The sequence below is a fragment of the Triticum urartu genome, chromosome 2A, assembly GCF_056163025.1.
Source record: "Triticum urartu cultivar PI428250 chromosome 2A, HENAU_Tu73, whole genome shotgun sequence".
In the NCBI taxonomy this organism is placed as follows: domain Eukaryota; kingdom Viridiplantae; phylum Streptophyta; class Magnoliopsida; order Poales; family Poaceae; genus Triticum; species Triticum urartu.
This window is the reverse complement of record NC_141874.1, coordinates 720,770,641-720,836,856: the sequence shown is the minus strand read 5'-3', so window position 1 is coordinate 720,836,856 and position 66,216 is coordinate 720,770,641. Positions and strand designations below refer to the sequence as shown.

Sequence of the window (66,216 nt, the reverse complement as noted above, 5' to 3'; positions counted from 1 at the left end):
TTTGAATCTCAATACAAAGTTCTCCCCCTCTCTTGTGGAGATCTATTCGATGTAATCTTCTTTTTGCGGTGTGTTTGTTGAGATCGATGAATTGTGGGTTTATGATCAAGTCTATCTATGAATAATATTTGAATCTTCTCTGAATTCTTTTATGTATGATTGGTCATCTTTGCAATTCTCTTCGAATTATCCGTTTGGTTTAGCCAACTAGATTGGTAGTTCTTGCCATGAGAGAAGTGCTTAGCTTTGGGTTCGATCTTGCGGTGTCATTTCCCAGTGACAGAAGGGGCAGCAAGGCACATATTGCATCGTTGCCATCGAGGATAACAAGATGGGGTTTATTTCATATTGCATGAATTTATCTCTCTACATCATGTCATCTTTCTTAAAGCATTACTCTGTTTTTAACTTAATACTCTAGATGCATGTTGGATAGCGGTCGATGAGTGGAGTAATAGTAGTAGATGCAGAATCGTTTCGATCTACTTGTCACAGACGTGATGCCTATATACATGATCATGCCTAGATATTCTCATAACTATGCTCAATTCTGTCAATTGCTCAACAGTAATTTGTTCACCCACCATAGAATACTTATGCTCTTGAGAGAAGCCACTAGTGAAACCTATGGCCCCCGGGTCTATTCTCATCATATCAATCTCCATCACTTTAATCTTGCTTTGCTTTTTTACTTTGCCTTTACTTTTTACTTTGCATCCTTATACCAAAAATACCAAAAATATTATAGCTATCAGTTCTCACTCTCGTAAGTGACCGTGAGGGGATTGACAACCCCTAATCGCGTTGGTTGCGAGTAGCTATCGTTTTGTGCAGGTACGAGGGACTTGAGTGTGGCCTCCTACTGGATTGATACCTTGGTTCTCAAAAACTGAGGGAAATACTTACACTACTCTGCTGCATCATCCCCTCCTCTTCGAGGAAAACCAACGCAACCTCAAGATGTAGCAGGGACGGACGCAGCCGGTCCTCGACGTTCCCGCCCGTGTGTGTGGTTTGTGAGGGACGTGTCACGTCAAGGACGTGCGTTGCTTATTCAAATAGCACACCACCCCTGCATGCAGATGCATGGGCCACACGCATGTAGGGGTGCCTTTCCCCTCCTCGGGCGGTCTCTATATCGAGCACCCATCCGGTGGCCCCGGCGGTCTAGGGCATTATTCGACACCGAGAGGGTGTAGTCCACGGTGAATAACTGCTTCTCCGTGTTAGTGCATGTCATCGCGAGATGACATACCAAGTCTAGGCCCGTTTTTCGAGATAGTCTATGGGTATCGAGAGGGAATGTGTCCTATTTGTGCAGGAAGTGCGGGTCCTGTTGCTCCGTTGGCCTCGAAACTTCTTGTGCTCTCAAAGAAGGCCAGCACATGTATATGCATGGGCTATGCATGGGCTATCCGGTGGCCCCGGCGGTCTAGGAAGTTGACCGGCACCGAGAGAGGGGGTAGGCCACGGTCAACAACTGCTTCTTCTCATATTTATTACTTTACACTCTTTAAAGTTCTCTCTCGGTGCCGGTCTAGAAAGTTGACCGGCACCGAGAGAGGGGGTAGGCCACGGTCAACAACTGCTTCTTCTCATGTTTATTACTTTACACTCTTTAAAGTTGAGTTTTGAAAAAAAATCATCAGAAGTCATGGAATTTATAAACTTTGGTCGTAAAGCATCCTTCTTGTGCATTCTCCATAATATGTATTATACTTTTTTTGTTGTTTTCTTCCATGCTTGGAAAACAACCTTAGCACATCATAATTACCGTCTTGTGATTTCTTTTTCAAATGATGGGCCTCGCCTAGTTCTACAGACCGGCACCCCTCCGGTGGCCCCGGCGGTCTAGGGCGTTGTTCGGCACCTAGAGGGGGTAGGGCACGGGGAATAACTGCTTCTTCATGTTAGTGCATGTCATCGCCAGATGACAGGCCGAGTCTTGGCCCGTTGTGGTTTGTGAGGCACGTGCCACGTCAAGGACGTGCGTTGCTTATTCAAATAGCACACCACCCCTGCATGCATATGCATGGGCCACGCGCGTGTAGGGGTGCCCTTCCCCCCCTCGGGCGGTCGCCATATCGAGCACCCATCCGGTGGCCCCGGCTGTCTAGGGCGTTGTTCGGCACCTAGAAGGGGTAGGCCACGAGCAATAACTGCTTCTTCGTGTTAGTGCATGTCATCGCGAGATGACAGACCAAGTCTAGGCCCGTTCTGTCACGGGATCGCCCACCGAAGACTCTGTCTCGGGGACGAACGCAGCCGGTCCTCGACGTTCCCGCCCGTGTGTGTGGTTTGTGAGGCACGTGCCATGTCAAGGACGTGCATTGCTTATTCAAATAGCACACCACCCCTGCATGCATATGCGTGGGCCACACGCATGTAGGGGTGCCCTCCCCCCCTCGGACGGTCTCTATATTGAGCACCCATTCGGTGGCCCCGGCGGTCTAGGGCATTATTCGACACCGAGATGGTGTAGTCCATGGTCAATAACTACTTCTCCATGTTAGTGCATGTCATCGCGAGATGACAGACCAAGTCTAGGCTCGTTCTTCGAGATAGTCTATGGGTATCGAGAGGGAATGTGTCCGATTTGTGCAAGAAGTGCAGGTCATGTTGCTCGGTTGGCCTCGAAACTTCTTGTGCTATCAAAGAAGGCCATCGCATGTATATGCATGGGCTATGCATGGGTTATCCGGTGGCCCCGGCGGTCTAGGAAGTTGACCGACACCGAGAGAGGGGGGTAGGCCACGGTCAACAACTGCTTCTTCTCATGTCTATTACTTTACACTCTTTAAAGTTCTCTCTCGGTGCCGGTCTAGAAAGTTGACCGGCACCGAGAGAGGGGGTAGGCCACGGTCAACAACTGCTTCTTCTCATGTTTATTACTTTACACTCTTTAAAGTTCTCTCTCGGTGCCGGTCTAGAAAGTTGACCGGCACCGAGAGAGGGGGTAGGCCACGGTCAACAACTGCTTCTTCTCATGTTTATTACTTTACACTCTTTAAAGTTGAGTTTTGAAAAAAATCATCAAAGGTCATGGAATTTATAAACTTTGGTCGTAAAGCATCCTTCTTGTGCATTCTCCATAATATGTATTATACTTTTTTGTTGTTTTCTTCCATGCTTGGCAAACAACCTTAGCACATCATAATTACCGTCTTGTGATTTCTTTTTTCAAATGATGGGCCTCGGCCGGTTCTACAGACCGGCACCCCTCCGGTGGCCCTGGCGGTCTAGGGCATTGTTCGGCACCTAGAGGGGGTAGGCCACGGGGAATAACTGCTTCTTCGTGTTAGTGCATGTCATCGCGAGATGACATGCCAAGTCTAGGCCCGTTGTGGTTTGTGAGGCACGTGTCACGTCAAGGACGTGCGTTGCTTATTCAAATAGCACACCACCCCTGCATGCATATGCATGGGCCACGTGCATGTAGGGGTGCCCTCCCCCCCTCGGGCGATCTCCATATCTATCACCCATCCGGTGGCCCCGGCGGTCTAGGGCGTTATTCGGCATCGAGAGGGTGTAGTCCACGGTGAATAACTGCTTCTCCGTGTTAGTGCATGTCATCGCGAGTTGACAAAGTCTAGGCTCGTTCTGTCACGGGATCACCCACCGAAGATTCTATCTCGGGGACGGACGCAGCCGGTCCTCGCCGTTCCCGCCCGGGTGTGTGGTTTGTGAGGCACGTGTCACGTCAAGGACGTGTGTTGCTTATTCAAATAGCACACCACCCCTGCATGCATATGCATGGGCCACATGCATGTAGGGGTGCCCTCCCCCCGCCTCGGACGGTCTCTATATTGAGCACCCATTCGGTGGCCCCGGCGGTCTAGGGCATTATTCGACACAGAGATGGTGTAGTCCACGGTGAATAACTGCTTCTCCGTGTTAGTGCATGTCATCATGAGATGACAGACCAAGTCTAGGCCCGTTCTTCGAGATAGTCTATGGGTATCGAGAGGGAATGTGTCCAGTTTGTGCAGGAAGTGCAGGTCATGTTGCTCGGTTGGCCTCGAAACTTCTTGTGCTCTCAAAGAAGGCCATCGCATGTATATGCATGGGCTATGCATGGGTTATCCGGTGGCCCCGGCGGTCTAGGAAGTTGACCGGCACCGTGAGAGGGGGTAGGCCACGGTCAACAACTGCTTCTTCTCATGTTTATTACTTTACACTCTTTAAAGTTCTCTCTCGGTGCCGGTCTAGAAAGTTGACCGGCACCGAGAAAGGGGGTAGGCCACGGTCAACAACTGCTTCTTCTCATGTTTATTACTTTACACTCTTTAAAGTTGAGTTTTGAAAAAAAATCATCAAAGGAATTGGAATTTATAAACTTTGGTCCTAAAGCATCCTTCTTGTGCATTCTCCATAATATGTATTATACTTTTTTGTTGTTTTCTTCCATGCTTGGCAAACAACCTTAGCACATCATAATTACCATCTTGTGATTTCTTTTTTCAAATGATGGGCCTCGCCCAGTTCTACAGACCGGCACCCCTTCAGTGGCCCCGGCGGTCTAGGGCGTTGTTCGGCACCTAGAGGGGGTAGTCCACGGGGAATAACAGCTTCTTCGTGTTAGTGCATGTCATCGCGAGATGACATGCCAAGTCTAGGCCCGTTGTGGTTTGTGAGGCACGTGTCACGTCAAGGACGTGCGTTGCTTATTCAAATAGCACACCACCCCTGCATGCATATGCATGGGCCACGTGCATGTAGGGGTGCCCTCCCCCCCTCGGGTGATCTCAATATCTAGCACCCATCCGGTGGCCCCGGCGGTCTAGGGCATTATTCGGCACCGAGAGGGTGTAGTCCACGGTGAATAACTGCTTCTCCGTGTTAGTGCATGTCATCGCGAGTTGACAAAGTCTAGGCTCATTCTGTCACGGGATCACCCACCGAAGATTCTATCTCGGGGACAGACGCAGCCGGTCCTCGACGTTCCCGCCCGTGCGTGTGGTTTGTGAGGCACGTGTCACGTCAAGGACGTGTGTTGCTTATTCAAATAGCACACCACCCCCTGCATGCATATGCATGGGCCACACGCATGTAGGGGTGCCCTCCCCCCCCTCGGACGATCTCTATATCGAGCACCCATCCGGTGGCCCCGACGGTCTAGGGCATTATTCGGCACCGAGAGGGTGTAGTCCTCGGTGAATAACTGCTTCTCCGTGTTAGTGCATGTCATCGCGAGATGACAGACCAAGTCTAGGCCCGTTCTTCGAGAAAGTCTATGGGTATCGAGAGGGAATGTGTCCGGTTTGTGCAGGAAGTGCGGGTCATGTTGCTCCGTTGGCCTTGAAACTTCTTGTGCTCTCAAAGAAGGCCATCGCATGTATATGCATGGGCTATCCGGTGGCCCCGGCGGTCTAGGAAGTTGACCGGCACCGAGAGAGGGGTAGGCCACAGTGAACAACTACTTCTTCTCATGTTTATTACATTACACTCTTTAAAGTTCTCTCTCGGTGCCGGTCTAGAAAGTTGACAGGCACCGAGAGAGGGGGTAGGCCACGGTCAACAACTCCTTCTTCTCATGTTTATTACTTTACACTCTTTAAAGTTGAGTTTTGAAATAATTCATCAAAAGTCATGGTATTTATAAACTTTGGTCCTAAAAGCATATGAAATATGAGATACAAAAAAGATAGTGCAAAACAAAGACAAAAATAAAAGGGAAAAAAATTAGAGCAGTGGTTACCAAGGGTCGATTCTCGGCTCTTGGTAATGGCTACCTTTTCCGAGAGTTGCTCTCGGTAAAGCATCTAACCTAGATATCTTTCCTTCTTGTCCATTCTCGATAATATGTATTATACTTTTTTTTCTTTTTTTCATGCTTGGCAAACAACCTTAGCACATCATAATTACCGTCTTGTGTTTTCTTCTTCGGATGGGCCTCGTCCGGTTCTAGAGACCGGCATCCCTCCGGTGGCCCCGGCGGTCTAGGGCGTTGTTCGGCACCTAGAGGGGGTAAGCCACGGGGAATAACTACTTCTTTGTGTTAGTGCATGTCATCGCGACATGACATACCAAGTCTAGGCCCGTTCTGTCACGGGATCGCCCACCGAAGACTCTGTCTCGGGGGCGAACGCAGCTGGTCCTCGACGTTCCCGCCCGTGTGTGTGGTTTGTGAGGCACGTGCCACGTTAAGGACGTGTGTTGCTTATTCAAATAGCACACCACCCCTGCATGCATATGCATGGGCCATGCGCATGTAGGGGTGCCCTCCCCCCCTCGGGCGGTCTCCGTATCGAGCACCCATCCGGTGGCCCCGGCGGTCTAGGGCATTGTTCGGCACCTAGAGGGGGTAGGCCATTGGGAATAACTGCTTCTTCGTGTTAGTGCATGTCATCGCGAGATGACAGACCAAGTCTAGGCCCGTTCTGTCACGGGATCGCCCACCGAAGACTCTGTCTCGGGGACGAACGCAGCCGGTCCTCGACGTTCCCGCCCGTGTGTGTGGTTTGTCAGGCACGTGCCACGTCAAGGACGTGCGTTTCTTATTCAAATAGCACACCACCCCTGCATGCATATGCATGGGCCACACGCATGTAGGGGTGCCCTCCCCCCCCTCGGGCGGTCTCCATATCGAGCACCCATCCGGTGGCCCCAGCGGTCTAGGGCGTTATTCGGCACCGAGAGGGTGTAGTCCACGGTGAATAACTGCTTCTCTGTGTTAGTGCATGTCATCGCGAGTTGACAGACCAAGTCTAGGCTCGTTCTATCACGGGATCACCCACCGAAGATTCTGTCTCGGGGACGGACGCAGTCGGTCCTCTTCGTTCCCGCCCGTGTGTGTGCTTTGTGAGGCACGTGTCACGTCAAGGACGTGCATTGCTTATTCAAATAGCACACCACCCATGCATGCATATGCATGGGCCACACGTAGGTATGGCAATTTTATCCACGGATCTGGATACCCATGGATACCCGACCCGGTTGGGCAAGGGTATGGAGCACATTTTCGCCCATGCGTCCATGGATATGGATAGCCACAAACAGCCGGGTTGGGCATGGTTATAGTTTGTGCTCCATGGATATCCAATGGATACCCGTATGACATGTGGGGCCATATGCCAGTGATAGTAGAAAGAGCGAATCTATGGGAAATGGTAGGAAATATGCAACTTGTTCCATGAGCTATATGCTGCAGAATCAACCTCTGGTATGTCACACTTAAGGACTTATCGTATTACTTGTTGCCTACTTATGCATGTAGCTTATGTTGTTATTTGTGAGTGAGTGATAATGAGTTAATTTGCTCTTTGGAAAGGCTTCATGCTGACTTTTCTATGCCCATGGAGCTCCATGGGTATGTGGGTATCCAGTGGGTTTGGACATGGGCACAAGTTTTGCCCATGGATAATTTGGTGGATGGGCAGAGGGTAGAAAGATGGGTCATGGGTTGGATTTGGACCAGCTCTACCCACCCCAAACCCGACCCATTGCCATCCCTAGCCACACGCATGTAGGGGTGCCCTCCCCCACCTTGGGCGGTCTCTATATCGAGCACCCATCTGGTGACCCCGGCGGTCTAGGCATTATTTGGCACCGAGAGGGTGTAGTCCATGGTGAATAACTGCTTCTCCGTGTTAGTGCATGTCATCGCGAGATGACAGACCAAGTCTAGGCCCGTTCTTCGAGATAGTCTATGGGTATCGAGAGGGAATGTGTCCGGTTTCTGTAGGAAGTGCGGGTCCTGTTGCTCCGTTGGCCTCGAAACTTCTTGTGCTCTCAAAGAAGGCCATCACATGTATATGCATGGGCTATCCGGTAGCCCCGGCGGTATAGGAAGTTGACCGGCACCGAGAGAGGAGGTAGGCCACGGTCACCAAATGCTTCTTCTCAAGTTTATTACTTTACACTCTTTAAAGTTCTCTCTCGGTGCCGGTCTAGAAAGTTGACCGGCACCGAGAGAGGGGGTAGGCCACGGTCAACAACTGCTTCTTCTCATGTTTATTACTTTACACTCTTTAAAGATGAGTTTTGAAATAATTCATCAAAAGTCATGGAATTTATAAACTTTGGTCGTAAAAGCATATGAAATATGAGATACAAAAAAGATAGTGCAAAACAAAGACAAAAAGATAAGGGAAAAAATTAGAGCAGTGGTTACCGAGGGTCGATTCTCGCCTCTTGGTAATGGTTACCTTTTCCAAGAGTTGCTCTCGGTAAAGCATCTAACCTAGATATCTTTCCTTCTTGTCCATTCTCGATAATATGTATTATACTTTTTTTGTTGTTTTATTTCATGCTTGGCAAACAACCTTAGCACATCATAATTACCGTCTTGTGTTTTCTTCTTCAGATGGGCCTCGTCCGGTTCTAGAGATCGGCACCCCTCCGGTGGCCCCAGCGGTCTAGGGCGTTGTTCGGCACCTAGAGGGGGTAGGCCACGGGGAATAACTGCTTCTTCGTGTTAGTGCATGTCATCGCGAGATGACAGACCAAGTCTAGGCCCATTCTGTCACGGGATCGCCCACTGAAGACTCTGTCTTGGGGACGAACGCAACCGGTCCTCGAAGTTCCCGCCCGTGTGTGTGGTTTGTGAGGCACGTGCCACGTCAAGGACGTGCTTTGCTTATTCAAATAGCACAGCACCCCTGCATGCATATGCATGGGCCACGCGCATGTAGGGGTGCCCTCCCCCCCCCTTGTCGGGCGGTCTCCATATCGAGCACCCATCCGGTGGCCTCGGCGGTCTAGGGCGTTATACGGCACCAAGAGGGTATACTCCACGGTGAATAACTGCTTCTTCGTGTTAGTGCATGTCATCGCGAGTTGACAGACCAAGCTAGGCTCGTTCTGTCATGGGATCACCCACCGAAGATTCTATCTCGGGGACGGACGCAGCCGGTCCTCGAGGTTCCCGCCCGTGTGTGTGGTTTGTGAGGCACGTGTCATGTCAAGGACGTGCGTTGCTTATTCAAATAACACACCACCCCTGCATGCATATGCATGGGCCACACGCATGTAGGGGTGCCCTCCCCCCCTCGGGCGGTCTCTATATCGAGCACCCATCCGGTGGCCCCGGCGGTCTAGGGCATTAATTGGCACCGAGAGGGTGTAGTCCACGGTGAATAACTGCTTCTCCGTGTTAGTGCATGTCATCGCGAGATGACAGACCAAGTCTAGGCCCGTTCTTCGAGATAGTCTATGGGTATCGAGAGGGAATGTGTCCGGTTTGTGCAGGAAGTGCGGGTCCTGTTGCTCCGTTGGCCTCGAAACTTCTTGTACTCTCAAAGAAGGCCATCGCATGTATATGCATGGGCTATCCGGTGGCCCCGGTGGTCTAGGAAGTTGACCGGAACCGAGAGAGTGGGTAGGCCACGGTCAACAAATGCTTCTTCTCATGTTTATTACTTTACACTCTTTAAAGTTCTCTCTCGGTGCCGGTCTAGAAAGTTGACCGGCACCGAGAGAGGGGGTAGGCCACGGTCAACAACTGCTTCTTCTCATGTTTATTACTTTACACTCTTTAAAGTTGAGTTTTGAAATAATTCATCAAAAGTCATGGAATTTATAAACTTTGGTCGTAAAAGCATATGAAATATGAGATACAAAAAAGATAGTGCAAAACAAAGACAAAAAGAGAAGGGAAAAAAATTAGAGCAGTGGTCACTGAGGGTCGATTCTCGGCTCTCGGTAATGGCTACTGAGGGAGTCCTGGATTAGGGGGTTTTCGGGTAGCCGGACTATACCTTCGGCCGTACTCCTGGACTATGAAGATACAAGATTGAAGACTTCGTCCCGTGTCCGGATGGGACTTTCCTTGGCGTGGAAGGCAAGCTTGGTGATGCGGATATTCAAGATCTCCTACCATTGTAACCGACTCTATGTAACCCTAACCCTATCCGGTGTCTATATAAACCGGAGGGTTGTAGTCCGTAGGCAATCAACTCCATACACAACAATCATACCATAGGCTAGCTTCTAGGGTTTAGCCTCCTTGATCTCGTGGTAGATCTACTCTTGTACTACCCATACCATCAATATTAATCAAGCAGGAGTAGGGTATTACCTACATCGAGAGGGCCCGAACCTGGGTAAAAAACATCGTGTCCCTTGTCTCCTGTTACCATCCGGCCTTGACGCACAGTTCGGGACCCCCTACCCGAGATCCGCCGGTTTTGACACCGACATTGGTGCTTTCATTGAGGGTTCCTCTGTGTCATCGCCTTTAGGCCCGATGGCTCCTTTGATCATCAACAATGATGCAGTCCAGGGTGAGACTTTGCTCCCCGGACAGATCTTCGTCTTCGGCGGCTTTGCTCTGCGGGCCAATTCGCTCGGCCACCTGGAGCAGATCGAAAGCTACGCCCCTGGCCATCAGGTCAGGTTTGGAAGCCTAAACTACACGGCTGACATCCACGAGGACTTGATCTTCGATGGATTCGAGCCACAGCCAAGCGCGCCGCACTGTCTCGATGGGCATGATATAGCTCTGCCACCGAACAGCGCCTTGGAGGCCGCATACGCATCGGTTTCGACCATTGATTCGGAGCCTACTGCGCCGATCAAGGATCAGCGGTTGGACGCTGCCTCAGGGGCTGTGATCTCAGAGGCGATCAAGCCGAACGCTAGCCCCACACTCTGCACTACCCGTGACTCCGAGGATCCGGACTCCTCCCCGGACTCTGAACCCCCCGCGCCCCTGCCAATCGAATCCGATTGGGCGCCGATAATAGAGTTCACCGCCGCAGACATCTTTCAGCATTCGCCTTTTGGTGACATCCTGAATTCTCTTAAGTCTCTCTCTTTATCAGGAGAGCCCTGGTCGGACTACGGTCAGCGAGGGTGGAATACGGACGATGAGGAAATTCAAAGCCCACCCACCACCCACTTTGTAGCCACTGTCGACGATCTAACCGACATGCTTGACTTCAGCTCCGAAGACATCGACGGCATGGACGACGATGTAGGAGACGAACAGGAACCAGCACCTGTAGGGCGCTGGAAGGCCACCTCGTCATATGACATATATATGGTGGACACTCCAAAAGATGGAGATGGCGATGGAACAGTGGGGGATGACGCCCCCAAGAAACAGCCAAAGCGCCGGCCTCAGCGGCGCCGCTCTAAATCCCGTCAAAGCAAAAACGGTGATTCCGGCACGGGAGATAATACTACCCCGGATAGCGCCGAAGAACACCCACCTCAGCAAGATTCGGCACAGGAAGATGGAGAAGCCAGCCCTCATGAGAGAGCGGCAGACCGAGAGGTCGAGGATGATAACTATACGCCTCCCTCTGAAGACGAGGCAAGCCTCGATAATGACGAATTCGTCATACCATCAGACCCCGCCGAACAAGAGCATTTTAAACGCAGGCTTTTAGCCACGGCAAGCAGCCTCAAGAAAAAGCAGCAATAGCTTAGAGCTTCCCAAGATTTGCTAGCTGACAGATGGACTGAAGTCCTTGCGGCAGAAGAGTATAAACTCGAACGCCCCTCCAAGAGTTACCCGAAGCGCAGGCCGCTACCCCGGTCAGAGGAGGAAACACTGTTGGGGAACGTAGCAGAAATTCAAAATTTTCTTACGTGTCACCAAGATCTATCTATGGAGAGACTAGCAACGAGGGGAAGGAGAGTGCATCTACATACCCTTGTAGATCGCTAAGCGGAAGCGTTCAAGTGAACGGGGTTGATGGAGTCGTACTCGTCGTGATTCCAATCACCGATGATCAAGTGCCGAACGCACGGCACCTCCGCGTTCAACACACGTACGGAACGGGGACGTCTCCCATGCCTTGATCCAGCAAGGAGGAGGGAGAGGTTGATGGAGATCCAGCAGCACGACGGCGTGGTGGAAGTAGCGGGATTCCAACAGGGCTTCGCTAAGCGCTGCGGGAGGAGGGAGATGTGTCACGGGAGGGAGAGGGAGGCACCAGGCCTTAGGTTTGTTTGCTCCTCCTTTTCCCCACTATATATAGGGCCAAGGGAGAGGGGGAGGCGCAGCCCTTGCCCCTTCCTCCAAGGAAGGGTGCGGCCAAGGGGGGGGAGGAGTCCATCCTCCCCAAGGCACCTCGGAGGTGCCTTCCCCCTTTAGGACTCTCCCCTTTTTCTCTTCTCTTGGCGCATGGGCCTCTTGGGGCTGGTGCCCTTGGCCCATATAGGCCAAGGCACACCCCCTACAGCCCATGTGGCCCCCGGGGCAGGTGGACCCACCCGGTGGACCCCCGGGACCCTTCCGGTGGTCCCGGTACAATACCGATGACCCCGAAACTTGTCCCGATGGCCGAAATAGCACTTCCTATATATAATTCTTTACCTCCGGACCATTCCAGAACTCCTCGTGACGTCCGGGATCTCATCCGGGACTCCGAACAACTTTCGGGTTACCGCATACTAATATCTCTATAACCCTAGCATCACCGAACCTTAAGTGTGTAGACCCTACGGGTTCGGGAGACATGCAGACATGACCGAGATGACTCTCCGGTCAATAACCAACAGCGGGATCTGGATACCCATGTTGGCTCCCACATGTTCCACGATGATCTCATCGGATGAACCACGATGTCAAGGACTTAATCAATCCCGTATACAATTCCCTTTGTCTATCGGTATGTTACTTGCCCGAGATTCGATCGTCGGTATCCAATACCTAGTTCAATCTCGTTACCGGCAAGTCTCTTTACTCGTTCCGTAACACATCATCCCGTGATCAACTCCTTGGTCACATTGCGCATATGATGATGTCCTACCGAGTGGGCCCAGAGATACCTCTCCGCTTACACGGAGTGACAAATCCCAGTCTCGATTCGTGCCAACCCAACAGACACTTTCGGAGATACCTGTAGTGCACCTTTATAGTCACCCAGTTACGTTGTGACGTTTGATACACCCAAAGCATTCCTACGGTATCCGGGAGTTGCACAATCTCATGGTCTAAGGAAATGATACTTGACATTAGAAAAGCTTTAGCATACGAACTACACGATCTTTGTGCTAGGCTTAGGATTGGGTCTTGTCCATCACATCATTCTCCTAATGATGTGATCCCGTTATCAACGACATTCAATGTCCATGGTTAGGAAACCGTAACCATCTATTGATCAACGAGCTAGTCAACTAGAGGCTTACTAGGGACATGGTGTTGTCTATGTATCCACACATGTATCTGAGTTTCCTATCAATACAATTATAGCATGGATAATAAACGATTATCATGAACAAGGAAATATAATAATAACCAATTTATTATTGCCTCTAGGGCATATTTCCAACAGTCTCCCACTTGCACTAGAGTCAATAATCTAGTTCACATCGCCATGTGATTAACACTCACAGGTCTCATCGCCATGTAACCAACATCCAAAGAGTTTACTAGAGTCAATAATCTAGTTCACATCACTATGTGATTAACACTCAATGAGTTCTGGGTTTGATCATGTTGCTTGTGAGAGAGGTTTTAGTCAACGGGTCTGAACCTTTCAGATCCGTGTGTGCTTTACAAATCTCTACGTCATCTCCTAGATGTAGCTACCACGCTCTATTTGGAGCTATTCCAAATAACTGTTCTACTTGGAGCTATTCTAAATTGTTGCTCCATTATATGCATCCGGTATCTCTACTCAGAGCTATCCGGATAGGTGTTTAAGCTTGCATCGACGTAACCCTTTACGACGAACTCTTTTTACCACCTCCATCATCGAGAAAATTCCTTAGTCCACTAGTTACTAAGGATAACTTTGACCGCTGTCCTGTGATCCATTCATGGATCACTCTTGTACCCCTTGACTGACTCATGGCAAGGCACACTTCAGGTGCGGTACACAGCATAGCATAGTGTAGAGCCTATGTCTTAAGCATAGGGGACGACCTTCGTCCTTTCTCTCTATTCTGCCGTGGTCGAGCTTTAAGTCTTAACTTCATACCTTACAACTCAGGCAAGAACTCCTTCTTTGACTGATCCATCTTGAACACCTTCAAGATCATGTCAAGGTATGTGCTCATTTGAAAGTTCCATTAAGCGTTTTGATCTATCCTTATAGATCTTGATGCTCAATGTTCAAGTAGCTTAATCCAGGCTTTCCATTGAAAAAAAAATTTCCAAATAACCCTACATGCTTTCTAGAAATTCTACATCATTTCTGATCAACAATATGTCAACATCATATACTCATCAGAAATTCTATAGTGCTCCCACTCACTTCTTTGGAAATACCAGTTTCTCATAAACTTTGTATAAACCCAAAATCTTTGATCATCTTATCAAAGCATACATTCCAACTCCGAGATGCTTACTCCAGTCCTCAGAAGGATTGCTGGAGCTTTGCATACTTATTAGCATCTCTCAGGATTGACAAAACCTTCCGGTTGTATCACATACAACCTTTCCTCAAAAATCATCGAGGAAACAATGTTTTTGACATCCTATCTGCAAGATTTCATAAATAATGCAGTGATCTCTAACATAATTCCAACAGACTCTTAGCATCGCTACGAGTGAGAAAGTCTCATCATAGTCAACTCCTTGAACTTGTCGGAAAACATCTTAACGACAAGTCGAGCTTTCTTAATGGTGACATTTACCATCATTGTCCGTCTTCCTTTTAAAATCCATCTGCACTCAACAGCCTTACGACCATCGAGCCATTCTGCCAAAGTCTACACTTTGTTTTCATACATGGATCCTCTCTCGGATTTTATGGCCTCGAGCCATTTATCGGAATCCGGGCCCACCATCGCTTCTCCATAGCTCGTAGGTTCATTGTTGTCTAGCAACATGACTTCCAAGATAGGGTTACGTACCACTCTGAAGTAGTACGCATCCTTGTCATCCTACGATGTTTGGTAATGACTTGATCTGAAGTCTCATGATCAATATCATAAGCTTCCACTTCAATTGGTGTAGGTGCCACAGGAACAACTCTTTGTGCCCTGCTATACACTAGTTGAAGTAACGGTTCAATAACCTCATCAAGTCTCCACCATCCTCCCACTCAATTCTTTTGAGAGAAACTTTTCCTCGAGAAAGGACCTGATTCTAGAAACAATCCCTTTATTGCTTTCGAATCCGAGACAGGAGGTATACCCAACTGTTTTGGGTGTCCTATGAAGATGCATTTATCCGCTTTGGGTTCGAGCTTATCAGCCTGAAACTTTTTTGCATAAGCGTCGCAGCCCCAAACTTTTAAGAAATGACAGCTTAGGTTTCTCTAAACCATAGTTCATACGGTGTCATCTCATAGGAATTACGTGGTGCCCTATTTAAAGTGAATGTGGTTGTCTTTAATGCCTAACCCATAAACTATTGTGGTAATTCGATAAGAGACATCATGGTATGCATCATATCCAATAGGGTGCAGTTATGATGTTCGGACACACCATCACACTATGGTGTTCCAGGCTGTATCAGTTGTGAAACAACTTCCACAATGTCTTAATTCTGTGCCAAACTCGTAATTCAGATATTCATCTCTATGATCATATCATAGATATTTTATCCTCTTGTCACGACGATCTTTCAACTTCACCCTGAAATTACTTGAACCTTTCAATAATTCAGACTCGTGATTCATCAAGTAAATATACTCAACATCTACTCAAATCATCTATGAAGTAAGAACATAATGATATCCACTACACGCCTCAGCATTCATTGGACTGCACACATCAAAAATGTATTACTTCCAACAAGTTGCTTTCTAGTTCCATTTTACTGAAAACGAGGCTTTCGGTCATCTTGCCCATGTGGTATGATTTGCATGTCTCAAGTGATTCAAAATCAAGTGAGTCCAAACGGTCCATTTGCATGGAGTTTCTTCATGCATATACACCAATAGACATGGTTCGCATGTCTCAAACTTTTCAAAAACGAGTGAGTCCAAAGATCCATCAACATGGAGCTTCTTCATGCGTTTTATACCGATATGACTTACGTGGCAGTGCCACAAGTAGGTGGTACTATCATTACTATCTTATATCTTTTGGCATGAACATGCGTATCACTACGATCGAGATTCAATGAACCATTCATTTTAGGTGCAAGACCATTGAAGGTATTATTCAAATAAACAGAGTAACCGTTATTCTCCTTAAATGAATAACCATATTGCGATAGACATAATCCAATCATGTCTATGCTCAACGCAAACACCAATCTCGATGGTAGAGGGAGCGTGCGATGCTTGATCATATCAACATTGGAAACACTTCCAACACATATCGTCATCTCACCTTTAGCTAGTCTCCGTTTATTCGGTAGCTTTTATTTCGAGTTACTAACACTTAGCAACCAAACCGGTATCTAATACCCTGGTGCTACTAGGAGTACTAGTAAAGTACACATTAACACAATGTATATCCAATATACTTCTATCGACTTTGCCAGCCTTCTCATCTACCAAGTATCTAGGGTAATTCTGCTCCAGTGGCTGTTCCCCTTATTACAGAAGCACTTAGTCTCGGGTTTGGGTTCAACCTTGGGTTTCTTCACTAGAGCAGCATCTGAATTGCCGTTTCATGAAGTATCCCGTTGTTCCCTTGCCCTTCTTGAAACTAGTGGTTTCACCAACCATCAACAATTGATGCTCCTTCTTGATTTCTACTTTCGCGGTGTCAACCATCGCGAATATCTCAAGGATCATCATATATGTCCCTAATATATCATAGTTCATCACAAAGCTCTAGCAGCTTGGTGGTAATGACTTCGGAGAACCATCACTATTTCATCTGGAAGATCAACTCCCACTCGATTCAAGCGATTGTCGTACTCAGACAATCTGAGCACAAGCACAACAATTGAGCTTTTCTCCTTAGTTTGCAGGCTAAGAAAATCGTCGGAGGTCTTATACCTCTTGACGTGGGCACGAGCTTGAAATCCCAATTTCAGCCCTCGAAACATCTCATATGTTTCGCGACGTTTCAAAACATCTTTGGTGCCTCAATTCTAAACCATTTAACTGAACTATCACGTAGTTATCAAAACGTGTATGTCAGATGTTCGCAACATCCACAGACGACGTTCGAGGTTCAACACACCGAGCGGTGCATTAAGGACATAAGCCTTCTATGAAGCAATGAGGACAATCCTGAGTTTACGGACCTAGTCCGCATAATTGCTACTATCAACTTTCAACTAATTTTTCTCTAGGAACATATCTAAACAGTAGAACCATAGCGCGAGCTACGACATAATTTGCGAAGACCTTTTGACTATGTTCAGGATAATTAAGTTCATCTTATGAACTCCCACTTAGATAGACATCCCTCTAGTCATCTAAGTGATTACATGATCCGAGTGAACTAGGCCGTGTCCGATCTGTGCGTGAGACGGACTAGTCAACATCGGTGAACATCTTCATGTTGATCGTATCTTCTATAAGACTCATGCTCGACCTTTCGGTCTCTGTGTTCCGAGGCCATGTCTGTACATGCTAGGCTCGTCAAGTTAACCCTAAGTGTTTTGCTGTGTAAAACTGTCTTACACCCGTTGTATGTGAACGAAAGGATCCATCACACCCGATTAACACGTGGTGCTTAGAAGCGACGAACTGTAGCAACGGTGCACAGTTAGGGGAGAACACTTCTTGAAATTTTAATGAGGGATCATCTTATTTACTACCGTCGTTCTAAGCAAATAAGATGTATAAACATGATAAACATCATATGCAATCAAATAATAGTGACATGATATGGCCAATATCATATAGCTCCTTTGATCTCCATCTTGGGGCTCCATGATCATCTTGTCACCGGTATGACACCATGATCTCCATCATCATGATCTCCATCATCGTGTCTTCTTGAAGTTGTCTCGTCATCGACATGCAAGTCGTGATTCCCTTGACAAGAACATGATCAATCTCATACATCACATATATCATTCATCACATCCTTTGGCCATATCACATCACATAGCATACCCTGCAAAAACAAGTTAGACGTCCTCTAATTGTTGTTTGCATGTTTTATGTGGCTGCTATGGGTTTCTAGCAAGAACGTTTCTTACCTACGCAAAACCACAACGTGATATGCCAATTGCTATTTACCCTTCATAAGGACCCTTTTCATCGAATCCGATCCGACTAAAGTGGGAGAGACAGACACCCGCCAGCCACCTTATGCAACTAGTGCATGTTTGTCGGTGGAACCGGTCTCACGTAAGAGTACGTGTAAGGTTGGCCCGGGCCGCTTCATCCCACGATGCCGCCGAATCAAGATAAGACTAGTAACGGCAAGCATATTGAACAAAATCAACGCCCACAACTACTTTGTGTTCTACTCGTGCATAGAATCTACGCAATAGACCTAGCTCATGATGCCACTGTTGGGGAACGTAGCAGAAATTCAAAATTTTCTTACGTGTCACCAAGATCTATCTATGGAGAGACTAGCAACGAGGGGAAGGAGAGTGCATCTACATACCCTTGTAGATCGCTAAGCGGAAGCGTTCAAGTGAACGGGGTTGATGGAGTCGTACTCATCGTGATTCAAATCACCGATGATCAAGTGCCGAACGCACGGCACCTCCGCGTTCAACACACGTACGGAACGGAGACGTCTCCCATGCCTTGATCCAGCAAGGAGGAGGGAGAGGTTGATGGAGATCCAGCAGCACGACGGCGTGGTGGAAGTAGCGGGATTCCAATAGGGCTTCGCTAAGCGCTGCGGGAGGAGGGAGATGTGTCACGGGAGGGAGAGGGAGGCGCCAGGCCTTAGGTTTGTTTGATCCTCCTTTTCCCCACTATATATAGGGCCAAGGGAGAGGGGGAGGCGCAGCCCTTGACCCTTCCTCCAAGGAAGGGTGCGGCCAAGGGGGGGAGGAGTCCATCCTCCCCAAGGCACCTCGGAGGTGCCTTCCCCCTTTAGGACTCTCCCCTTTTTCTCTTCTCTTGGCGCATGGGCCTCTTGGGGCTGGTGCCCTTGGCCCATATAGGCCAAGGCACACCCCCTACAGCCCATGTGGCCCCCGGGGCAGGTGGACCCACCCGGTGGACCCCCGGGACCCTTCCGGTGGTCCCGGTACAATACCGATGACCCCGAAACTTGTCCCGATGGCCGAAATAGCACTTCCTATATATAATTCTTTACCTCCGGACCATTCCGGAACTCCTCGTGACGTCCGGGATCTCATCCGGGACTCCGAACAACTTTCGGGTTACCGCATACTAATATCTCAATAACCCTAGCGTCACCGAACCTTAAGTGTGTAGACCCTACGGGTTCGGGAGACATGCAGACATGACCGAGATGACTCTCCGGTCAATAACCAACAGTGGGATCTGGATACCCATGTTGGCTCCCACATGTTCCACGATGATCTCATCGGATGAACCACGATGTCAAGGACTTAATCAATCCCATATACAATTCCCTTTGTCTATCGGTATGTTACTTGCCCGAGATTCGATCGTCGGTATCCAATACCTAGTTCAATCTCGTTACCGGCAAGTCTCTTTACTCATTCCGTAACACATCATCCCGTGATCAACTCCTTGGTCACATTGCGCATATGATGATGTCCTACCGAGTGGGCCCAGAGATACCTCTCCGCTTACACGGAGTGACAAATCCCAGTCTCGATTCGTGCCAACCCAACAGACACTTTCGGAGATACCTGTAGTGCACCTTTATAGTCACCCAGTTACGTTGTGACGTTTGATACACCCAAAGCATTCCTACGGTATCCGGGAGTTGCACAATATCATGGTCTAAGGAAATGATACTTGACATTAGAAAAGCTTTAGCATACGAACTACACGATCTTTGTGCTAGGCTTAGGATTGGGTCTTGTCCATCACATCATTCTCCTAATGATGTGATCCCGTTATCAACGACATTCAATGTCCATGGTTAGGAAACCGTAACCATCTATTGATCAACGAGCTAGTCAACTAGAGGCTTACTAGGGACATGGTGTTGTCTATGTATCCACACATGTATCTGAGTTTCCTATCAATACAATTATAGCATGGATAATAAACGATTATCATGAACAAGGAAATATAATAATAACCAATTTATTATTGCCTCTAGGTCATATTTCCAACAAACACCTACATCACCAGCGCATGACATGGCAGACCGGCCACCTCGCGGCCGCGACAGAGAGGCCTCTCGGCCCTCCACCCAAGCCATGCCCCGACGCCGCTCAACTAAGGCACGGGAAAATGCGCCCGACCTGCGAGACATACTGGAGGATAAGGAAAGACAAACAAGATCGATCTATGGATCGCGCAGGCGCCCTACGGCATGTGACAATGATCTTCACTCCGGATACAACAAATCCGGCCGGGCCGAACACAACAGACATAGCTCTTCCGAGCTGCATCGTGATATAGCCCAGTACAGAGGCGCCGCACACCCGCTATGCTTCACGAATGAAGTAATGGATCATAAAATCCCAGAGGGTTTCAAACCTGTAAACATCGAATCATACGATGGCACAACAGATCCGGCGGTATGGATCGAGGATTATCTCCTTCACATCCACATGGCACGCGGCGATGATCTACACGCCATCAAATACCTCCCGCTCAAACTTAAAGGACTAGGCCGGCATTGGCTTAACAGCTTGCCAGCAGACTCAATCGGTTCTTGGGAGGACCTGGAAGCCGCATTCCTTGACAACTTCCAGGGTACTTACGTGCGACCGCCGGATGCCGACGACTTAAGCCACATAATTCAGCAGCCAGAAGAATCGGCCAGACAATTCTGGACATGGTTCCTAACAAAGAAAAACCAGATAGTCAACTGTCCGGACGCAGAGGCCCTAGCAGCCTTCAAGCATAACATCCGTGACGAGTGGCTTGCCCGGCACCTGGGACAGGAAAAGCCGAAATCTATGGCAGCCCTCACGACACTCATGACCCGCTTTTGCGCGGGAGAAGACAGCTGGCTAGCTTGCAGTAACAACTTATCAAAGAACCCTGGTAATTCGGATACCAAGGACAAAAGTGGCAGGACACGTCGGAATAAGCAAAAACGCCGCGTTAACAGCGACAGTAATGAAGACACGGCAGTCAACGCCGGATTCAAAGGCTATAAATCCGATCAGCGGAAAAAGCCATTCAAAAAGAATACTCAGGGCCCGTCTAGTTTGGACCGAATACTCGATCGCTTGTGCCAGATACATGGCACCCCCGAAAGGCCAGCCAATCACACTAACAGGGATTGTTGGGTGTTCAAGCAGGCAGGCAAGTTAAAGGCCGAAAACAGAGACAAGGGGCTGCACAGCGACGACGAGGAGCCCAAGCCGCCGAGCAACAATGGACAGAAGGGCTTTCCCCCACAAGTGCGGACGGTGAACATGATATACGCAACCCACATTCCCAAGCGGGAGCGGAAGCATGCGCTACGGGACGTATACGCGATAGAGCCAGTCGCCCCAAAGTTCAACCCATGGTCCTCCTGCCCGATCACTTTTGATCGAAGGGACCATCCCACTAGCATCCGTCATGGCGGCTTCGCCGCATTGGTTCTCGACCCAATCATCGACGGATTTCATCTCACAAGAGTCCTCATGGACGGCGGCAGTAGCCTGAACCTGCTTTATCAGGATACAGTGCGGAAAATGGGCATAGATCCCTCAAGGATTAAGCCCACAAGAACGACCTTTAAAGGCGTTATACCAGGTATAGAAGCCAACTGTACAGGCTCAGTAACACTTGACGTGGTCTTCAGATCCCCGGACAATTTCCGAAGCGAAGAGCTAATCTTCGATATAGTCCCGTTTCGCAGTGGCTATCACGCCTTGCTCGGACGAACCGCATTCGCAAAGTTCAATGCGGTGCCGCACTACGCATATCTCAAGCTCAAGATGCCAGGCCCTCGAGGAGTAATTACGGTCAAAGGAAACACCGAATGCTCCCTCCGTACGGAGGAGCATACGGCGGCTCTCGCAGCGGAGGTACAAAGTAGCCTTCTCAGGCAATTCTCCAGTCCGGCCATTAAAAAGCCAGACACTGCCAAGCGCGCCCGGAGTAACCTACAGTAGGACCACCTGGCACACTCTGAGCAAGCGTAGCAATGCGGCCCCAACCCCAGTTTTCACAACATAGCGAAACCAGTACCTCGCATACATAACTACGCCCTTGAAATACCATGGGCACAGGGGAAGGGGCACAATAACGGCACGCCCAAAATACGGCTTAAATGTACTAGGGGCTGCCGGATTCTTTTTTTAATTTTTTTCTTACTTTCAGGACTCCATACTTCGGACGACCTATTCGGTAATTCGACTGCCGCACAAACGATGCAAGATCCAGGGAGGCAGACAAGCCATGCCGCATTATGGAACCCCCAGGTGGTCTCTATTACGAGCAGTATACCTGTTTTGAATACAATTCCGCGGCCTGCCCCTGGCTAGGACATGTTAAATAGTCCAATATCTTTACCTTATAATACCACTTGTATCGTTCTGCTCTGACAGCAGCCTTTATATAAACAATGCATAGCTTTTGTCTATTTTCTGCATTACTCTCTTTTATATATGTTTATTAATGACATGTTGCACCCGTACACTGTGGTACGGCAAGTACGCCAGGGGCTTCAGTACCCTTTAATATGGTGTGAGAAGTCCGTACACTTTCACAAGTGCGGCACCCCGAACTTATAGCACTATATGCATCGGCTCCGAATCATGATTTGGGTCAATAGTTGGGTTTACCCGGCTCCTATGTTTTGGTGCCTTACGTTCCGCTATATCGGCTAAGGTAGCACTAGGAGAACCACTGCGATTGTGCCCCGGTTGAGCTGGGTTAAGCACCTCAGTGGAGAAAGCTAAAACTGAATGTCATGATGAGGCGAGAGACCGGTCGCTGTTCGAGAGGTTTTTCGAGTCCCTAAAGACTTATGCCGCTTCGAGTGAGGAGCCGGATTTGTCCGGCCAAGGCGTGGATAGCGCCCCGAACTCGGTCTTCCGAACTAGGGGCTTCGCCGAAATTTAAAATTATAAAGTTCTATGGCTAAGTGAGAGTGTTCAAGCATTATAGTCCGATTGCCTGGTTCGTTGTGCTGAGCGCCTCCCTCGAAGGACCCAACTATGGGAAAAGAGCACTCAGGTTTATCCCGAACACCCCAGCACTAGTGGCATGGGGGCAGAAGCCGACGACTGGCCATCTCTCAATTTTTTGATAAATGGCCGCACAGAAAATAATATTTTAAATTCAACAAGCATTGCTTAAGCGCCTATGAACAAGTTTTCAGCGCACAGGATAAAAACGAGCGAGTTTATTCAAAAATTACATCCTTGGTACATTCATCCGCCACAAGGCGGGCACCCGCAAGAACATCCTTGTAATAGTTCTCGGGCTTGCGATGCTCCTTACCCGGCGGCGGCCCGTCCTTCACAAGCTTCTCACCGTCCAGCTTACCCCAGTGCACCTTTGCACGGGCAAGGGCCCGACGGGCACCTTCAATGCAGACGGAGCGCTTGATGACCTCGAGCCTTGGACAGGCCTCCACCAGCCGCCGCACCAGCCCGAAGTAGCTCCCAGGCAGGGCCTCTCCGGGCCACAGCCGAACTATGAAGCCCTTCATGGCCTGTTCGGCCGCCTTGTGGAGCTCGACCAGCTGTTTCAGCTGGTCGCTCAAGGGCACAGGGTGTCCGGCCTCAGCATACTGAGACCAGAACACCTTCTCCGTCGAGCTGCCCTCTTCAGCTCGGTAGAATGCGGCGGCGGCGGATACGCTGCGGGGAAGATCTGCGAATGCCCCTAGAGAACTCCGGATTCGGGTAAGTAACAAGTAGTTTACTTTTATATTTCTGCTTTGCATAAAGAATGCCTTACCCGCTGCTATCTTCTTCATCTCCTCCAACTCTTGGAGGGCCTTTTGGGCTTCGGCCTTGGCAGACTTGGCAGTCTCAAGGGCCGCCGCGAGCTCGGACGCTTGGGTCTTTGACTCAAGCTCCAAACTCTCATGTTTTTTCATGAGAGCCTGAAGCTCTTGCTGCACCTCGCCGACCTGAGCCCCAAGTTTCTCTCACTCGGTGCGCTCCGCGGCCGTTTTCTTTTTGGCCTCGGACAGCGCCTGCTTGAGGGTCGCCACCTCAGTCGTGGCCCCTATAATAAGCAGTGCAATCCTGTTATTTTTTGCAATCACGCCTCTCTATAGGCACTTTTTCTGTAAGGTATTTCCTACCTTCTTTTTCCTCGAGCTGCCGCTTGACAAGGCCGAGCTCTTGCTCGGTCCGCTTGAGGTCCTGTTTCAGGACACCCACCTCCGCAGTCAGTGCGGCGGTGGATAGCAGCGAAGCCTGCACACGCATATTGACTCTTTATTGTTAGACTCCTGCAATATTTACTAGATCCTCTATTCGGCTTTTCTTTCCGAACGCCAAACAGAGCATCAGGGGCTACTGTCTATGCGGTACTATTTTTATATATTTTTACTTACCTCGAAGCCTGTTAGAAGGCTAGCGCAAGCTTCAGTCAGTCCGCTCTTGGCAGACTGAACCTTCTGGATCACCGTACTCATAATAGTACGGTGCTCCTCGTCGATGGAGGCGCCGTCAAGCACCTCAAGCAGATTGTCCGGCACCTCCGGTTGGACGGAGGCCGCCGACTCAGAAGGCTTGCTCCTCTTGGAAGGAGTTCGCCTACCGCGGTCCGGAACTGTTGAAGATTCCGGCGCGGTGTCCGGCACAAAGCCGGACTTGGAGCCCTGGGGGGTCTTGTCCCCTTTACTCCTGGGGTCCGGGAGGTCGTCTTGCGGCTCCTCCAGGACCACCTCCTCCTGCCCCGGAGCTCATTGCGACGCCACTTCGGCGTCGTCCGCAGTGCGGGGGGAGACAGCGGGCGGAACTGAGTTCACGTCCGATGAATCCAGGGAGCCGCTCGACGACTCGTTGAGTTCGGCCCGGGGCGGACTGCACAATTACATTCGACATTAGGGAAAGCTATGCAACAAAGGAACATCATGAGTTATTCTGATATCCGAACTTACGATTTCGCCGGACGCTTGGCCCTGTTTGGCCACTCCTCTTTGCCCTCTTCGGCGTTGGGGGCGTAGTCCGGTGGAGGGGTCTTCCTTTTCCTAGACCCCTCGGCCTCCCCCGTTGGGGCGGCCTTCCTCTTCTCTCCTCCCTCCGCTGGGGGGAGAGTTTTCTTCTTCCTCCTCCTCGTTTTCACGGGAAGAGGGCGTCTCGGACTCGTCGGACGACGAGTCCGACACCACCACGTTACGGGCACTCTTTCGAGTCCCCGTGGTCTTCTTCTTCTTGGCCTTCTTTTCCGGCACCACATAAGGCGCCGGAGCCAGCAGCTTCACTAGTAGAGCTGGGGCTGGGTCTTTGGGCAGCGGAGCCGGACAGTTAATCGGTCCGTATATCGCCCGCCAAGCCTGTCAAAGGTAAGGGAGTTTAGATCCCGCATAGAGTTAAACTATGAAGAAAGCTGAACACCCTGTAAAAGGTGAAAATAGCTTACCTCGCTAGCGTGACGCTGCGAGCTGTATCCGCGGTCCTCGGAAGCGGATGCGGGAGCCTCGGCACCTTTGATTAGCGCCTTCCAGACATTTTCATACGTCGTGCCGAAGAGCCTGTTAAGGGTTCAGTGCTGTGCCGGGTCGAACTCCCACAGAGTAAAGTCCCGTTGTTGACACGGGAGGATTCGGCGAACGAGCATGACCTGGACTACATTTACAAGCCTGATTGGCTTGTTTACCAGGGACTGGATGCATGTCTTCAGTCCGGTCACCTCTTCCTCGTTACCCCACGATAGGCCCGTCTCTTTCCAGGACATGAGCCGCGTGGGGGGTCCGGATCGAAACTTGGGGGCTGCGATCCATTTCAGATCGCGTGGCTCGGTGATGTAAAACCACCCGGCTTGCCACCCCTTTAGGGTCTCTACGAAGGAGCCCTCGAACCACAGGACGTTGGCAATCTTGCCCGCCATGGCGCCTCTCCGCCTGGCTGCCGCGCACCACCTTGGGCTTGACGTTGAAGGTCTTGAGCCAGAGGCCGAAATGGGGGCGGACGCGGAGGAAAGCCTCGCACACGATGATAAACGCCGAGATGTTGAGGATGAAGTTCGGGGCCAGATCGCGGAAATCCAGGCCATAGTAGAACATGAGCCCTCGGACGAATGGGTGAAGTGGAAAACCCAGTCCGTGGAGGAAGTGGGGAAGGAATACTACCCTCTCGTGGGGCCTTGGGGTGGGGAGGAGCTGCCCCTTCTCGGGAAGCCGGTGCGCGATGTCTTTGGACAAGTATCCGGCCTTCCTAAGCTTTTTGACGTCGCCCTCCGTGATGGAGGAGACCTTCCACTTGCCTCCCGCTCCGGACATCGCTGGAGAAGGTCGAGGTGGGAAGTGCGGGCTTGGGCGCTGGAGCTCGAGTGCGCGGGAGATGGGTAGGCAAAGGAGGAAGAAGGCGTAGGTAAAAAGGGGGGATCCTTATCCCCTTATATGGGCGGATGCGGTTATGCGTCCCCACCTGCCTAATAAAACTCGCTTGCCTCCCCAGCGCCGTGGTAAATGGCGCGGTTGGGTTACCCACGTCCGTATTGATGAGAATCCCGTAAAGGGGGTACACGATCTCTGCTTTGACAAGACGTGCCAAGGAAACCGCCTCGCAAAACATGCTGAGGTGGAAAAGTAAAAACGATTCGAGTAAAGGACTTGGCCGTAGTGTGATGACGCGTTGCGGAATACGTCGGCAGATTTGATTTGTGTCAATATTATTCTCTCTATGGCAATATGTGGAAACTTATTTTGCAGAACCGGACACTACTCTTGGTGTTTACAATCTTCTATGAAGGACTTGGAGGAGGAACCCGCCTTGCAATGCCGAAGACAATTTGCATGCCGGACTCGTCGTCATTGAAGCCTGGTTCAGGGGCTACTGAGGGAGTCCTGGATTAGGGGGTGTTCGGGTAGCCGGACTATACCTTCGGCCGGACTCCTGGACTATGAAGATACAAGATTGAAGACTTCGTCTCGTGTCCGGATGGGACTTTCCTTGGCGTGGAAGGCAAGCTTGGCGATGCGGATATTCAGATCTCCTACCATTGTAACCGACTCTATGTAACCCTAACCCTATCCGGTGTCTATATAAACCGGAGGGTTGTAGTCCGTAGGCAATCAACTCCATACACAACAATCATACCATAGGCTAGCTTCTAGGGTTTAGCCTCCTTGATCTCGTGGTAGATCTACTCTTGTACTACCCATACCATCAATATTAATCAAGCAGGAGTAGGGTATTACCTCCATCGAGAGGGCGCGAACCTGGGTAAAAAACATCGTGTCCCTTGTCTCCTGTTACCATCCGGCCTTGACGCACAGTTCAGGACCCCCTACCCGAGATCCACCGGTTTTGACACCGACAGCTACCTTTTCCGAGAGTTCTACCTTTTCCAAGAGTTGCTCTCGGTAAAGCATCTAACCTAGATCTTAACCGTTCCCCTTTCTTCCTATCTTCATTCTTCTCCTCTCTGTTCCCCGCGCCACCGCCGCCGCCGCCGCCGAAATCGCCACCACCGCCCTCAACCATCACCATCTGCCGTCGCCACCCCTCCTCCACCGCCCCCAACTTCAGCCACCGCCACCCCTCCTCCACCACCACCAACTGCGGCCACCGCCCCCTCTCTGTACCCCGCGCCACCACCGCCGCCACCCCTCCTCCACCGCCCCCAACTGCAGCCACCGCCACCCCTCCTCCACCACCACCAACTGCAGCCACCGCCCCCAACTATCGTCGCCACCAAGCTTCATGGCCGGCGACCGGCGCGGCAGTTCTTCGATGCGGCGCGAGGACGGCCGCCATAGCGGAGCTCCTCGGGTAGCGCGGCAGCTGGAGATGCCCTCGGGTTAGTACAAAACCGGCCTCTCCTCCCTCTCTCGTCTCTGTATCTTGTCCTCCTCCGCCATTGAGAGTCGTGGTGGCAGGGGTCCTCTTTCTCAGGCAATGCCTCCGGTGGAGCAGGCAATGATCATTAGTTAGTGAATAAATACTCAATGCCATTAGTGAAGTAGTGTTGGATGTGCAAAAATCTTGGATGTGCGAAAATCTTGCCTCATGAGTTTGTAGTTTCTAGTTTTACAAGTTTGTAGTTTTGGATGTGCGAAAATCTTGCCTCATGAGTTAAATTCGCCTCCTTTATATAAGTAGCATTGAATGCACCTGCAAGTCAGATTTGATAAGATCTAAAGAGTGGGAATCATATATGAATTATGCTTGTTGGCATATATTACATCCAGTTAAAATGAAGCTTGAATAAACCATGGAGTATGCTTCAATACTTTTTATTTACCATTTTGGCTGTGCTTATACTCTTCTTTCACATAACTTACGATTTTTTTAGTTTGGACATATAGGCCGGCTCCACTTTTATATTGAAATATTGAAATGAAACCAAGCATCCAACTAGTCATCGTCCCTAACATAGATATGTAAACTAATCAACAAAGTGAATACCTGTTGGCTTGGTTTTCTTTAATCAAAATCGGAAGGGAAAAACCCTTCTTTGATCAAAAAAAAGTTTGATTCCTATTGAAGTAGTGTGGTTAATATTCACCATATTTATTTTGTTTTTTAGATTCTGATGGAGGCACTAGTAAGTACCGGAGAGTCCCGATTGGTAGGACCGAGGCGTCCGCCTCCCACCAGTCCACTCCCGACGACGAGTCATCATCGAATGGAGATGTCGGAGTGGACTTAGATGGACCAGATCCGCTCGCTACCGAGTTGGGCGACATGGAGGCCTCGAACGGCTCGGGGTCTACCTCGAGCAACATTTCCAAGAGGAAGAAATTCGGGCGTGGTCCGGGGAAGGTCCCGGAACCAACTTCTGCCAGCAACCGTCCTGTCATTTGCCCGACGGGAGAGGGGTAAGCAAGCATTTCATTTCCATCATATTTTGGATGCCATAGCTTTGACACTCACGTATGCTTGTCTTTTATATCATGCAGTCAATGGGAATTTATCCCGACACAACCTAAGGGAGCACGCCCGCCGAACCACGTCATCGGTTCCCTCTTGAGGAAGCACTTCCCTGGATTGTCCAAGCCGGGTGATGACGATCCGCCGTCGCCAGGTTTAACCTGGGAGCATTACCAACACAACACAGACGAGCACAATGTCACCATGGCCACTCGGGTCATCAATGCTTTTTTGTAAGTATCTTCGCTCCGGCCACTGCATTTTTCCATATCCAAATCCTTGCTTGCGTGGATGGTGAGAAGATGCCATATGCTTTCTTGTAGGAAACATTTGCTTGCATGGATGGTGAGAAGCAGAAGGCGATCAAAGGCATCGTGAAATTTGCCCGAAAGATACTCTCTGACCTCAAGCACACGCTGCGGTACAAAGTCGTGATGCAGTGTCGGCCGCTCGATGAGAAGGGAGAGAAGATGACAAGGAAGACTGCTTGCTGGACCAACTTGTCGCGAGAAGAATACCTGTCAGTGGTAAGTGACTACATCGGTTGCTAGTACTTTGATTCATCCCTCTTGTTCCTCAATTATTCGATTTTGTCTGACTAGGTGAAGGAACCCTGGATGAAGGAGGATTGTTGGGAGGCCCTGGTTGATATGTGGTGTGACCCAGCATGGCAGGCGCAGCATGTGGAGAAGGGAAACGAACGAGCCAAAATGCCAGGCCTGGCTCATGTCCAGGGGAGCCGGAACCTAACCGCTCTCAAGCAACACATGGTATGTGGATTAAGATGTTAACTTTTTTGCACGGTGCATCTTGGTTCATTCAACTTGATGGTTAATTTTGCAGGAGGCGAAGGCTGGTTGCCCGGTCCACATCCTGGAAGCCTGGAGAGAAGGCCACAAGGGGAAGGATGGCGCCGAGTTCTGCAGCGAGTCGGCAGAGGAGAAGTGGGGGACCTTCAAAGAGGTCTTCCAGGAGGTGCACGGGCAGGAAGCTGAACCTATGTCCAAGCCCCTTGATCCTGAGCTTCTCATCATTGCTGGCGAGGGGAAGGGCCATGGCCGCCACCTCCTTTGCAACGGGGCGATCGCCACCTCATCGCATCGCAAGTTGCGCGAGATATGCGCGTCGAGCACCAGCTCAACTCCGTCCATATGGAGTCGCCCAACCGCCACATCACCTGAGATAGCGTGTCTCAAGGTTAGCATCCTAACCTTTCATTTACGTCCATGCCTCGAAATAGCACCGTTCCAACCTATATGAGCCTAATGCCATGTTACAGGATTTAATGGTGCAGCGGGCTGTTGAAGAGGAGCAAAGGCGGCAGGCTGAGCAGGAGTCCAGAGAAAAGGAACGGGAAGACACGAACAAGAGGTTGAAGCTACTTGAGGATCAACCACAGGTAGAACATTATCTAAACTAGAGTAGAAGATTCATTACATATGGACGAACCACCCTCACGTGACTCTCATCTTATAGGTTCTTATGCAATCTTGAAGCAGTGCAAGTGATGCCCCTCCTCCTCCTCCTCCGGAATGTTAACCCGATGGCCTCTCCTCCTCAAGATGATCTATATATGAACAAGTGTACTTCTATTGTGACGTGCACGTGTTTTGCAAGTAGTGACAATATGTATAAATTTGCGACTTGTGTGTGACGTCTACTAGGATAATACATTCGACTTGTGTGTGACAATATGTGGACTATCCCTAATTATGCCTATATATGTGTGGACTAGATCAAATTATGCCTATATATGATCAAATTATGCCTATATATGTGTGGACTAGATCAAATTATGCCTATATATGATCAAATTGCACTGCAGTTGTTTTTATCTGCAGGGATCAGAAAAGAAATAGCTTGACAGCAGAATGGATGGGAAAGATTTCCGAGAGCAACAGTCGGAAAAGGATATACTACCGAGAGCTCCTCTCGGAAACATGGTCGTCTGGGACACTATTGTTGTGCCACAACTTTTCCGAGAGCAGCTCTTGGAAAAGAAGGCGAGCATTGCCGAGCCTAGCTCTCGGCAAAGCTATGTAAAGTGTCAGCCCCCATGTGGGCCACGCTGTCATACTGGTCAGAAGGATTGCCGAGAGCAGCTCTCGGCAAAGATATCGTCATTTTTTTCAAAAATATTTAGCAAGTTATTTAAAACTTTTACTGATAAATGTGACCAGTGGGACCACATGTCAGTTAGAAAGAACACACACAAAAAAATAGGATGTTGCATATGCTTTGCCGAGGGTGACGCTCGGCAAAATACGCAGTAACTGACGGAGCCGTCTGTTGCGGACGGGCATGCCACATGGCTCCTCTTTGCCGTGAGCGGCTCTTGGCGTCTGCAACTTTGCCGTGCGGTGCCTCTTTGCCGTGAGGCAGTGACGGCAAAGTTGTCAGTCTGCCGTGACGGTGGGTTTGCCGAGAGTGACACTCGGCAAATCTTGCTTTGCCGAGTGTCCATGATTTAACACTCGGCGAAAAGCATTACACCCGGCGTATATGAAAATTCCAGTAGTGAAAGTAATTCTTCCAGCTGTATCAAGCTTTTTTTCTTGCCAGCAAGTACACCTCTTCTCAATATTTTCCGTCACAACCTTCAAGAATTTATTTCTCAGCATAATATCAGAGACAGGGAGACCTAAGTATTTTAAAGGGGTCTCTCCCAGCTCACAAGTAAATATTTCATGGTAGATTCTAGTTTTCTCTCTACCCTGCCCCGTGCGCGCGCCAACAGGAAGATTTCACTCTTATCAAAGTTAATTGTAAGACCAGACATCTGCTCAAAGGCGGTGAGAATAAATTCGGCTCTACATGGTGGTCTGGTCTCACCGTCATGGGACCGATGTCGATAGCTAACTTCCTTAGGCGCAACTTGACAATGTGTGTTCATGGGTGTGGTCCCAATTGCGTTGCCAGATTTACGTGTGTACTTTGCATGTGTGTAGCTATGCGGTGATGGATCGTCAGGTGTGGGTGATTTTGGTTAGGTGGTGCTCTTTGAGTGCTGGGCCTGGGTTTTAGGGGTTGGGGGTCTATGTCCGACCTTCAATGGTAGAACCTAGTAATGGTGGTGTTCACGCGACATTCTCTTGTCAAAGACATTGCCTGAAGTTTTCTTAGAATTCTCTTCGGGGTGAAACCCATGATCTCATCTCATCTTAGTGGTTGGATCCTGCGACGGCAGCGCTTGTGCGTTGTTCTCTTCCTAGATGCATCATTTGTCTAAAATTAAGCACCACCTAAGTTAATCTGGAGTTGCCATCATTGCTGGTTGATGTTGATGTTTGCCGGAGTTGTTCTGTTGATCACTTATTTTCCTTTTTCTCCTTTTGTAATAATTTGGTTTGGTGCATTCTCGATGTCTTGGCTAGCTCATGAGCCTCGTATAGTATCTCTAGAAACATATGTGCACACCCCTGTCTCCCTTGGACCCCCATATGGCGTCTTTAGAACTTGATAATTCTAGCCGGCACTTATACTGTTAAAAAAAAGGTCTAGCCGGCACCTAATGCCGGCTGCAACTAATTGGCCATCCACCTGGTCAAGAGTGCATGGAAATATATTTACAACATGATCTCCAGTGGTCCATGCATGTATACTGACCGTGTGTGTGCCAAGCTGTACTCATGGTCTATAGTTAGTATTTCCTCCATTCCAAAATATAGTGTGCCCGCGCTTTTCGAGGCCCAACTTTGACCATAAATTTAACCAACGAGACCAACTGCGGCGGGAGAAAAAATTATATAATTAAAAACTTCTTTCGAATACGAATTCACTGATATAATTTTTGCTCCTGCCGCAATCGGTCTTGTTAGTTAAATTTACGGTCAAAGTTGAAACACGGGGATAGAGGAAGCACTACATTGTGGAATGGAGGAAGTAAAAAAGCTAGCGGAAGATAAAAGGAAAGCCTGCAGAACTGCAAAACCACTCACCATTTCTCTCCCAAAGTCTAGCTATGGGTAGCTGCTTACCATGGGGATTATTGTTTTCGATAGTAGTACTATTTTTGTCGTTACAGTTCATGCTTCACTTGTCCTCTGGTTGCTTCGTGGAGGAGAGGGCTGCACTAATGGATATTCGGTCTTCCCTTATGAGAGCGCGCTCCTTGGGCGTGACTAATTCATGGGGGGAGGATGGTGATGACTGCTGCTCGTGGGAGCGTGTGAAATGCAACAATACAACCCAGCGAGTGTCTCATCTCGATCTTTCGTACATATTTGTGACTAGTTCACACGATCATTGGTATTTAAACTCAACAGTGTTTTCTGCATTACATGAGCTTGAATACCTTGATCTATCAAACAATTATCCCTGTTCGCTAGCCTTGGAAGGTACGTATGTGTGCTCCAAATTATCTTTTTATAGAACAATATGTATGTTTCATACCTCAGTTTCTGCCACCTGTAATAATTATTCCACTTGTATGTATGACAGCTTTGGAAAGCATCAGAAGCTTGAATTTAGGTCACAACCAGCTTAGTGGATCTCTCCCTGTGTCATTATTTGCACTTCCTCATCTGAAGTTCCTAGATCTTTCAAATAATAACTTAGAGGGACATTTTCCTATTAATCTGTCTTCAGCACCAGTCCCCCTTGAGGTCTTACATCTGGAGTATAATAAGTTGAGTGGAGCTCTACCGACTGAACAAGGTACTCCTACAGTCCTACTAGAATGAGCATTTCCTACTTATCATATCAATAAAGATGGTGTCACCATTTTTTTCTAATTATTAATACATGATTTTGGTACTTCCGCAGCATTTCAAATTCTCAAGAATCTACGAGAGTTGTATTTGAGCTCCAACCAATTCAGTGGAATCATTCCAACTTTTTTGTTTTCTCTTCCACATATCGAACGGGTGAATCTCTCAGCTAATTTGCTCGGAGGAAAATTTCCGATAAATTCATCTTCGGATCTTTCATTGTCTCTAAAGAGTCTTCGGCTTTCCCAAAATAATTTGAGTGGTAAACTTTCTTTCATTTGGCTCCGAAACCTCGCAAAGTTAGAAGAGATAGATCTTTCAGGCAATGGTAACCTAGTTATTGACGTCAATATTCCTGGATGGACACCGCCGTTCCAATTGAAAGATCTAGTGCTCGCTGGTTGTGACCTTAACAAGAACATTATTGCAGAACCACATTTTTTACGCACACAGCGTCATTTAGAGGTGCTTGATTTGTCCAACAATAACTTGCCAGGCAGCATGCCAAATTGGTTGTTTACAAAGGAAGCAACACTACAGGATCTAAATCTTGGGAATAACTCGCTAACTGGATCTCTGGACCCAATATGGCATACCCAATCTTCACTCAGTGTTATCAACATACACATGAACCATATCACAGGACAGCTGCCAGCCAACCTCAGCTCAATGTTCCCAAATTTGTATCTTCTAGACTTTTCTAGTAACAACTTGTTTGGGCACATACCAACATCAATGTGCGAGATCAGCTCCATGAGCTTTTTAGACCTATCAAACAACAAACTTTCTGGGGAGGTTCCAGCTTGTGTTTTTAACAATTTTCCCGGACTATTGTCCTTGAAGGTCTCAAACAACAAGCTTGGTGGTCTGATTTTTGGTGGGATGAATAATATATTATTGACCAATATGTTTGCAGTGTGCTTGGATGGTAATAAATTTGAAGGGACATTGCCTGGTGATCTGGCAGGAGAGTATCTAAGGGTCATTGATTTGCATGATAACGAGCTGCTTGGGGAACTCAGTACGTCATTTTGGAATCTCCCCTCCTTGTCAGTCCTGAATCTTGGTGGCAACCGTATAACCGGCAAAATTGATCAACACATTTGTCGCTACAGAGCAATTCGTCTTTTAGATCTTTCGCGCAACAACCTTACTGGGTCTGTACCAAGCAGTTGCTTCATAATACTGAATTTTCTTAACCTTACTGGGAACTCCTTATCTGGTGATATCTCTTTTCCCCTTTTCAACACGTCAAGTCTAATTGCTTTGGATATCAGACACAATCAGTTCATGGGCAACCTCAGTTGGGTAGGTTACCTTGAAAACATTAGGCTACTTTCACTGGGCGGAAATAAGTTTGAAGGGCAGATCACCCCAAACCTGTGCCGACTCATGTACATGAGGATAATTGATTTGTCCCATAACAAGCTTTCAGGTTCTCTGCCAGCATGTATCGGCAATATCTCTTTGAAAGGTGACTCAGATGATAAAATTTTTAAGCCAGTCCAAGACATACAGTGGCCGTCGTTCCAGTACACTACTTCCTATGAGTTAACGTACTTCACTTTTGCTACCAAAGGGAATCTCTATACATATGGACGAAGCTTCTTTGTTTCAATGTCAGGGATCGACCTATCTGCAAACTTGTTGGATGGAGAAATTCCTTGGGAGCTAGGAAATCTGAGCCATGTCAAATCTCTTAACCTATCCAACAATTTCTTTGTTGGTCCAATACCAATGACCTTTGGCGGCATGGAGGAAATAGAAAGCTTGGACCTCTCCCACAACGAGCTGAGTGGACCAATACCTTGGCAGTTAACCCAGCTATCATCATTGGGAGCATTCTCTGTGGCATACAACAACTTGTCAGGATGCATACCAAACTATGGACAGCTCGGCTCATTCAGCATGGACAGCTACCTACCCAACACCAACCTTCACAACATTACTCAGGCAAATACTTGTGCTGCTCCTGGTCCAGATCCTGCTACGGGGAAAGATGCAGGAGAGACGCACGGTGACCCAGTTCTATACATGGTCACGGCTGCCGCTTTTGTGTTGGCATTTTGGGCCACCATTCGGTTCTCATTTTTTCATCCTTACGGAAGATCTTTAGTACTCAAACAGTAGCGCTTGAGCATTACATGCTAGATATGTATACTTTAAATGTAACATCCATGGAGCTTCCTTAAATTTCTTTCTGTAACAGATTGTACTATTTATTAAAGAGAATATATCAGACACTTTACATATGCAGCGAATAATGGAGGTTCATGCTAGCTAAGTCGCTGCTAAATCCTTCTCGTGCCTGTTCTTGACGACCTTTACCCTTTCCAGAATCTGATCTATGGCCAGTAGCACCAGCATACCTCCTTTCAGATCACCAGCCTCCTCTATTTTTGAACTTTTGCTAAAATCATTTTATCTCTGTAAGAGTCCGTAAAAAGGAATTTATCTAAAACGTTGAGATTTAGGTGGTTCAGGAAAATGTCGTTTATTTATGGTGCTTGAGCTATTACACATCCATGCAGAAGATCCGTAATTCTCAAGCCGTAGTTACCTGAACAATTACAAACTGGAAGTTACGTAATGCAAACAATATTACAGTTATGTACTGTGCACTCCTGAAATTTCTTTCTGGGTAAGTAATGTAATTGTATTTTGTAGTAGATTCTACCATTTCTCGCTGAGTGTATCAGATGAACTTGATTAGTACAGTGAGAGAAACTCCAAAGAAAGAGAGACCTTGCGCTTCTCACATGAAGTCAGAAGTTAACATGCAGAATCTTAGCATATACAAAAATGGTGGAGGTTCATGCATTCATACTAGCAAAGTCGCCGCTAAGTTCTTCTCTTGCTTGTTCTTGACGACCTTTTACCCTTTCCAGAATCTGATTCCATGGCCAGTGGCACCAGCATACCTCCTTTGAGATCATCAGCATGTGAACTCTTTACAATAGACTTTTGCAACTTAATGGAATATCTGAAGTCTTTTATCTGCATGGATTAAATAGGACATGTTAACGAATGCCCCTAGTACTGAAACCCACCTCCAGATATTATAGCTTTTACAAGAAACAGCAATGAAAAATATAGGCACCTGTTCTTCCAGGTCAAGAATCGTATCATCCTTCAGCTTCAACTGTGCTCTCTCCCTGTGAATGAAGAATCATCAAAAAAGGATACAGGAAACTTGTGGCATTTTAGAATGGAATAGATATGAAAGGAGAATATTCAAACAACCTCTAAATAAGACTGAACATGACATAAAGTATATAGTTCAGTAAATCATTTCAAGTATCTATATTCATAATGTGCCCCCAAAAATGCATTATTTGACTTCTTTCACATCACACATCTTGACTGTTGCACGGCTACTACCATTTTCAGGTCGAAAGATCAAAACATACCTTTCCTCTATTCCTTTTACTGTCTGGCGCCATATATCCTGGCTCTTCGTGAGCTTTTCATTCATCTACAGGAGAAGCCATAGGACATCATTTACCTCAATAGGCAAACTGGTTGTACATTATAACAGAAAAGGCAGCGTGATTTAAATAAGCTCACTTCAGCAACTTTCTTTTTCTCCAACATTGTATTTTCAAGCTTAAGTTGCAGCTCTTGAAGCTTATCATTTATAGTTTTATCCACAGCAACAGAAATGTGGTGTTCCCTTTCTTTCTTAGCATCTGACAAAAGAGCTTCGTAATACTGTCAATATGAACAAACACAGGCATATAAATGGATCAGAATAGTACATAACTATAACAAAATTTATCTCCAAGAAAAACTATATGAGAAGCTCTAGAACAATACAATGGACAGTGACCATACAAAAAAATAGTACTACAAAGGAAAGAGCACTGCACCTCTCGCTGAGTTTCAAGTTGGCTTGCTAAAAGACGATTGTATTCATCCACAATCTGTCAAGAGCAGGGCACATGATTTTGAGGAACAAGAATACCAAGAAGGTGTTACAGAGAATCAAAACAAAGAAACTTAAATCTCTTACTGTGTCCGCTTTGCTGCTAAACATAACTCCACCCATATCTGAGTCATCGTGCATGCAGTTTACACAGTTGTCCCCGGGATATTCACACTTTGAACTGAACTTAGCATGCTTTACATCGCTTTTTGAGTGATTGAGTCGATGGACATAACTGTCACCAACATAATCCCAAACACGCTGAGTTTCCAAATCGAGAGAATAGCAGTGCTGAGTGCCTTTCCAGTGCCTGATTGAATGCCCTTCTTTATACCTATAAACGGCAAATTAATAAAGTGAAGGTTGATTTGGGCATGTTGACAAAAGTAGAATTAATCATATATTTAACCTCTGACATAGGTTTTCTTTAAATAATCATGTTAAATGCTTCAAAATACCACATAGCAGAGCGACTATGGGTTCTGAACATCTGATAAAAGAGGTCAAAAGGAAATAACTATTACTACATAAAAGACAGGTATCAGGGAGTCTAAGAGAAATAAAAGCGATGATATAGTTAAGTTTCATGTTAAATGCTTTGAAATAGCACATAGCAGAGTGACTATTAGTTCTGAACTTCTGATGAGAAAAGGTCAAAAGGAAATAACTATTACTACATAAAAGACATGTATCAGGTAGTCTGGGAGAAATAGAAGTGATGATATAGTAAAGTTCCGATGTAGGTTTCCTACTTTTACTACATATAAAAGCCACATATCAGGGAGTCTGGGAGTAGTACAAGTGATGATATAGTTAAGCTCCAATGTAGGTTTCCTTTCTTCCTAACTTCTGCTGAGTGCACCAGTACAGCATATTATGTAAAGGTGTGAAATGCTTAAGCATTCCTGCCATAGTAGGACGACTACGAGTTCTGGTACACTTTCAGTCAGTCCGTGGTAGCATACCTTCCGCATCCAACAAAACCACATATCACACAGATCCAGAGGTTTTCAGAGGTCTGGCAAACAGAACATGTAGGATTTGTAGGAGCTTCAGACAGCTTCTGACAGAACTGACAAACCTGAAATGGAAACAACAATAAATAAAGGCAAACTACGATGGAACCCAATACACAGACAATTTAACGCTACACATACATGTGGTTATAGTGTTGGAAACTTGCAATTAATGTTTGTGTCTATAAAGCAGTATTTACTCATTTGCAATTTTATGATCTAGTCAATTGAAGTGAAAATCAATATGTAACTTGGATAATTAGATTCAAACAGCTGGCAATAACATTCAATACTCTATACTAGGTAAAAATATATTCATATGAGCACTAGACACATGGTTTAATATTTAAGTCAATATGTATCTTAGATAATTAGATTCAAGCAGTTGGTGTGAACATTCAATACTCTATACCGAGTGAAATTTATTCTTATGAGCAACAGACACAAAGTTTAATATTTAACACTGCAAATACCCCTGAACCTCAGTAGGTTCAGGGTGTCCAAGAGTACAAATAAAGCCCAATGTGTGATATCAGTCACCCGATGACTGCACATTCGACATTGCTATGGAATTCTTTTTACTTCACTAACCAGTCCTACTGAAGAATATTAAAAGTGAACGCATGAGAAGATTTATATAAAATGAGTAATGGCAACCCAGATGTAGTGTAAAGACAAAACAAGAAAAGATGACTTCCATCTGAAACAAAGTGATTCCTAGTTTCCCCGTTAGCACGCAATGAAACAGTAATTAAGAAGAACCTTCCTTACCGGACAAGATGAACTGACCCACATTGAAACGCACGAACACTGGAAAGAATGGTCACAATTAGTAGCCCCAATTCCGCTAATGTCTTGATCCAACCTTTCTGAATCACACAGAAAAGATAGTCAAGGAACAGACTGGTCATGTAATACCTTACACTAGATACATAACTAAAGTGACGAGCAAAAAATTCTAAAAATTGAAGATGAGGAAATGGAATATTAGTAGATCTAATTATATGATTTCCAAACTGTAGCCAGAAAACAAGTGGGTGTATCTGTGGATGGTTACAGTTAAACAACAGAAATGCATGCGTAAGCCATTATATTTTACCCCAGACACAGTTCTGCAATTTGATAGAAACTACATGGTAGCTTAAAAGGTTGCCTCCAGAAGCTGTCTGTAAGAGAAAGACAGCATCAAAATTGATTTGCCTAATATTGTGGGCTGCCCTTAAATAAGGTAATCTGGATTTTGTGAGGGTAAAAACTCCACAGAGATGTAAATTTGATGTTTGCAGATGGTATTTCTGAGAAATAAAAGTGCCTAATATTTTTATTAGATTATTACAACTGGGGTTTTCTCCAGCAATGCAGCCATAATCAGAAGTACACTTTGCACGAAGTTCATATCCAATGTTAACACAATACTAGCTTGTGTGTATGCCTCAAAGGAGCTAACCTATGCAAACAGGACAAGTCGGAAGCTCAGTAGATCCAACGGGTGGGATGACGGCCAACTCAGTGGATGATGTGTACTGCACAGCAACTATAAACAGAACATGGCACACCTCTACCTGCGCGATGGAACAGCAAGCACATTTTCAAAATTTAGCAGTAGTAGTGCACAAGATCAGTAAACCAACTACACAAGATCAATAAACCAACCAAGACCAAGTTAACAATCTCACAACCTCTGAGGACGAGAACCTCCAGCCATTAAGGTCCAGGTAGAATCCATCGGCACTCTTCTGATCCTCAAACTCCACAAGCACGCTGTACCGGTCCTCTACCCCATCGTCACTATGATCATGGCGTCGCATACAAAGTGTCATGTGACCATAATCAAATGTAATCAACTCTAAATGCGTCTGGAAATTCACCTGATGACACGGATCTCAGAGGCGTGCTCGACGTAGGGGCCGCAGAAGCGGACGAAGTCGTCTGGCGTGAGGCGGGTTGGGACGGCGAGCACCAGGAGGCGCGTGCCGCGCCATGACTGCCGAGTGAGGGGAAACAAGGCGTGAGCACGAGCAAAAACGAACAAATTAGTAAGAAATCAAGGCGGGGTCGTTACCGGGAGCAGAGAGTCGCAGGGGAGCGGTGGGGCGGTGGGGCCGGACGAGGAGGAAGAGGGGGTGGCGGTGGCGGCGACGGCGGAGGCGTAGGAGGAAGAGGAGCGGTAGAGGTGGAGGATGCCGCGGGTGTGGTGGATCCTAGGGTTCCGTGCGGGCGCGGCGGAGGTCACGCCGGGCAGCTCGAGAGGAGTTGTGGCGGATGTGGCGGAGGGGAGAGGGTTGCTGGAGCGCGGGGAGATGGGATTGGATGCGGCTGTGCCGCCGGCGGCGGAGCTGCTGGTGCCGACATCGTCGGCGGCGGCGACGGTGAGGGCGGCGAGGGCGTCGGGCAACTCGACGGACTGGATTCGAAGGCTGAACATGTTTTGGTTTGCTGGGAGTTTCGGTCGTGTCGGGGGTATTTTCATCTGAAAATAATAATCCGGTCTGGGTTTTTTAATCCGATTTGTTATTTATAAGCTATCTGAGGAAATGTCATTTCTAAATTAAACAAGTTGCACGTCGTGATGTCTAAAATCTTCAACAAACTTGGGCATAATTTTTATGCGAAGCGCGTCCATTGAGGCATACCATGAAAATAGGACTCCAAGTCTTCAATGTTGAGACGCTTCTAGATAGGCTCGGAGATAGAGTAGAAGTATTCCCTCCGTCCCATAATATAAGAGCGTCTTTACCCTAATTTAATGTCAAAAACTTTTAAAATTATGGGACGGGGGGAGTAGTAGGGAGAGACGAACACCAAGAGCTGGATTTCCTGGGAGGTAGGCTAATATTTCTCTCTCCCGAACTAACTCCGCTGGGTCTCAGTTGGGTTAGGAGAGCACCCAGGTGACTAGGGTTTTGTTGGCCCGGCAGCGGCGCGGCTGCCGGCGATTGTTGTCCTAGGATCATGTCGTTCGACGTCGTGGTTGGTCTCTCTCTCTACTAGGAGGTCTTGGTCATCTCCGTGACAGGTCTTCCATAGTAGATGTGTCTCTACTCCATCATCTTGATCGAAGTAATATATGTTGTGTATGAGTTTATGATTTCAACGAGGAGAAGTTGAGTTCTAATCAATCTCACACTGATAAAACTTTTTAGTTGGAATTGTCGTGGTCTCCTCCAGGACGCGGCTGTGAGGGCCCTTCTTGATGTTAAATGTCGAAGAAAACCTGATGTTCTTTTTCTGTCGAAAACACACTTGGATGGTTATCCGACAGATTGCTTGATGAGGAGGTTGAAGATGGATCGTAAAGAAGTCATTTGTAGTGATGGACGAAGTGGTGGTATGTTATTGTTATGGAAGAAAGATGTCAATATTTCGTTGCGGTTTAAGTTAGACAAGTTTATTGATGTCTTGGTGGACTATAGGATAGATAATGTATGGAGGTTCACGGGCATGTACGGCGAGCCAAGCTGGGCAGAAAAGCATCAGACCTGGCGAATGTTGTGTGATCTGAACACTAGTGGGAACTTACCATGGTTGATAATGGGGGATCTGAATGAAGTCTTATACTCCTTTGAAAAGGAGGGGGATAACCTTAGGCTCCATTCGTGAAGCGCTAGATGATTGTAATTTAGAGGACTTTGGCTTCATTGGTGACAAATTTACATGGAAAAGAGGGAACATCAGAGAGAGGCTGGACAAGGCCTTGACGAACAATCATGGAACAATAAGTTTGGAGATGTTGTCGTAACAAATCTAGAATACGACCGATCTGATCATCGTCCTATCATCATGTGTATGTCAGAGGGAGGCGTACCTGATACAAATATATCGGCCATTCTTCGCTTCGAAGCCCGATGGTTGAAAGAGGACAGATTCAGAGATGTGGTTCAGGACGCTTGGGATCGTGCGGATCCGCAAGTGCAGGGTGCGGGACTAGCAGAAAAAAATGAACTTCGTTCATGATCAGCTGCACCACTGAGACAAAGCAGTCTTGGAAGAGCCTCAAGCGCAAGTTGAGAACTATATAGAAGGAACTTGAGAAAATAACCCGTATGGATTTAAACGAAGCTAACTTGGCGAAGCAAAAGGAATTATCGGAAGGGATTGAAAAGCTTCTTGAGCAAGAGGTGGTGTACTGGTCTCAACGTAGTAGGCTCAATTGGCTTAAGGTTGGGCACCGAAACACCAGTATTTCCAAAACTATATTAGCAGAAGGCATCACATAAATAAGATTAAGAAATTGAGGGACGACCAAGGAATTTGGCAAGAGAGGCATGCTCAATTAAATCCTTTGGTTTCTAATTACTTCACGAACTTGTTCACCTCAGAGGTAGATGATATTGATCCTACTTTACTAGAGAAGATGGTGCCACGGGTGAACCAGGCAATGGACGATAACCTAAACCAACCCTACTCAGTTAAAGACGTAAAACGTGCTTTTTTTCTATTGGGGATTTAAAGGCCCGTGGCAAGGACGGTCTTCATGCGGTGATCTTTAAAAAATGTTGAAACATTTTGGGAGATTCTATTACAGAAGAAGTGCTCCATGCAATTAATCAAAAGGTTATTTCCTGAAGGTTAGAACGATACTATTATCATTCTCATTTTGAAAATAGATGATCCAGAGAAGGTGACGCAATACAGGCCTATCATTTATGCACCATTTTATATAAAATTATTTCTAAGATGATTGCCATTCAGTTGAAGAGAATACTGGATGAAGTTATATCTCATGTTCAAAGCACCTTTGTTCTAGGACACCTGATCACGCATAATATTTTGGTTGCCTATGAGAGCATCCACACCATCAAAAATAAGAAGAGAAAATATGGCTACTGTGCAATCAAGTTAAATATGTGTAAGGCATATGACAGGGTGGAGTGGGTATTTCTCCAGAGAATGATGATTTGGCTGGGGTTCCAAGAGGAGTTTGTAGGCCTTGTCATGGCTTGTGTTTCATCTGTTAAGTACAACTAGATGATTCCCCGCGCGTTGCTGCGGGAACATATGCATACATATCAATGTAAAAATAAACCATGCAAAATTGAATCACTAAAGTTTGCAATTTGCTCACTCCAGTTAAGTTTTCATGAGTCAAAACCTAAGTATTTCTTTAAAGGGATGCACTGAAACATCATCTTCAGAAAAAGATAGTGTATCCAACAAATCTTTACCGTGATGGGAGTTAAACAGAAAATAAGTACACCAACTATCGGAAACATAACCAAAATGCAATTTGTATTTGGCCTTTCCAGGTAAACCAAGGACATAGCACTCAGTCACCATTCATACTAGTACAATGCCCGTGCGTTGCTACGGGCTACAATAACAATAAATGAATCAAATAAATGACTAAGATCGTCTTCAAGGTTGAAACTCATTTCTCCCATAAGTTCGGGCTTGTTCTGACATCAAACATGTGCCCAACAGGCTCCCCAAAATCCACCCGTCTCGACAGTCCGGGCTCCACCAAATCCAGCCCATGTGTGGGAAGAAATGTGGTTGTCCGGACTATCCGCCATGTTATCTCCAGCATGCAGTCCCAACACAAAACCCTACCCCACAATGCACCCTCCCCTTTTCCTGTCGGACCCTCCCCTTCCCGCTCCATTTCCCGTCGTACCTGGACATTTCTCGCTGGAGCCCTCTCCTTTAAAACTGGATGACACCCACCTCACCTTCGCATGGCACCCTCTCTCCTTCACACCATACTTCCCCATGGACTGCCAAGGAGGAGTTCCTCACCAACCACCCTACTCTTGGCCTTGATCCCCTTCCCCGTGTTCCATCCGCTACTGCCATCAAGGGAGGACTTGGCATGCGCCGCCCATGACTCCCCCCGAGCCAAGAAGGCAGATTTGATGTCTTCCGAGCCATTGCCACGTTCTAATATATAAACCGAAGCTAAGTAATCTGAACAATTTCACAAGTACCAGGAAATAATCAGGGGAGATGCAAGAAACAAAAATTTGCAAAACTTGTTCAGCTAATCCCAATGCTTTTGTGAATCAAGTGTATTCATTGAGGAAAGCATATAGAAGAGAACCAATTATGTATATTTTGCCTAGATAGCACGTAATATACTATAATGTTTCTTACAAGAAAAAGTAGATGAGAAACAGGTCACAGCGAAGAGACAAAGAGTTCATGGGTTCCAGAATAGAGAATTCCAGTGTGTATATTAACAAAAAGGTAGACGGCATAACAGTAAGGTAGCTCAACGAAAGGAAGGAACATCATTTATGGTTGCCCTGGTACTTAACTAACAATCTAACATGCAGGAACATTTCATCATTGTGGAGAGTATCAAAAGTTTAGCAAGGACAGTTAGAAAAGCACTAACAAAAAGCTCGCCAGCATAATAGTATACCATAATAATAATAACACAAAACCAGGAAATTTCGATCATATTCGCAATTCAGCCCAGAATTGTATATACTATAATAATAACACAACCATCAAGTCTTAATTAATTACTACAGATCTAATTGTCTTTAAATTTTTTGATCCGCTGCTTCAGTATAGTTAAAGAACATAATGAACCATTCCCAACAAAAATTTCAGTTAACTAACCTACGGGTGGATACTGATAAAAACAACTAAATCTATAAGTAAAGTAGACTAACAAATACGCATGACCGCGGGTGCATCACTGAATGCAGAAAATCAATACCCAGATAAGGTTAACAAATTAGGCCAAAAAACTGTATACTAACACACAAGGAAAAAAATCAGTAAGGTTCAGAATTCAGGCCCACAAAAGGTATACTATACTAAAAACAACAACCAGGCAGTCTAAGTTAGTTCCGCAATACAGGCCCAAAAATGCATACTGTACCAACAACACACACACACACACACACACACACACGCGACGTGCTCAGCACTTCGTGCTGCTAACCACTACGCCGTACATCCAAGTTGCAATGAATACACATGTGGAATTGCCACTCAATGGTTTACCCTTCAAGAAGTAGGAACAACACTAATCAGAGATGATCAGGTTCAATACATTGCAAGGATAGCCAGAAAAAATCACCGTGCAGCCAAAAGTATACATTTTACATCTTCCAATATTGGAAAAGTTTAAAAAATAGATATAGTTTCATTTTTCGTTCCGAAAGTATACACTACTGCAGTTGAAAAACAGCTCCTCTCTCTAGTTGAACAAACAGATATAGTTCCATTCTACATTCCAAAAGTGTACATTAACACGATTGAAAAACATATCACATAACCCCCAGCTGTTAAAAGTCACTTCATTTTTTTAGTAAACAAAAATTATACTCCATCTTTTCAGAATTTTGGGGCAATGCTAAGTTTCCGTCTACTAAACCAACAAAAACGAAATTCAACTCAGCTACGAGAGGTTTTGTAAAAAAAAGATTTTAGTGTGAACTTTGGTATTTCGGGTGCAACCGAAGCTAGCCACCATTCACAGTTAGACATTCTAAATCCAAATTTTAGATAATTTTCAGTTTAAACTGAAGCTGTAACAGCCTACGCAATGCCACAATCGATGAACATCAAAATAATGTTCAGTTAATTACTCAGCGCCAGATAATCAATGTACCACTACATGGTCTTATAACCTCCACAATAACTAATTAATCTGCAGCAATTCTAGACATCATTAACACTTAGACACTGTAAAACCAAATTCCAGATAGATTTTCAGTTTAACCCGAGGCTATAACCCTATACGCACTACCACATTCGATGAACGGCCAAACAATGTTCAGCACTACCACATGTAGTCTGAATCTTCCCTGAACTTTTCAGTTTGACCACCCCTAGGCATATAATTGCAGCCCGGCGAAGACGACATTACTCCATCGGAGTCTTCACAGATTCAACTCGAGCAAAGAAGAAGATTTATTAATGGATTCAAATGATTAAGACAAATCTATTGTCCTCCGGCCCAAGTGAAAGGATAAGTTTGGTAATTGGAAACATGAGTAGATACCTTGATGGAGCGGTCCTGTTCGAAGGCTAGGGACGCCTTGGAGAAGACGACCTTCCGGGTGAACAACTTCTGCAGGGACTCCACCTTGGCGCCCAACTTCCTGAGGTTGCCAGTGCTCTGTCATCAATTGTAGTAGAAAAGCAATGCTAAAGAAAGAAGGAAAGCTTGTTGCTGCGAGTTCATTGCAGCATATGTACCAAACAAATTAGAATGCACTAACACAATATGTGAATTTATAGAGCTGGAAGAGTTCATAGCATCTGCACTTCGCCCAACACGTACATTATTCACTCTTTCTGTACCGTTAAAAATTCAAGAAGATTGTAGGTGGAGCCTTTTGTCAAACAGCTTGCATACATGTGAGGCTAGAACACAATTGACGGCTTTGACTCCTAGTGCATCTGATGGCAGCGAGCGCACTCTGCACTGATGTATTTTCAACTTTCCATCATAGCAATGGTCAGAGAGCGGAGGGAATCATGGGGTGGTTTCTCACGTAATAGGATGGCTGCTCTCGTTGGCGTAATAGGAAGACAAGAGAAGCTACTTGTTGTTCAGTAGCAACATCCAGTACAGGTATGACCAGTCCATAAGTTTGCCACAAACTGCAGCACTATGTTAACTTGAAGGTTATAAGGCAATCAAATAACTGTGAGAAACAACCAACAAGTCAGATGAGCATTATTCTTTTCTTTTGGTTGATTGCTACTTATTGACAGGAAAGCTCACTTGATGCAGCTTATATTTATTGGCATGTGAGCAAGTCAGAGACATCTTTAGAAATTAGAAGATCTTTTTTTGCGAATATAGAAATTAGAAGATCAATAGGTCACCAACATGGACGGTATATTGTCATACATTTTACCAAGGAAAAAATGGATACAAGTCTCAAAACAATTCCTTGATGCTGACCAGGAACATCTGATCTATTATAAGATAAAAGATCAGGTGCCAATATTCAAAATCTCCATACCATGTAATTTAGAAGTATATATATGGTAGTACAGATCTCAGCATGCTAAAAACGTAAGATTCAGGATGGTTATATTATGTCTCAGGAACACATTCTGATATTTGAATCGGCAAGAATTACATCCCTACTCAATACTCCCTCCGTTTCTTTTTAGTCTGCATATAAGATTTGGTCAAAGTCAAATTTTGTAAAGTTTGACCAACTTTATAGGAAAAAATATCAACATCTACAATACTAAAGTTATATGGTATGAAAATTAATTTCATGATGCATCTAACAATATTGATTTCATATTGTGAATCTTGATATTTATTTCTATAAACTTAGTCAAAGTTAACAAAGTTTGACTTTGACCAAATCTTATATGCAGACTAAAAAGAAACGGAGGGAGTACTCACTTTTTCATGCAACTGTGCCGGAATTTCACATATTATGGATTCCAGCCATTTACATAATGGTTAGACAAACGCACCCATTTGTAGATTTGAAAGAAAATCGTTGACTCGCAAAAAAGACATAACAGCAATAAAGAAAATTGGGCTAGCCATTACAAAGTAGCAACAATATTGTAGAAGATAGTGGATGGAGCTGGGTAGCGGCGAGAGCAGAGGGAGAGCTCACCGGCGTTGATGGTGATGAGGAGGGGAAGCTCTCAGTGGCGGCGTAGGCCGTACCTGCCTTGGAGACGGTGGCCAAGATCGCAGAGCACGCCCGCCGCGGTTGTGGTCTGATTGGGTGCTGCTGCCATGCTACCAAGGAAATATAACCTGATCTGCAAAATGCACAGCACTCATCAACACTCCATCTCACCATGCATGTTTGTATAGCAAAAGTTACGATCTTCTAAATGTAGGAAGTAATTAAGCATCAACTTCACAGATGCAATCATTGCAAGAAAGGCATAACCTGAAAACTGAAAATAGTTTCTTCTAGTACGAATGTTAGAAAATAATTCCCTATAGTTCACATGTATTTAACAGGGAAGCAAGGAACGTCTTCATCATAAGAGCAGATAATCACCGTTTATATGCATTATCAATATTTTAGATCATGTTCTTCCTATACATAACAGTAGACTTGGTACAAAATTCAGTAACCTTTTAAAATCTTCAAGTATCAATTCTAAAATTCAATAGTACTACGTAATAACCTGAACTTGTATTCAGAAGTGATATACAAGTGTAGGGAGTATACCTAATAAATTCTAAGTAGTATACAAATTCAGTCTCTGCGCTAAGATCTTTTTCTGCACATCGCTCCGGTTCACTTTCAGTTAGACTCAAATGCTTAGGCCACCATCAACCAGCAACACCCGCACCTGCAGAATTAAACAAGTTGGTAGTCATTTCCGGTGAACCTGAAGGAATCTTCAGGACGTAGTCCCTAAACTGCCCCATATTTCATGCCCAAGAGCCCCAATGCACAAAATTTCACTCGTATTCTGGACACAACGGCACCAGTATGATTTTAATCGAACAAGTAGTAAGCGAAGTAAACATACTACACCATCATGCTGGTATGAAGTACGAACCTGTTACTGGTGAACAACCGCATCGGAAGTTCCTGAAATATTCATGCACAGAGCACAAAATTACTTCCCAAAAGATAGATAGCACAAAATTACGTCGTACATACAAGATTCAGGCCTGCAGTGAGCCTCTCACATGGTCATCTCATCGAAGCGGCGCTTCATGGCCTTCCAGCCTTCCTGACAGGAACGAACCACACCCCATCATTGATATATTTCCATCCCCATTACTCGTCAAAGGAGCTGCAGGCCACCACAATGGGCATGAGGTGAGAGGAAGGGGGTGGTCGAGGATGGAGTGGAAGGAGGTGCGGAGGGGACATGGGTGAGGTTACCTACGTGGTGAGGTCGGAGGCGACGATGCAGGGAGGCACGGCGACGCGGGAGGCTGGCAGGGGTCGTAGTGCCATCCCCATGGCCAGGTCGATCCACTTTCCTCGCTGCCATCCGCCACTCCCATGGAGAGGAGACGGCGTGGCGCCCGCCGAGTGCAGCCGAGGCGGCGACCGGCGAAGTAGGCCGGTCGCCGCGCTGCCGCTGTCTTCGCCTCCTCTGTGGTATAACGGGCGACGAGTGCGCGAGGCAGTTCGGGGCGCAAGGGGAGGGGCCATGGCGGCGGAGGCGGCGCTGGGAGAGGGAGCGACGGCTGCGCACGGGAACGAGGCGATGGTTGCGGCGGCGGATCCGCGAAGACGACGGCGAAGGCACGGGATCGAGAGAAGCGTAGGTTTTTTTAGTGCGTGGGGGAGGGCGAAAAAAAACCAGCGAAAAAAACCGGACAAAAATAGTGGAACGAAAATGGTGGGACAAAAATAAAATCCGAAACACGACCTACCAACTGAGACATTAGGAATAGAGATACGAACATGATGTTAGCTCATCAATGTATAATTCAAGATTAAATGTCACATAAAGTTAGGAACAATGACAATAGCGATAATCAATTAAACGCAGCGAGCGACCCAAACGGCTAGATCTAAAATATGCATCTAATCTTTCTCCTCCTCCTGACCAAGCCAACACTTCCATCGGCTGCGGCTACTGCTTGCTGTGGCGCACTCTAGCCGATTAGATGGATGGTGATGGTAGTGCGTGCTATAGTGGGCCGTGGAGCCCCGTATCGAAGGAGAAGAGACAGATCCGACTGGCATGGGTGAGCGAGAATGAGGAGAGTATTAATGTTCAGAGAACATGTTACAGTAGGTAAGCACGTGTCAAAAGCAGCAGCAGTCGGCGGCGGGGTGTGACCTGATGCTGTCCAGCGGCCGGCGGGAGGAGGATGCCATGGTTCGAACATGACCACCGAGGAGGCCGCTGCTCCGGCAAGCCATCGCTCGGCCACGCCTCTTTTCTGAACCTTGACCTGAAGCTCGACCTCGCCCTCGCTGTCTCATGTTCTTGGCTCTCATGTGATCGATTGATTGGTCCCCGTGTAAATATAGAGCTGCACCCTTTCCACTGCCGTGATTTAATGGACTTTGGAGAAGATGAAGTGGGGGAGAAGTTGATCTGAAGAAGGTAGAAGGTTGTGATTGGGAAGCACAGGCGGCGCTGCGTTGAAACAGGAGGTCACTGAGGGTGGGGAAGAGGAAGCGTGCGATGCGGAACCCCTCAGGGAAGCGTTGCGGTGTGGAACCCTCTATAGTAAATATAAATAGAAAAAACGTGGGATGGCTGCGAGGATAGAAAAATAAAAGAAAAAACTTGATGACGTGGCAAATTAGCTTAGGTGGATGGTTGCATGTTGATTGCTGATGTGGATAGGCTGCATGTTAAGAAAAATAGATTAGTAGGGATGAATTATTTAGGTATTATAGATCTGAGATTTAATGATCAGGAAACCGAACAAATCGCCCCATCTAGGGGACTCAGGCAGGGGGGCAGCTTTCACCATACTTATTTCACATCAGGCACTCCAAAATTTGCAGTCTGATGCTATGGCCCACAAACTGAATCATCAACGATTTGTCTCTAATCGTAAGTGTTGGACAGGGATTTCATCGTATGTACAGCAAGGTCGGTTTTGTCCGGAGAGCGGCGGCGGCCGCGGTCCGCATCCTCGTAGTCAGGTAGCGCAACGCCATGAGATGAGAAGCCCGAGGTCGATCGATTGGGTTGGTGGCGGTTGGTTTCTTCTCTCTCGAAGATTCTTCCTACTCTTTCCCCCTCGGCCCCCGCAGCTTTGTATTATTGTCTTTTTGAAAGTTTTTTTTGGTAAGGAAAAAATGGCTATGTGATTGTTTTTTTAAGGGAAGCTATATGATTGTTCTAAGTCAAGCTTTTTTATGTCTGTCCATGTCTATAGGAAAGTCAACTATTATTTACAATATCCAAAATATTTAACGTGGAATGGTATTTCATAATGAGTCTAATGAAAAAAATGTTGTAGGTGTTGACATTTTTTCATATGTAATTGGTCAAACATAATTAAGTTCCACTTAGAACGAGCCTGAAAAATTCAATTATTTTGAGGTGGGAGTACAAAAGTAACCAACCTGTTTCGTTGGCATTGTAGAAAATCATTCATAACCAAACTTTAATCTTTGTAAGATTTTAGCTTTTCGGAGGGACTTGAATGATCTGTAGAAAACGAGTGAATGGCTAAAAATTATCACAATTAGGATGACCCTTACAAAAAATCACTTTTTAGAACCATAACAAAAAAAACTACCAATTGCGACGAATTACCACGAGAGTGGTGGTCTATTTTTAATGGTCGCTTCAATTGTGATAGTTTTTAGCTATTTACTCGTAGAAAACAAATGGTTTACATAGTTTCGCCATTCATGCTTCACTGTTTGGTGTGTGCATGTGACATCCCTCTGATCCATAGTTAGTTTCGCAGTTTTGAATTATGCTATTTCAACCCTAGTCCAAAACTGGAAAACTTATTTTCAAAACGGAGACAAGATTTGCCTCATTGATTAGTTAAGAAGAAGAGAATTGTCCAGCTAATTATCGGTAAACCATGCAAAAACCGATCTGCGAAACTTATTTGGATGGAAAGGGGGTAGCAGTGCCAGTATTTGCCTTTCCTTAAAACGAAAACTCTCGTCACTTCATTAATTTGCGCGGGGACTAAATGCACTGGCCCACCGCAAAGTTTGAAGCAAAGCTGCACTCAGATCAAACAACCAGCGCCACCATGGCCGGCTCCTGAGCCGGGACCGTCGCGCTCTCTGTCGATGGGTCCTTCCGACAGGAAGATGGTTCAGCAGCAACCGGAATCGTGTTGAGAGATGGATCAGGTACGGTGTTATTAGCGGCTTATCGTTACATGTTTAATTGTAATGATGCATTGGAGGCGGAGATCCATACTATCATGCAGGGGATGGCCTTGGCCATTCAACACACAGTTTTTTTGATGGTGGTGCAGTCGGACTCGGCGACTGCTCTTTCAGTTTTGGCAAATGATGAGCTCTCCGAAACAGCGTATGGACATTTGATACTGGAGATTAAAGACTTGATGAAGGAAAGGGAGTTTTTACCTCAGAAATTACGTCGGAGTCAGAATAGTGTTGCAGATCGGTTAGCGGCACCGAGAGAACCACGGTTGTGTGGGTTCATTCGATTCCATCATGTATTGAGGACCTTTGACCTCTCGATTGTAACACTGTGACTTTATAATAAATCTCCCTTTTACCCCGTAAAAAAAAACGAGCACGAGCACGACCAAGGCTACGACTCTGCCAAATGCCAGTCATGCGATAGGAACACGTCGACGGTCAATAGCCACGGCCCCTCTAATGATGGACACACGACCCGTGCCTCGTGCGGTCAGAGGGCAGAAAACCACAGAATCTTTGGATCCGCACCTGCACCAAACAGACCGGCGACCTCCCTCTCCCGCCAAAACCACCCCCGTCCGTCTCCTCCCTCCTTTTCTCCACACGACCGCCTCCTTTCTCCTTTGCGCTGCTCAGTGCTGACCTCGCAGAACTGCCTCCGCTCTCCATGACAACCCTGCCCCACGCCGCGCACGGGCCCATCGCCACCGAAAGGCCTCGGCCACGCCGTGGTACCTCGTGGCAGGTCATGTGCAGACCATTAAGAACGCCCTAATCCATGTCGCTAAGCGCACTAGGCTCTAGCTTTTGGAAGGGCTGGCTCGCCTCGGCGACGCCGACGGCAGTTGATCGTTACGAGACAAACAGTGGATTAGATTAGGCAACTTTGATTAGACAATGAGATAGCCGCTCTAACCGAGAGACTAGTCCTCTATTTTGTTGCCACCAGAGCTTGACTGGCCAGTGAGGCAGTGACCACTTCATTCGTTGCAAGTACAGCACACGCACTCGCCACTCCAGCTGACCACGGGCTTGGCGAGCGCGGCGAGCGAGCTGAGGGCGGAGGCCGAGATGGCGACCGACGGCGTGTCGAGGCTGAGCGTGGGGGTGAGCGTCATGGTGGCGCTCAGCCTGGCCGTCTTCCTCACCATCGTCATCCTCCTCCTCGCCGACCTCTTCTGCTCCCACCTCCGCCGCCGCCGCCTCCGCGCGGACGCCATCGAGGCGCCGCCGCACAAGTGGCCGAAGCACGGCCATGGGGGCGCGGGGTCCTCATCCCCGCCGCACATTACCGGCACGGCCGACGACGCGTCCGTGGCCACCACGGCGCGCGAGGCGCTCACCAGCACCCCGCCCTTCTACTACGCGCACGGCGTCATGTGCGCGCCCACCCGCAAGGACCTGCTCCTCGCCATCCCCAGGCTGGAGGCCGCCGTGTGGCGGTGGTCGCCCGCGCGCCGCTCCTCGCCCTCGCCCTCGCCGCCGCGGTCCGACGAGCCCACCGCCCGCGGCTCCTCCTCCTCCTCCGCTCACAGCGACGGCCTCATGTACATCTCCAACCCGGTGTACGAGCGGGGCGCCGCCGCCGGGCACGGGCACGACACGCCGTTCGAGACACCGGACGCCTCGCCGTCGCGGTGCGGGATCACGGAGGAGGAGCGGGGGGACGGGGCGTTCTCGCCGCCGCTGCCCATGATGAGGAAGCTCCCGCCGCTGGGCGTGCTGGCGTGCCCCCCGCCTGCGGTCTTCGACGGCCGGCCGCCGGTGACGCTGTGGCCCGGCACGGTCGCCGACGCCAACCGGGCCTCGTCGTCGTCGTCCAACTTCACCGCGCGCTTCTTCTCCTCGTAGATCTTGATTCGGTTCACTGTTTTTGCTCTGGCTCCTCAGACCTCAGTTGTATGGCTCGTTGGATTTGCTAGTTCTTGCACTTGTTTTCCTAGGAGAGTGTAACCCACATGATCTATGGCTGGATGATGCATCAGTTTCTGGTTGCAAAATCAAACTCTGTTCATGTGTGATCTACACAAAACTCTCTGCTCTCACTCTAGGCCAAAATGCTCAAAAAAACCAAGCTCTATCTCTTTATTTTTCTTGGCAAAGGAAACCAAGTTCTGAATCAGAGCATCGAGTTGCGAAACGAGGCTTTGATGATTCCAATGATCAGTGCTCATATTTCTTTCTTTTTTCTTGGGTAAAGAAAGATAACATGACTCTCCAATGCACTGATATCTACATGAAGATTAAGCTCTACTGAAGAATGGAGTATTAGTACTTAGCGAACGTTCTAAGTTTTGCACTGTTCTTCAGAGTACAATAGTAGCTTTTGTTCTGAGCTCCTCTGAGAGAGAGTTGAGAGTCTCAGGACTAAGAGCATCTCCAGCCGTTGGCCTCCCAAGAGGCGTCTAAAATCGTCGCCTGGGGTGGTGAGCCGGCGTAAAAATGGGCCTGTGGCGAGTTGGTTCCCAGCCGCCGGCCCCAGGACCGCCCCAGGCGCGTTTAAAAAATAAAAAAGTGTAGCAAATTTCGGCACAGTTTGGCGAAGTTCGTCTAAACACGACAAATTTTGGCTAACTTAGGCATATATTTGGACAAAGTTCGCCGAGATGGCAAAACGAGTCCTGAATCAGAGCATATATTTTTGGCCAACTTGGGCATATATATGGAGGCAAAGGAAACCAAGTCCTGAATCAGAGCATCGAGTTGCGAAACGAGGCTTTGATGATTCCAATGATCAGTACTCATATTTCTTTCTTTTTTCCTGGGTAAAGAAAGATAACATGACTCTCCAATGCACTGATATACATGAAGGTTAAGCTCTACTGAAGAATGGAGTACTAGTATTTAGCGAGCGTTCTCAGTTTTGCACTGTTCTTCAGAGTTCAATACTAGTACTCTCTCTGTTTTTATTTACTTTGCATATTAGCTTTGGTCAAAGTCAAACTTTATAAACTTTGACAAAGTTTGTACACAAAAATATTAACATATACAATAAGAAATCAACACCATTAGATTTATTATCAAATGTACTTCCACATAGTATAAATTTGTTATGGTAAATATTTATATTTTCTTCTATAAATTTGATCAAACTTTAGAAAGTTTGACTTTAGTCAACTTTAATATGCGAAGTAAATAAAAACGAAGGGAGTAGCTTTTGTTCTGAGCTCCTGTGAGAGAGAGTGAGAGTCTGAGGACTGATACAGTAGGGATCCAGCCGTTGTGGTATTCGAGCTCGACCAGAGTGGGTGTTGCTTTGTCAGCGGGGTTTGGTATCCAATCCAGCGGAGTAAAACTGTTCCCTGGCCGGGGGCAGTTTAGCAAATCTAACCCCTTAATCATACGTGGACGCATCCGGTTAGTGACCGGATGTGTGCATTTTAAGTCCTTGTTATTTATTTGTCCATGCAGTTATACTTCTCATTTTTTTTTCACGTATATTCTGTCATTTGCACGTGATTGGTTGAGATGAAGAGAAAGAACGAAAATAATGAATAAAGAATAGGGGTGAACCGTGTCCTACATGGCGGTCTGACCGGACGCGTCCACGAGCCTCATATCATTCCTACATTTGTCATCAATATGACGGTTCGTAGATAGCCCGAACATATAGGATGATATGAGGGATCTGATCGGGTCACCTTTCCCCTTCTTTTTCCTGATCGGACGTGTCTGCGGACGTTTGAGGAGAATTTAAGGATACCTATTGTAGATGCTCTTACTTTCGGTAACACTCCTCTAAATAATCCATGTGTGAAAAAGACAACTTAATTTTCAAGTTTCGACCGCCGCCACGAGAGGTCCTCTGAAAACCTAGTCTCTGGCTCCACCATAGATCGGGTCCCCCTCCTCTGGCCAGACTCGCCGACGTCGGGAAGGGTGGGGAACCCGGTCTACCAGTGGAGTTCTTAATATTAGTAGTGTTTTCATTAGATTAGGTTGGTTTTAGGGTTTTGGTAGCCATCTTCTTCATCAGAGATGACATCGTCTACAGTAAGCAATCTTCGGCCCTTCGTTCGACGATGAGATCTCCTTCCCAGCGTTAATGGTGGTGTTGGAAGATTAAATTTGTCTAGGTATAGTCTTCGGATCTTGCCGTGCCAGATCAATTTTGATTTATTTTTTCTCATGGTCGCGTGAGAAGGATTGTTCTCGCAATATCTGTCCTGACTGCTACGTCCTCAACAGTGGTGATTTGTACTCTCGGCTCCCCGCGACGTCGACCTGGCTGTTTGGTTTTTTGTCTCTGGAATACCGGGGTTGGTACTCTTGCCATTGATGATATTGGTTGATCATTTTAACGGTTGTGTGCGTGCATCAGAGCCTTCATTGCGGCTCAAATTAAAACTATGGGAGAACCCTTGTTGGTATTTACAGATCTGTGATTTGATACCTTTATTATTTTTGTACGACTGCCTTCTGAAAAATATAAGATTGTGTCATGGAAAAAGAAAAAGTTTGGAATTCTTGAAGATTTGCTCATTTCTTTAAGACTTTATTTTGTAATTGTTGTAGTCTCATGTACAATTCGCTACTATAAATATATATATACCATGTACAATTTTGCCGTCGGGCACGACACTCCGTTTGAGACGTCGGAGGCCTCGCCGTCGCGGTGCGGGATCACGGAGGAGGAGCGGGAGGGCGGGGCATTCTCCCCGCCGCTGTCCATGATGAGGAAGCTGCCGCCGTTTGGCGGGCTGGCGTGCCCCTGCCTACGGTCTTCGATGGCCGGCCGCCGATGACGTTGTGGCCCGGCACGGTCGCGGACGCCAATCGGGCCTCCACGTCGTCGTCCAACTTCACCGCACGCTTCTTCTTTTCCTAGTCGTCTACATTCGAGTAACAACTGCAGTAGAGTATGGCTGATGTGGTTGTTTGGTTCCCAGCCACAGTTTGTCAAGCTGAAATTTAGCAGCCACAGTTTAATTGGCTTGTATTTAATTTTTTCACACTTTGGCTTGCCGCACTTTATTGCCGCTATGATCCATTTATCATAGAGACAAAAAATTTTGCCAAAGTTTAGCTTTTAATATTTCAGCCACACTTGTGTGGTTTGTCATATTTATGTGGCTGGCCACATTTTGGCTTGTCCACACTAGTTCCTAACCGGATCTTGATTGCATTCATTGTTTTGCTCTGGCTCTTCAGTTCGGTTGCTCCTTGAATTTTTTAGAAAAGGAGGACGACCCCCGGCCTCTGCATCTGGGCGATGCATACGGCCACTTTATTAATTATTCTCACAAGACCTTACAAAGTCATACAACAGTAAGACTAAAGCCGCCGTTTAAGCAACAAACTGTCGCTACATCTATCCAGTTGATGAAGGGGTGCAGATAGCCTGAGCCTAATACCAAACAGACATCGCGGCCAAGCCTAACATCTAAGACCTGAGACCCCAACCTAGCCACTTGCCGGGTCTGGGACACACACTGATCCAGCGTGCTCTCAGAGGCCGCGGCTGCCAACTGCCACCGCTCCATCTTCAGAACTGTACTGATGCATCAACCTTGCTCGGTCCAGCTATCGTCAACGCCACCACGGCGCCCAACGGCACCTCCTCCCTGCGCGCAAACAGCTATACACGCCGCGGCCACCACTGATACACCTCAGCGCCATGCTGCCACGTACCACCAGCCGACACAGCTTGAAGCCCTTGGAGGATCTGTCGTGCGTAGCACCTGCCGACCAGGCATGACCAAGCGTAGCACCTGTCGGTCAGGCATGACTTGACATCTCCACCGAAGCTCTGCGCAAGACGAAGCCGCTCCACCTCCTTCCTCTGACTTCCAGCGCTGGTCCACAAAACGACGCTCCCAAGAGAGAAACGACACCGCAGTGCCGCCATCGTCCGGTCTGGAACACCAGATCCTAGGGTTTCCCCCGGAGCAATACGAGTGGGTCGACGGAAGTCACATAACGATGCCTTCATCAAGATAACGGCGTGGAACGCCGCCATCGCCTGCCGTCGGCTCAGTTTTCACCGGCAACTACGTCTCCCTGACTCGCAGCTGGTGCCAGATGACGGATCCCGAGATCCGAACACCCAGCCTCAGGCTGACCACCTCTGACGGAAGAGATGACCACCACCGCCGGCTGCACCGGTCAGAACAGATCTGATCGGAGGTGTCGTCGACGAGACCACCAGGCCCTCCACGCCGCTGTCGCCGATCTGAAGACAGCATGCACGCCACCGCAGCCAAGTCGGCCGCCGCCGCCCGAAGGGCCATCCACAGCACCAGCAGCCCTGGCCCGCCATGCCGTCCGAGGACGGGCCGGCCTCCCGCCGCCTGCCGCCATTCGCCGTGCCGCAGATCCCAGATTGATCGCGCCATCACACGCCTTGGGGTCCGCCCCACCCCGGAGACGCGCGAGAGAGGAGATCCCCCGCCACCGCCGTCGGCCCCCGGGCTTAGCCCGGCGGCGTCTTCCGGTGGCGGAGGAGGGAGGGGAGGAGGGAGTTTGCGGCGGCGGCGGCTAGGTTTTTGGCCGCCCGAGTCGCCCTAGGGGGGGGGGGGCCTTGCTCCTTGGATTTTGCTAGGTTTTGCACTTGTTCTTGGCAGGAGAGTGCAGTGTACCCCACTTGATTGATCTTGATCTATGGCTGGATGATGCATCACAATTTTCCGGCTTCAAAATCAAACTCTGTCCTTCCATGTTTGATCTACTATTACACACACGAGTGCTAAGTACAGAAACCCACGGGCGCTTTGGACTACCTTCACTCTGGGCCAAAATGCTGAGAAATCAAGTTCTTATTTTCCTCTCGGCAAAGGAAAAATACAAGATCTGAATTCTGAATCTGATCATCGAGTTGCGCAACGATGCTTTGATAATGCCAATGATCAGTACTCATATTTCCCTTTTTTTTCATGGATAAAAGAAAGATAACAACCCTTCCTTGTAGTACTAGTATTTAGCGAGCGTTCTCAGTTTTTCACTGCTCTTCTTGAGAGCTCAATAGTAGCTTTTGTTCTGAGGTGGTGTCAGAGAGAGTCTCGAGGACTGATACAGTAGGGAGGCGTTGTGGCGCTCGAGCTCGGCCAGTGTGGCTGTTGCTTCGTCAGCGGGGTTTGGTATCCAATCCAGCGGCGTAAAACTGTTCCCTGACCGGGGGCAGTGGTAGCTTTCCTCTGTGATGAAGCAAGGCTCTGAATAATGCATTCGTGAAAAACAGGACTTGCTAATTCTCAAAATGTTCACCCCCTGTCGATCAAACCACTGTGCTCCACTACTACACTTGTCCCGTATGCCATTGGGCCTCCCTGGAGTTTTCCACGGAAACCACGCACTGCGCAGTGCGTGCCCGTCGGCATGGCATGTCTCGGGTTCACGGAAAGGAGAGGCCGATCCAGGCGTAGACCAGACCACCATGGTCGCGTCCATCGGCGAGCGAGCGAGAGCTGTGGAAAGCCGCTAGGTGCAATTATTTAGCTAGCCGCACGAAAAGCCTGGGCGGACGTGCATGCATGCATGCATGCTGCACCTACGCCTTTGGCATTTTGGGGTTTGGCTTTCTTGCACTCCCACTGATCCACGTCCACAGGCGGTCGCACGCAGGCGCCACGGGCACGCACGCGCCACACTTTGGCGCCGGCCGTGGCTCCTCTTGACCCAAAAAGCCGCTGCTGGCGCTTTACTGTGCGTTGCTGCGTAGAGGTAGGTGCGTGCCTTGGCACCTTCTCTCTGACCGACTTCTGCTCTGGTGCTTGCCTGCACCGCTTACGTTGTCAGTGGCCCTGCTCAGTGCCACTGCCTATGTGCTCAGTTTTATAATGGCGCCGTGCGTGCCGACCGCGACGCCGCGCCAGGGGAACTTCGGGAGTAGTTTCGGAACTTGGGCGTTGCTGGCACGGTTTGCGTGGGACGACGTATAGACGACGGTATTGGGAACCGGTGATGTGCTCCTCCACGCGTGAAACAACGCTGCTGCACACACGACAAATCTGAACGATTTTCAGACGACACGGTACATCAAGCCATCCATGCATAGACCAAACACTGGATAGCACCGTTAATTCCTCCGTCGTCCAAAGTTCGTGCGGTGAAGTGTCGTCCGCATAGTAGTTTCGCGCGTGAAAATCGGAGAGGAAGGGAGAGACCGACGTTTAGAGCATTTTCAATAGATGGTTCAAAATTTAACGGTCCAAAATCGGATATGTAAAATTTAAACCGTTAAAAAATGCGTTTTGGAATTTCAAAAAAAACTCAACTCCAACAGATAGTCCAAATTGATGGTCCAAAAGAGCAACTCCAATAAATGATCCAAAATGAAAATGCAAATTTCTTAAAGCGACAAACTACTAGTCCATTCAACATAGTTTAAACATCAAATTCAACATTCAACATAGTTTCATACATGAACTTCAACTACTACTTATTCAAACTACTAGATAAACTACTCCTCATCGTCAGAAAAGAACTCGATGGGGATCATCGTCGAGGGACCGGCCTCGTCCTCCTTCTTCGCCCCCTTCTTCTTCTGCTCCGCCTCACGCTTCCAGTAGTACTCCAGCTCGGGCTGGACGTACTCCGGATGCTCCCGAGCAAACCTCGCCCATCGCCTCCTCGTCGGTCTCGCCGGCACTGACGACAACCGACGGCTTCTTCATCGTCTTCTTCTTCATCGGGATCTCCTTCATCTTGATGCCCTGCGGCACAAGCATCTCCGCTTCCGCCCGACTCTCGATCTCTGGGAAGTTCAGGTGCTCCCGAGGCCTCTCGGCACGCCACACCGCCACAACGTAGGCACGTGCGACCTCGTGGGCGAAGGGGTACGTGTCGATCCACCAACGCCTCCCGACGTTGGAGAACTTCACTCCGAAGTTACCGGAGGGCTTCTGCCTCACGCCAAAGAAGCCCGACTTACCCTTCAGCGTCTTCTTTGGCGCCATCGGAGAGCGGTGAGAGCGGTGGAGCGGCGGCGGCATGCGGCCGAGGCGGTGGCGGATGGAGCCGGCCAGGGCGGAGCTGCGGGGCGGTGGCGGACGGAGCCGTGCGGGGCAGAGCCGCGGGGCGGCGGCGGCATGCGGGGCGGTGGCGGACGGAGCCGGGCGGGGCAGAGCCGCGGGGCGGCGGCGGCGTGCGGGGCGGTGGCGGACGGAGCCAGGGCGGGTCGGAGCTACGACGGGCGGGCCGAGGCCGGGCGGAGCTGCGGCGGGTCAGAGCTGCGGCGGGGCGGGACGGATGAGGAGGCGGCGCACGGGGCGGCAACATGCGCGGCAGCCGCGGCCGGATCGCGGCGAGCGGGCGGCGGGGGGCGGGGCCGGATCTGATGCGGGCGGCGGCGGGGTGTGGAGGCGGCGGGGCGGCGGCGGACGGACGGGCGGGCGGGAAAGGAAATGAACTGGCGGTTGGGCGTTCGCGGGCGGCGGCTGGTTTTGGACCAGATGCACCTCGTGATGTAAATTTGCACCGCGAGGTGTTGTATTTTACATCACGAGAAGGCCGCGGTCCAATTTTTTTTACATATGAACCGTTTGTTAAAACTGCGTTTTTGGCCTTAGACGATTCAAAAGTTAGTTACTTTTACATTTGAACCATCTATTAAAGACATGGTATAGACACATGGAAGACGCCGTGTTGTTTCCAAAGCGGCGTCAAAAAACACTCACCCTTTTTTCACCCCTCACTGTCCCCTCTCTTCACTCTCTCATCAGCGACGGCGAGCACAAAATCTGGACAGCGAGCATCGAAGCTACGATCTGGACAGCGAGCAGTGGCGTTGGGCGCCGGCTTCATCACCCCCGCGCATGACACAGAAGACTTGAAACATTTCTTTTCGTGGGCTGGCAAAATTGCTATTTTCTAACATGACACAGAAGACTTTGTTGCTTGATACCTGACAAAATCGGGCACAGTTTCTGTCCGGTCAGCAGGCAGTGGGGGGATGCTACATGTCAAATAACTTAAACCCATAGGTCATAAGTGGCTCGTTGGTACGCCCAGTTTGAAAAAAATTATGGAGTTTGAAGGTCTCAAGTAAAATGAGAATAGTCTTATGGAGATGCCTACACAATGCAATTCATTGCTGTTGCGTTGTACTCCCTCCGTTCCATAATAAATGTTTTTATATTATGAAATGGATGGAGTAGCAAATAGGCACATCACTCGATCCGGAGAATGCCCGATTTGTTCGACACATGCACAGGATATGGCACATATGACGTTCAAGTGCAACCGAGCACATGGGATCTGGAGGAGTCTTGGGCTATATGAAATAATAGCAACAGTCGTTGCGTCAGGAAGAACCGGAGCTGAGATACTTAGCAAGATTTTTCTTTGAGATACGGAACATAATAAGTAGGTTATGGGCATATTGTATAACTACCACAACCGGTGGCGGTAACAAGTTGATATTTGTGTTGGCAGAGGAGGCTTATTTTAAAGGAAATACTAACGCCCACACGTGTCGCACGAAAACACTTCGCCCGAACGCTTCCATCACCCTCCATCGCGATTTGCAATTTTTAAAGCGAGAGCGGTTGCCACGTCATGTTTTGTGGGCGTTCGGGCTGAACGAAGCACGACCGGACGACTATCTTATCCACTCCGCCGCTCACTTTCTGCCATTCTGTCTCAAGCTCACTCTGCAGATCTCCACTCCATCATCTTCTCTCTCTTCCTCCCGCGGATCTCACCGTCCCCGCGCAGCTCCACCTTGGACCACCGGCCGCGGCCATACACCTTGCTCGCCGACCGGGCAGGCGCTCCCCTCCCACCTGGCCCTGTCGCGCCGAGCGTGAAGGTGCTCTGTCGGCCCCTATCGGATGTGCGAGCAGGAGAACCAGGCCCGTCCCGGCCGTGCATCCATGGGCACCTCACCGTCGCGGATGGCGACGTGCAGGGGGCGAGCGAAAATCGGGTGGGGAGGGGGGCTTTGAGGGTGCGGCTGTCGCTCGGGAGCTTCTCTCTCGCAGGGAGCACGGGCGTGGAGGCTTGACGGTCTCCTCTGCGTCGTCGTCCAAACCGACGACGGGGTGGCTCGCGCCACCTAGCAGGGACGCTCGCTTGCCGACCTCCCGGCGGCCTCGAGCGCAGGAAGGCGGCGGCGGCTCGAGCGTGGGGAGAAGTACAAGCATGGCGGCGGCTCGAGCAAATCCATTTTCCGGTGAATTTAGTCCCCATCGCGCATGAAGCTCCTCCCGGCGCCACTGATACTTCTCCAACGTATTTATAATTTTTGATTGCTCCATGCTATATTATCTACTGTTTTGGGCAATATTGGGCTTTATTTTCCACTTTTATATTATTTTTGGGACTAACCTATTAACCGGAGGCTCAGCCCAGATTTGCTGTTTTATGCCTATATCAGTGTTTCGAGGAAAAGGAATATCAAACGGAGTCAAAATGAAACGAAATCAACTGGAGAAGTTATTTTTGGAAGGAAACCTACCGGATAAACTTGGACCCTACATCAGAAGATGAAGGAGGTGCTCACGAGGGTAGGGGGCGCGCCCCCCTGCCTCGTGCCCCCCCCCCCTTCGGTCCACCAACGTACCCTTGTACCCATATATACCTACGTATCGTAAAACTTCCAGGGGGCACAATAGACCGGGAGTTCCACCGCCAGAAGCCTCCGTAGCCACCAAAAGCCAATCTAGACCCGTTCCGGCACCCTGCCGGAGGGGGAATCCTTCTCCGGTGGCCATCTTCATCATCCCGGTGCTCTCCATGATGAGGAGGGAGTAGTTCTCCCTCGGGGCTGAGGGTATGTACCAGTAGCTATGTGTTTGATCTCTCTCTCTCGTGTTCTTGATGTGATACGATCTTGATGTATTGCGAGCTTTGCTATTATATTTGGATCCTATGATGTTTCTTCCCCCCTCTACTCTCTTGTAATGAATTGAGTTTCCCCTTTAAAGTTATCTTATCGGATTGAGTCTTTAAAGATTTGAGAACACTTGATGTATGTCTTGCCATGCGTATCTATGGTGACAATGGGATTGTTGGAAATATGCCCTAGAGGCAATAATAAATTAGTTATTATTATATTTCCTTGTTCATGGTAATCGTTTATTATCCATTCTAGAATTGTATTGATAGAAAACTCAGATACATGTGTGGATACATAGACAACACCATGTCCCTAGTAAGCCTCTAGTTGACTAGCTCGTTGATCAATAGATGGTTACGGTTTCCTGACCATGGACATTGGATGTCGTTGATAACGGGATCACATCATTAGGAGAATGATGTGATGGACAAGACCCAATCATAAGCATAGCACAAGATTGTGTAGTTCGTATGCTAAAGCTTTTCTAATGTCAAGTATCATTTCCTTAGACCATGAGATTGTGCAGCTCCTGGACACCGTAGGAATGCTTTGGGTGTACCAAACGTTACAACGTAACTGGGTGGCTGTAAAGGTGCACTGCGGGTATCTCCGAAAGTGTCTGTTGGGTTGGCACGAATCGAGACTGGGATTTGTCACTCCGTGTAAACGGAGAGGTATCTCTGGGCCCACTCCGCAGGACATCATCATAATGTGCACAATGTGACCAAGGAATTGATCACGGGATGATGTGTTACGGAACGAGTAAAGAGACTTGCCGGTAACGAGATTGAACAAGGTATCGGGATACCGACGATCGAATCTCGGGCAAGTATCGTACCGATAGACAAAGGGAATTGTATACGGGATTGGTTGAATCCTTGACATCGTGGTTCATCCGATGAGATCATCGTGGAACATGTGGGAGCCAACATGGGTATCCAGATCTCGCTGTTGGTTATTGACCAGAGAGATGTCTCGGTCATGTCTGCATGATTCCCGAGCCCGTAGGGTCTACACACTTAAGGTTCGATGACGCTAGGGTTATAGGGAAAGTATGTACTGTTGGGGAACATAGTAATTTCAAAAAAATTCCTACGCACACGCAAGATCATGGTGATGCATAGCAATGAGAGGGGAGAGTGTTGTCTACGTACCCTCGTAGACCGAAAGCGGAAGCGTTAGCACAACGCGGTTGATGTAGTCATACGTCTTCACGGCCCGACCGATCAAGCACCGAAACTACGGCACCTCCGAGTTCTAGCACACGTTCAGCTGGATGACGATCCCCGGACTCCGATCCAGCAGAATGTCGGGGAAGAGTTCCGTCAGCACGACGGCGTGGTGACGATCTTGATGTTCTACTGTCGCAGGGCTTCGCCTAAGCACCACTACAATATTATCGAGGACTATGGTGGAGGGGGGCACCGCACACGGCTAAGAGATCAATGATCAACTGTTGTGTCTAGAGGTGCCCCCTGCCCCTGTATATAAAGGAGCAAGGGGAGAGGTGGCCGGCCTAGGAGGAGGGCGCGCCAAGGGGGGAGTCCTACTCCCACCGGGAGTAGGACTCCTCCTTCCCTTGTTGGAGTAGGAGAGAAGGAAAGAGGGGGAGAGGAACAAGGAAAAGTGGGCTGCACCCCTTGTCCAATTCGGACCAGAGGGGGGCGCCTCCTTCCTTTTGGCCTCTCTCCTCTATTCCCGTATGGCCCAATAAGGCCCATATACTCACCAGCGAATTCCCGTAACTCTTCGGTACTCCGAAAAATACCCGAATCACTCGGAACCTTTCCGATGTCCGAATATAGTCGTCCAATATATCGATCTTTACGTCTCGACCATTTCAAGACTCCTCTCATGTCCCCGATCTCATCCGGGACTCCGAACTCCTTCGGTACATCAAAACTCATAAACTCATAATATAACTGTCATCAAAACCTTAAGCGTGCGGACCCTACGGGTTCGAGAACAATGTAGACATGACTGAGACACGTCTCCGGTCAACAACCAATAGTGTAACCTGGATGCTCATATTGGCTCCCACATATTCTACGAAGATCTTTATCGGTCAGACCGCATAACAACATACGTTGTTCCCTTTGTCATCGGTATGTTACTTGCCCGAGATTTGATCGTCGGTATCTCAATACCTAGTTCAATCTCGTTACCGGCAAGTCTCTTTACTCGTTCCGTAATACATCATCCCGCAACTAACTCATT

At 47.9% G+C, this 66,216-nt stretch overlaps 4 protein-coding genes and 1 pseudogene across 4 annotated transcripts; 2 read left to right on the top strand and 3 right to left on the bottom strand.

Moving 5' to 3' along the window:
* The first annotated feature begins 27,658 nt into the window (after positions 1-27,658).
* Positions 27,659-35,667, top strand: LOC147987136 (uncharacterized). Its single transcript, XM_087542292.1, has 9 exons — positions 27,659-27,755; positions 28,485-28,776; positions 28,858-29,044; positions 29,152-29,355; positions 29,431-29,598; positions 29,672-30,025; positions 30,108-30,227; positions 33,226-33,484; positions 33,593-35,667. The coding sequence occupies exons 1-9, from the start codon at positions 27,659-27,661 to the stop codon at positions 35,665-35,667; spliced, it is 3,756 nt and encodes a 1,251-aa protein (XP_087398418.1).
* A 426-nt stretch (positions 35,668-36,093) lies between these two features.
* Positions 36,094-40,963, bottom strand: LOC125540070 (BRAP2 RING ZnF UBP domain-containing protein 1-like). The gene is made up of 12 exons (XM_087545142.1): positions 40,541-40,963; positions 40,347-40,462; positions 40,158-40,266; positions 39,926-40,040; positions 39,250-39,347; positions 38,428-38,543; positions 37,550-37,796; positions 37,407-37,460; positions 37,105-37,248; positions 36,948-37,012; positions 36,638-36,692; positions 36,094-36,534 (listed from the first exon to the last, which is right to left on the bottom strand). The coding sequence occupies exons 1-12, from the start codon at positions 40,946-40,948 to the stop codon at positions 36,379-36,381; spliced, it is 1,683 nt and encodes a 560-aa protein (XP_087401268.1). The 5' UTR covers positions 40,949-40,963; the 3' UTR covers positions 36,094-36,378.
* A 2,842-nt stretch (positions 40,964-43,805) lies between these two features.
* LOC125540994 (uncharacterized) lies at positions 43,806-52,925 on the bottom strand. Its single transcript, XM_087542291.1, has 8 exons — positions 52,752-52,925; positions 49,276-49,767; positions 49,073-49,116; positions 48,940-48,971; positions 48,603-48,726; positions 48,030-48,180; positions 46,436-46,535; positions 43,806-44,382 (listed from the first exon to the last, which is right to left on the bottom strand). Exons 1-5 carry the CDS (start codon positions 52,923-52,925, stop codon positions 48,707-48,709), a joined length of 762 nt encoding a protein of 253 aa, XP_087398417.1. The 3' UTR covers positions 43,806-44,382; positions 46,436-46,535; positions 48,030-48,180; positions 48,603-48,706.
* A 170-nt stretch (positions 52,926-53,095) lies between these two features.
* Positions 53,096-54,336, top strand: LOC125534324 (uncharacterized). The gene has a single exon (XM_048697578.2). It carries the CDS (start codon positions 53,295-53,297, stop codon positions 54,072-54,074), a length of 780 nt encoding a protein of 259 aa, XP_048553535.2. The 5' UTR covers positions 53,096-53,294; the 3' UTR covers positions 54,075-54,336.
* A 6,285-nt stretch (positions 54,337-60,621) lies between these two features.
* On the bottom strand, positions 60,622-61,117 carry LOC147987135 (uncharacterized; annotated as a pseudogene).
* Between the last annotated feature and the right edge of the window lie 5,099 nt (positions 61,118-66,216).

Coding starts and splice junctions, on each gene's coding strand:
- LOC125534324 (XM_048697578.2), top strand. CDS start 53,295: ATGGCGACCGACGGCGTGTCGAGGCTGAGCGTGGGGGTGAGCGTCATG.
- LOC125540994 (XM_087542291.1), bottom strand. CDS start 52,925: ATGGGCCCGTGCGCGGCGTGGGGCAGGGTTGTCATGGAGAGCGGAGGC. Junction 49,768..52,751: donor CGCCGGTCTGTTTGGTGCAG/GTGCGGATCCAA, acceptor CTCAGTTGGTAG/GTCGTGTTTCGGATTTTATT. Junction 48,727..48,939: donor CGGTTGTTCACCAGTAACAG/GTTCGTACTTCA, acceptor TTAATTCTGCAG/GTGCGGGTGTTGCTGGTTGA.
- LOC147987136 (XM_087542292.1), top strand. CDS start 27,659: ATGGCCGGCGACCGGCGCGGCAGTTCTTCGATGCGGCGCGAGGACGGC. Junction 28,777..28,857: donor ATTTGCCCGACGGGAGAGGG/GTAAGCAAGCAT, acceptor TATATCATGCAG/TCAATGGGAATTTATCCCGA. Junction 30,026..30,107: donor CTGAGATAGCGTGTCTCAAG/GTTAGCATCCTA, acceptor GCCATGTTACAG/GATTTAATGGTGCAGCGGGC.
- LOC125540070 (XM_087545142.1), bottom strand. CDS start 40,948: ATGAAAATACCCCCGACACGACCGAAACTCCCAGCAAACCAAAACATG. Junction 40,463..40,540: donor CCTGCGACTCTCTGCTCCCG/GTAACGACCCCG, acceptor CTCACTCGGCAG/TCATGGCGCGGCACGCGCCT. Junction 39,348..39,925: donor GACTTGTCCTGTTTGCATAG/GTTAGCTCCTTT, acceptor TGTGTGATTCAG/AAAGGTTGGATCAAGACATT.